The sequence below is a fragment of the Sminthopsis crassicaudata genome, chromosome 6, assembly GCF_048593235.1.
Source record: "Sminthopsis crassicaudata isolate SCR6 chromosome 6, ASM4859323v1, whole genome shotgun sequence".
Taxonomy (NCBI): Eukaryota; Metazoa; Chordata; class Mammalia; order Dasyuromorphia; family Dasyuridae; genus Sminthopsis; species Sminthopsis crassicaudata.
Genome location: NC_133622.1, coordinates 168326467 through 168398555, shown reverse-complemented (window position 1 = coordinate 168398555; position 72089 = coordinate 168326467).

The window sequence follows — 72089 nt, the reverse complement described above, 5'->3', positions numbered from 1 at the left end:
AAAAAAAGGAATTTACCAATACAAGAATCAGGGGAGAAAAAAAGAGTCTACTGATTTATTAGTAGAAAGGAAACATTGACCATAGAATGAACCATAGAGCCTACATGGTGAGATCTACTCATTTTATAGATAAGAACTCAGACTTACCCAAAATCTCAGAGTTTGTAATTAAAAGAGAGGAGATTTGCAAGGAGATCCTTTGACTTCAAAGCCAATATTCTTTCCATTATACTGTGGTGGACTCATGATCTCACTATTATACCCAATTTTCCTATGCTATTCTTGCCTACAAAATCCCATTGAGTTATCTTCTCCTTAGGTTCCAAAAGAAGAAGAAATCCACTAATATTCTATTGGAACCAAGAAGACATAGTAAATAGCATCCATCTTATATAATAATAATAGTAGCCTCCCTACACTACTCAACAAAATAAGCTCCAGAGAAGCTCAAAATCTATTAGAGGTAGACTAACAGTAATGGCCCCAAACCCTTAAATTTGAATATCAACTAGCCAATTCCTCAAGAGTCTTCTGCCTACTTCCCACTAACATAGATTAGCACCACAACTAATATGCAGACTTTTTGATTTGTCCCCTCCATTATTTGATCTTGTTTAACCCAGATAATAAAACTATAACAGCTATTGGGTTTTATTGGATTTGGATGTCCCATTCCATGAGACTTCAGCAAGTTTTGACCGGTATTGCTGTATTCCAAAAGACCTAATCTGTTTCCATCCTCACTGACTGCCCTTCTTTATTTTAAATACATGTTCAGAGCTTCATTGAAATGAACTTTGGGACCTTCCCAACCTTTCTAAACTTAAATCAAGATACCTAGGAATTAGGAAAATCTGGTTTGATCTGGCCTCCAACACTTCCTAGTTATGTGACCTTAAATAATTTACTTAAGTGTCCTGAGCTTCATTTTAAAATGAAATGAGGAAAGCATTTATTTATTTTAATAGTATTTTATTTTTTTCCAAATATATGTAAAAATAGTTTTCAACATTCATTTCTGCAAAACTTCATATTCCATAATTTTCACCCTTTCTCCCTTACCTCCTTCCTCCCCAAGACAGCAAACAATCTGATACAGGTTAAATATGTGCAATTGTTTTGAACACATTTTCATATTTGCCATATTGTACAAGGAAAATCAGATCGAAAGGGAAAAAAAACACAAGGAAAACAAACAAACCCCCCAAAAGGTAAAAGTATTATGCTTTGATCCACATTCAGTCTCCATCATTCTCTTTAGCTGTGAATGGCATTTTCCATCACAAGTCCATTAGAATTGCCATGCACCACATTATTGAAAAGAGCCAAATCCATCACAGTTGATCATCATATGATCTTCTTGTTACTGTGTTCAATGTTGTCTTGATTCTGTTCACTTCACTCAATATCAGTTCATGTAAGTCTTTTCGTGCTTATATGAAATCAGCCTACTTATTATTTCTTATACAACATTATGTTCATAGATTATAACTTATTCAGCCATTCCCCAGCTGATAAGCATCCACTCAATTTCCAGTTCCAGGAAATATCTATTTCAAAGAATTTCTATTAAAACCAAATCATATGATGAATGGGAAACAACTTTAATGTTCCTCAAATATCAGCTATTGCTATTATTATTATTATTATTATTATTATTATTATTATTATTATTATTACTGAGGCAATTGGGGTTAAGTGATTTGCCCAGAGTCATACAGCTAGGAAGTGTTAAGTATCTGACATCAGATTTGAACTCAGTTCCTTCTGACTTTAGGGCTAGTGCTCTATCCACTTATTGCTACTATTTATATCAATAGAGAACCAACAAAACTAACAAACACATGGGAAAAAAACTGTATATTTTCCCTAGCATCCCATACCTATAGTCCCATCACATCTACAAGAAGGGAAATAAATTTGTCTTCTCGTATCTCTTCTTTGAGGTCAAGTTTAGTCATTATAATTTCACAGGCATTTTTAATTCTTTTGTTCTCCTTGTTCTTTGCATTCAGATTTTCATAGTTGTATATATTGTTTTCCTGATTTTATTTATTTCACTTTGAATAAGTTCATATAAGTTCTCATTTTCTCTATATTTGTAATGTGAATTTTTGTTATTTGTTTTAGGATTTGTTTGGGGGTGTGGTTAGCCCAATGATATTCCATTTTACTCATGTGCTACAATTTGTTTAGAAAGTATTCTGTAAAGGAGATAAGTTTTATTGATTCATGTAATATTTTGTTTCCATCTTCCTCTCCCCCACAATTGTTAGACATTCATTCAGTGGAATTTGAAGTCTTTTGTATAAATATAGCTTAATTTCTGTACCAAGAATGACTTTGCTTATTAGTCTGAGTTTTTAAAAAATGTTTAGCAAATTCTAAGCTTTTAAAATTAAGTGCTAATATCTTCCTGTGAATAAAGTTTTATTATTTAATGGAAAAGAGAAAATATTCTGTAACTTGAAATAACAAATCAATAAAAAAATTGGTATCCAAAGAATAGGTCTTATTGCAAGGAGAGGCTTAGCACATTAAAAGAATTATGGTAACCCCAAAGGCAATACAGTTTATTCTGATTAATTCTTGACCCAATCTATTATCCATGCATAGGATCTGACATATATATATATATATATGCATACATTATACACATGTTTATATGTATGTACAGATATATGGATCTATGTCATAGGCTGGAGAATCAATAACTGGATTATTTGGTTGTTTGTTTTTTTATTTTTTTGTTCTTTTCACTATGGTCTTATGTAATTCAAAGGATAAAGTACCTTTTGTTTAGATCAGGAAGTTGTTTTTTGTTGTTCAGTTATTTCAATCATGTCCAATTCTTCATGACCCCACTGAGGTTTTCTTGACAAAGAAACTAGAATAGTTTGCCATTTCCTTCTGCAGCTCATTTTACAGATAAACTGAGGCAAATAGATTTAAGCTCCTTACCCTAAACCATGCAACTAGTAAGTGTTCAAGGCTGGATTGGAATCCAGGCCCAGCACCCTATCCACTGTGCCATCTCGGGTGCCCCTTGCCTGCCGTAAAGTAAACACTTAATAATGCCTTGCTGCCCAGCTTTGCCCTGCTTTAAGAAATAGTGAGAAGTAGACAGGATATTTGAATCTAGGTTTCTTGACACTAAACCCAAGGAAGCAAATTCTTTGGTAAAAACAAGTAAGGAATTTAATTTTTTTTAAGCGTTTAAAGTGAAATCATCATTTATTTCACATTCAACCTGACTTTCTGAAAAGATGCATAAGAAAGAAGATGGGGGAAGGGAAGAATTGAGAGATTTTTCCCTATCCTTCCAGAGAAAGCAAGGTTGTTTTAAAAACAAAATAACAGCATTCCAGACTTGACGGTGTCAGATAAGCCTTGTATAAGCCAATAGATAAAATAATTCCAGAATAAAAATATGGATCCTGTTAATAAAGCCACGGTGAAATTCAGCCAACTACTAGAGCATACTGTGGTTTGCCACTGCAGAAGAGAAGATTAAGATAATTCTGTATTTAGTTTACTTCTTTCTTGTTCTTTAACCTCTTAGGAAGATTTGAAAGTTGTTACCTTTGTAGTTGTTCACTCGTTTTAGTTGTGCCTGAGTTTTCATGACCCCATTTAAAGTTTTCTTGGAAAAGATACTGAAGTCGTCTGCCATATCTATCTCCAGTGTAGTCCCATTTTATAGAGGAAAAACTGGAGTAAATAGGGTTTAAGTGACTTGCCCAGGGTCACACAGCAAGTAACTGAATTCAGGCCTTCTTCACTCTGGGTCTGGTGCTCTGTCGACTGAACCACCTCACTATCCCTACCTACAATGTTACTCTTATCTACAAAGAATCAAGAAGTGCACATTAGCTGGAAAAGTTATTTTACTTGTTTCTTATTCACAAGTTTTTTTCCCTTAAAATTGAGGGATTTATGGAACTTTATAGAATTCCAACTATATAAATTTTGAATTCAAATTTTCATTTTGTAATAGTAACTTGTTTGCCAACCTCATAAGCCAATTGCTTCCTTACCCTTCAGAATTGTCTCTGAAAAATGGATTACTAACTCATTCTCTGAGGACATTGGTGCTTGCCATTATCACCAATTTAGGAGATTGGTTTATCAGAACCTACAACATCAAGTGAGCTCAGATTGGTGCCATAGTTTGAGAAAACTAAAAATGAAGGCACCCTTGCTTCCCTGATCTTTTTTTTTGCCATAGCACATAATTCAACTTTTTGTTCCTTTCCTATTTTGCCTTTGAGGGAAAAAAAATATAAAGGGAAGAAAAAGGCATAGAACCTAGAAAACAATTTTAATAGTTTTGTTTGCTCATAAGGGTTTTTCAGTAAAACCTAGTTGACAGCAATTATTGCCTAGATAATGAAGTTGTTTTAATTTCCATATAGCTATAAAATGGAGAAATTCTATCTCCAGGAGCTATACACTATACATTTTTTTTAAAAATCAATACAAATTAAAAATTAAATTAAAGGTCTAAAGAGATTAGAATGTTGAAGAATAAATTTAACCTGTTTTCCATTTTTTTTCGGTCTTTGGAGTACTAGAAAGAATTTAGAGTCTAAGAACCTGGTTTTCATTTCTGGTTCTAATATTTATAGGCTTTGTTATCTTAGGTAAGTGGTTGACCTCACTGAGAATCAGTAAAAGATACTTCAGAAGACTAGACTGGACTAGGTGATTTCCTCAACTCTTTTCATATACAGAGATCTATGACCTTCTAAAAAGATATAGGGGATTTCCCGTTTTTCCTCACTCAAATCAATTATTTAGAAAAAAAATTAAAAGCACAAGATGACTTTCTTTCTTCCCTTTAGGAGTCCTATTTCCCCAAGATAAATTCCTACCATATTTTGGTGCTCAATAATAGTAACATCTAATATTGAATTTCTATATAATCTTATTTGAGCCTTGCCACAACCTCCTGAGGTAGACAGCACAGTTATCATTCTCCCCATTTTATAGATAAAGAAACCAGTTCAGGCTAATATATCTACCTTTAATCACACAGCTCATAAATGTTACATGTAGTATTTCAATTTTAAGTTCTCCAGACTCAAACCCCAATGCTCTATTTTCCTCTGTACCAGTCTGCTCTTTAGTCTAATAGCAAGTGGAATTTCAAGTTAGTCTTTCAGGCTTCTGAAAACTAAGCTGGGTATCTCCAATAATATCAATAATGCCATCATTTCAAGAGTGAGACCCAATGATGTCTATCTAGACATAACCCTGTGCTTAACAGAAATAGATGCCATCTTGTCCCCCTTTTCCTTTGGCATTACATGCCTTTTCTATGCTTCCATAAACAGACCTGATGACAAGTCAGATAAAGTAAATTTATGGCAGAAATTGGCAATGAGGCCATAAAAGCTCTCAGAACTTTGGAAAATCAACTTGGCAGATCATCCTTATTTCTTCCCTAAATATTTCCCCCTGCAAACTATGAGGCCTAACATGAGTTGAATTATATTTAAAAAGAATCTGAGCAAAGAAAACCCTTGTGGATTTGAAAGAAAAAAAGCATAACACTAATTAAAACTTACTCCAACCTGGGTTTTAAAACATTAAGAAATAGAGAATAGTAGAAGAGCAGGAAGGGAAATAAGCTGTCCATTTCAATGTATTTCAAAGCCAAACATTCCCAGTCTTATTTTTCTTTATTAGAGAGAGAGGTTTCTTTAGTCATTTTTCAGTTACATCTAATGATTTGTGACTTTTTTTGGCAAAGATACTGGAGGGGCTTGCCATTTCCTTCTTCAGCTCAATTTATAGATCAAGGGGACTGAGGGAAACAGAGTTAAGTGACTTGTCCAGGGTGACACAGCTAGTCAGTGTCTAAGGCTGGATTGAACTCATGAGTCTTTCTGACTCTAGGCTCTAGAAATGGCACTTCTATCCCCTGTGCCACTTGGCTTCCCTATTGAGAAAGGTAAGAAGAGACAAAGATGTTTTAAAATCAAAGAAGAAAAGGAAGGCAGAAAAAAGAAGGAATAGAGGAAAGTTTGATCACAATAATGAAGAATGTTCCAAGTTCTATTATACTGTCAAGAGAAAAAAAGGCAAGCATGGAAGCAAAGATTCTGTCAACAAGAAAACAAAAATTTTTTAATGTTTTAACTCAATGGCAATAGTAACTTTTTCTTTTTTTCTTTTTAAAGCTTTTAATTTTCAAAACATATACATGGATAATTTGACATTGACCCTTGCATAGCCTTGTATTTTAAATTTTCTCCTTCTTCCCCCCACCCCTTCCTCTAGATAGCAAGCAATTCAATAAATGTTAAACATATTAAATTATCTGTTAAATCCAATAGGTATAAATATATTTTTACAATTCTCTTACTGACCCCCCCAAAAAAATCAGATAAAAAAAGAAAGTAAATGAGTAAGAAAACAAAATACAAGCCAACAACAACAAAAGTGATAATGATATGTTGTGAACAACACTCAGTTCCCACAGTACTCTCCCTGGGTGCAGATGGCTCTCTTCATCACAAGATCATTGGAACTGGATTCAATCATCTCATGGTTGGAAAGAGCCATGTTCATCAGAAATGATCATTGTATATAGTCTTGTCGTTGAAATGTACAATGATCTCCTGGTTCTGCTTATTTAACTCAGCATCAGTTCCTGTAAGTCTCTCCAGGCCTCTCTAAAATCATCCTCTGGATCATTTCTTATAAAACAATAATATTCCATAACATTCATATACCATAACATATTCAGTCATTCTCCAACTGATGGGCATCCACTCAGTTTCCAGTTTCTTGCCACTACAAAAAGGGGTGCCACAAACATTTTTGCACATGTGGTTCCCTTTCCTTCCTTTAAGATCTCTTTGGGATATAAGCCCAATAGAAACACTTCTGGTCAAAGGGTATGTATAGTTTGATAACTTTTTAAACATAGTTCCAAATTGCTCTCCAGAATGGTTGGATCAGTTCACAATTCCACCAACAGCATTCCCGTTTTCCCACAACCCCTCCAATATTCGTCATTATATTTTCCTATCATTTTAGCCAATCTGAGAGGTGCTGTGGTATCTCAGAGTTGTCTTAATTTGTATTTATCTGATCAATAATGATTTAGAGTACTTTTTCATAGGACTGGAAATGGTTTCAATTTCTTCATCTGAAAATTGTCTGTTCATATCCTTTGGCCATTTATCAATTGGAAAATGGCTTGAATTCATATACATTTGAGTCAATTCTCTATGTATTTTTAAAAATGAGGCCTTTAGCAGAACCTTAAATGTAAAAATAATTTCGCAATTTATTGCTTCCCTTCTGATTTTGTCTGCATTAGTTTTCTTTGTATAAAAACTTTTTAACTTCATGTAATCAAAATTATCTCTTAGTGTTCAATTATGAGCTCCAGTTCTTCTTTGGACACAAATTCCTTCCTTTTCCACACATGTGTGAGGTAAACTATCCTATGATCTTCTAATTTGCTTATAATGACTCTTTATGTCTAAACATGAACCCATTTTAACCTTATCTTGCCTAATTTCTTCTATACTAGTTTCCAATTGTCACAGCAGTTTTTGTCAAACAGTGAGTTCGTATCCCAAAAGCTGGAGTCTTTGGGTATGTCAAGCACTAGATGGCTATAGTTATTAATTATTTTGTTCTGTGAACCTAATCTATTCCACTGATTGACAACTCTATTTCTTAAACAGTACCAAATGCTTTTGGTGGCCACTGCTTTATAATATAGCTTTAGGTCTGGCACAGCTAAGCCACCTTCATTAGCATTTTTTTTCATTAATTCATTTGAAATTCTTGAACTTTTGTTCTTCCAGATGAGTTTTGTTATTATTTTTTCTAGATCTTTAAAATAATTTCTTGGGACTTTGATTGGTATGGCACTAAATAAGTAGATTAGTTTAGGTAGTATTGTCATTTTTATTATATTAGCTCAGCCTACCCATAAGCACTTGATATATTTCCAACTGATTAAATCTGACTTTATTTGGGTGGAAAGTGTTTTGTAGTTGCGTTCATATAGTTCCTGGCTTTGGCAATAGTAACCTTGAAGAGAGAAAAAAATTTGTATATCTAGTCTCAATTTTAAAAAGGAAAAATAAAATTCTTATAACTTTCTAAATTGCTTTTAAATTATTATATATAATAAATACTTACAAATTTGCTAACTTTTAAAATAATAAAATAATTATTTTCATTTATTTTCCATAGTTTTTGAAAGCTTATGAAATATTTTAAATATAAGTCAGTGCTACGTGTTATTATCTACCCATTTTACACATGATGAAAAGATAGTAATTATTATATAGCTAGCAAATGTTTTGAGATTTGAATTCAGGTCTTCCTGATTCTGTGGTGAGTGTTGTAACTATATGGCATACTAGCCAACTCCATTGCCTATGGGATTTTAAGACCTAAGGCTTATCTTTTATCATTAGATGAATAGATGACAGAACTAGAATCCTCAAAACCCAGCCTTGGAGGACTTCAACCCATTTTGTACCTGAGGAGTGAAGAACAAGGTCAGTATGGGGCCTACATTTTCATTTTCCTTTCAGAATACTAATATCAGGTAGGATGATAATGGCAATACCCATCAACTCTGTAGCCTTTAAAGTTTGCAAACTGATTTCCTCATGGAAAACTGAACATTGTGTTTGAATTGTCTCTTCCACTATAAGTCTCATTGCTTATCTACAAAATAAAATTTAGGATATTTAAACTCTGCACATGATGCCAATTGAATATTATTGTGGGTGAGAAAAGATGAGGAGCTACTGAATCCTGATCTAGAATTCTACATTTTCATCTACAAAATTCATGAAATCCATTCCTATGGACATGCATACCATGTAAATTATAACTTTCATTCTATTTTGAACAAACTGAGGCCACAGTGAGGTAATGATTGCCATCATAGTGAATGCATTTTAATAAATCTACCAGAACTTAGGCAACTAAATGCATATTGGTCTCTTCAAAGTGGTTCTCTTGAGAGGCCAGAAATTTAAACCAGTAGGCCTTTGAATGTTTTTGAAATAACCTTTAGTATTGAGACAGCTAGATGGTGTAATATATAGAGTGCCAGAATTGAATGAGGGAGATATGAGTTTAAATCTGGTCTCAGGTTTACTGTAAGTCACTTAATCCTATTTGCCTCAGTTCCCTCATCTGTAAACTGAACTGGAGGAGGAGATGACCAACCACCCCAATATCTTTGCCAAGAAAACCCCAATAGAGTCACAAAGTATTGGACATGGCACTAACAACACTAATCATGATAATGGTTAAAATATATATGTTTTGTATATATTGTTCCTTACAACAACCTTCTGAGGTGAGTTCTAGTTTAACCTTTTTTATTAAAAAAATATTTTATAGAAATAAAATATTTTTACATTTGAAGAAATTCAAGCTGAAATTGGTAATTTGTCAGGTTCATATAGCTAGTAAATGTCAGAGGCCAGATTTGAACTCAAACTTCCTGACTCCAGGACTGATTCTCTATCTACTGTGATCATAGTAGTAGTAGTAGTAGTAGTAGTAGTAGTAGTAGTAGTAGTAGTAGTAGTAGTAGTAGTAGTAGTAGTAGTAGTTGTAGTAGTAGTAGTATTTATTGGAAATTTAATATATATTCTTTTTCACTTTATTCATTCAGTTACCACAATTACCCTTCCAAAATTTTCAACCATCCTCTTGGCTATAACACTTGGTTTATGTTTAATTTATAAAATCAGGACTACTCACTGAGAAGTAGATGGTGGTACAGTGGATAGAGTACTGAAGACCTAAATTCAAATGTAGCTTTAGGCACTTAGTAGCTGTGTGTTCTTGGATCTCTGATTATCTCAGCTTTCACAAATGTAAAATAAGCCTAATAATAGCACTTAATTCATTTGTGAGGATCAAATTAAATAAAAATGCATAGCATAGTATCTGGAACATAGTAGGCACTATATAAATGCGTTCTTTTTCCTTCCCTGGAACCTATTTCTCCTTCTCATCTCACATCACTCAGATGTCTCCTTCACCTCTCTCTTATAAGTAAAGTGATACTTCTCCTTACCTTAATAAACTCTTCCATATGCACAAATGATCTCATCCTATCCCATCCATTCTTCTCCAATAGATGTTTCTTCTGTCACTTCCCACTATAATTTGTCTTCAAACTCTCCACACCTCCTGGTTGCTGCTCAGTTGCCCACCAACACACCCATGTCTCCCCCATTCTGAAAAAAAAAATAAACTCATTTGTTACCATTCATACCCACTAGATATCATCCTATATCTCTCCTCCTTTTTGTGGCTATGTCAGACCACCTTTCCTCTTACTCTCTTTTAGGGTCATAATGGGAAATGGAAGAAATGAAGAAGTATATACAAAATATGATTTTGATATCAAAATAGAGAGCTTCTGTAAATCCTTTTTTTCAAAAGGAATATAGCAGGTACTAGAAATAATCCCCATCACTCTAGAACTTGGATTTGTTTATATAATATGTTCTTCATCTTTAAATTTTGTGTTTTTTAATTCCAGGGATAACAATCCATTATGAGTATCATGAAAGAATGTTAATTTTTTAAGTTAAATTTGATTTTCAAGCAAAAATCAACCTTTTTTCCCTCCTACTTTCCTCCTTCATCTCCCCTCATTGAGAAAGGAAGATTACTTCTTTATTGGGATGGGGTAACATTTTCATCATTAGGCTTCTGGAATTTTGGTTGGTTCTTATGCTAGTTTGCATGATAATATTCTATCAAATTTTTATACTATAACTTGTTCATCCAATTCTGCAACTTATAGGCATCCTATTAGATTCTTATTCTTTGTCATCTCAAAAAGAACTGTAAATATTTTTGTATATCCTTAGAATGTTTTTCTTAAAACTATTCCCTCCCTTAATCTATCCTTCCCCTAATTCCTCCTCTTGCTTCCACCCACCCCTCCTGTTTCCTTATGAGTGAAATGTATTATTCTTTCTTCTGACCATTTCAAGTGTCAGTCACTCCCTCCATCTCCTCCTTATTTGCATAGATATTTACTTATGTGCTCTCATTATACAAACTTGTTTTTTTCTGTCCTTCATTTCTTCCTCCTAAACCCCAGGGTTCCTCTTCTTCTCTCTTTTTCTAGACACTAACACAGTGTCTGGAATATAGTGAACACTATATAAATTCATTTTTTCCTTCCCTGAAACATACTTCTTCTCATCTCACATCACTCACATGCCATGAGCTGCTGCCTCCTTCACCCCTCTCTCACATGTAAAATTATCCCTCTTCTTGCCAAGACAAACTCTTCTATATTTTCTAGATCTATTATTTCAGAGAATGTTATTGATCCAATAATAACTCAGGTCCTGAGAATATCTCTGTTTGTGAGTGTTCACAAAATCACAAAATGATAGCTGAGCTATTTTCTCCAGTGCTCCAAATATATACTAAGTCATATAGCAAAGAAAATAAAAACAGTGATCTTTCAGTACCTATTCTTAGAGGTTACAGCTTCCACCACATGCACAAGTCTCAGTTCCAAATCAGGATGGTGTGATAATCTAAAGGAGCCTCCAAATCAGCTTTCCTTCAATTAGTGAGTGAATCATAACTAATGAGATCAGATGACTCGTATCTTCACTGGAGGAGGTAGTCTCAAAGAGTTAGGGCATGCCTTTGCTCTGGTGCAATGATCTTGAAAGTCCTGGGAGCCCAAGGTATTAGCAATAGAAAAAGACCCACATGAAGTCATCAAGACCATCCCTTGGCAAAACTTCAGTACAATTGTATGATGTGTGCTTTCCGCTATATGGTCCAGCCCTGATCATAGACTTCAATGATTTAAAATATAAAAGGTACACCTGGGATTTGCACAATGTGAGTTTCAAAGTGTATCTGATTATTATGAAGTCCTGGAAAATATGAGAGCCATACTTTCCTTATCCCCTTTCACACAAGTCAAAATATTCTTTTTTAAGGTAAAAGGGTTGTCTTCTACATTTCCCAAGGCAAAATTTAAATTTTACGTTTATATAATCTTATTGTATTTTGTTTTGACCTTTTAATTTTTTCCTATGGACTTGTGATTTCCTTTGTGTGGGGAAACACCTAATGTGTACTCTTTCATCGATGCTGATGGACAATAAAGCCTTAGAAAGTCACCTAAGACATTTAGAGTTTATAACCTTATCCTACAACCAGTACGTGTCAGAGACAGTCAAAGTCTCTCTGAGTATGAGGCCAGCTCTCTAGCCACCATGATACACTGCATAAATAATACTAATTGCTTATTGATAATCCTACTGAATTTTAAATGGTCTCTGTTCACTTATCCTATAATGAACAACTCTCATACAATCCGATGATTATTGGAAAAGATTGAAAGAATAATACAAGCAATGATGGTGGTGTTATAAATGCTAACTCATTTCTATAATACACTAGAGTATATAAGTCAAATCAATCTTTTATTAGATATTTACAATGTTTTAGGCACTGGCTGGAGAGTCAGAGCCAGAAAGAGGAGAAAGGCTGGACAGCCTGGGTTCTTTCTCTAGTTGGAGGTTCTGGGAGAAACAGATATCTGAGAGATGGAACTGAAAGGAAAAAGGGATGTTTCATGGTAGTGGTGAAGTCTGGAGAGTCAGAAACTTAATTTAGAATACTTCATTGAAAACAACCCTTGGACACCAGTAGACCAAGCATTATTATCCCTACTTTATGAATACAGAAACAGTTTTTGAGAAGTTAAGTGATTTAGTTACGTGTTTATGATTTTATAACTAGAAACCATAAGCAGAAGAATAGGAACCTGGGATTCATGAAGCTAAAAATAGGACTTTCAGTATTTTGTAGATTGATTGGAAAGGGGAAAATAAAGGAGTCTTTGCTAGGAATGGCTGCAATGATTTTCTAGCTTTACTTAGATGCAAACTTATTCAGTTCTAGCCAAACTAGTTTACTTGTTTTTCTCCAAAGATGTTATTTCATATATCTTTCTGCTTTTGCACATGTTCAGAATGTTATCCTATCTCACAGCTGCCTTTTAGAACTTCTAATTTCTTTCAAGGTTCAGTTCAAATATTACTCCCATTTCCCCTTTCTTATTTCCCCTAGTTGAATGACAACTCAACAATGAGTTAAGTCATTTCAATCATTTCTGACTCTTTGTGACCCCACTTGGAATAGCAAAGATGTTGGAATAGTTGCCATTTCCCTCTACAGCTAATTTGATAGATAAGGAAACTGAGACAAACAGACTTAAGTGACTTGTCCAGAATCACCAGCTAGTAACCATCTAAGGTCATATTTGAACTCAGGTCCTCCTGACTCCAGGCTTAACACCCAATCAATCCACTATGTCACCTTGTTTCCCCTAGTTATTGGTGCTCAGGTTGTTTTGTATTTACTTTGTCTATCAATTAGAGAAGAACAGAAAAATTGGTATGTGAATGGGATGCAATGTAATCATAAGAAATATCAAATATTTGGGGCTCAAAGAAGTATGTGAAAGACTTGTATGAACTGATACTAAAACCCAATAGAATTCTGGTTTTTATTAACTTATCTGCAAATATGCTATTTTTTCAATAGGAGACCATAAGCTCTCTGTCTATTAGCCAGCAAGAATATTTTATCTTTGTATTTGTATTACCAGTATCTAGAACAGTGCCTGACAAACAGTAAGTGTTTGATATATGTTCCTTCCAATGGGATTGAATTGAACTACACAGTAAGCCCAGTGAACTTTGGGATGTAATTAACCTCTATTGTTAAAATTAAGGATTTATTACAAAATATAAATAAAATTATAAAAGGGCAGAGGCATTTTTCAAATTCAGATAGGTCCTCTGACTCTGTGCCCACTATTCATGCAGTAAGATGAGCATTTGAATTAACAGTATAAAATTCTGAGGGGGAAAAAAAGATGAAATCTGAAGTTCTCAAATTCTAGGGTCCAGAAGTTACTAATTCAGTGACTTTGGGAAAGTATGAAACTCCTTTGTGCCTTAGCTTCCTTAACAGTAAAATTAGGATAATAACATTTGCACAACCTACCTCATGAATGGTTTGAGGAAAGTGCTTTGAAAGTCAATTAGCTAGCATTAATTAAGCATACAAAAAAGCAAAATATAGCTTCTGTGTTCTAGAAAATCACATTGATGAGGAAGATATCAAGTATATGACTAAATACAAACCAGATACATACAAGGTAGTTGGAAGTTGACCTTGGAGGAGAAGAAATATGGCATGGGGTGGAAGAGATATCGAAAGGCTGTGCGTCAAAAATTGTCTGTAACTTGAGACTTATGTGATTGGATGGCTGAGTACATGGAAGGAATACTGAGAAGACTGGAAAGACAGAAAGAAACCAGGTTATAAAGATCTTTAAATGCCAGGCAGAAGACATTGTATTTGATCTTAGATGAAAGAGGGATTCTCCTTGAGCAGGGAAGTGACATAATCAGACCTTTGTGCTTTAGTAAAAATAAGAAAGTATCTGAGTGGAAGAGGAAGGACCTTGAGACAGAAAGATCAAGAAAAAAATCTCAAGAAAAGAGATGGTGAGTGCCTGAATTGGAAAAGTATCTGTCTGAATAGAAAGAGAAGGGGAGAGTAAGGAAGAGAGAGAGAGAGAGAGAGAGAGAGAGAGAGAGAGAGAGAGAGAGAGAGAGAGAGAGAGAGAGAGAGAGAGAGAGAGAGAGAGACTGTCACAGAAAGAAAAAACCAGAGAGACAGAGACAGAGAAAGAGACAGACAGACAGAAAGACAGAGAGACAGAGACAGAGAAAAAGACAGAGAAAGACACACAGAGAAAACTGTTTCTAAAGGTAAAAAGGACAAGACTCAGCAATGACAGTTGAGTGAGAATGAGAAATGATAATGATAAGATTGAGAGCCTATGTGACAAAAGAAGATGACAGAACAGAAATAGAGAAATCTAAAAGAGAGAAAGGTATATAAGGAAAAGTGATGAGTTCTCTATTGGTGACATTCAATTGGTGATGTCTATAAAACATACACTTAAAAATGTACAAGAAACAAATGATGATAAAGGAGAAAGGATAAGTCTAAATATAAAGAGATCTGGGAAACATGTGTACAGAGGTGATCCTTAAACCCTCTGAAGCTGACCAGGTCACCAAGTGATATTCTATAAAGGGAATGTATCTCTGGAACATAATTTTAAATGTTCTAAATGATAGCAAAATTGATATCAAAGACCAATACACATTTTTCTTGAAACCAGATGTTAAGTCAAATTGTCCAAACAACTTGGAAGTGAGAACAAATCCCTAAAGGACATTCATGTTTACTGTTCAAAATAATGGATGAAGGAGCAAAGGAGAAGAAGTTGATGGAAAGATAGGAAAAGAACTAGAAGAAAATAGTACCACGCAAATTATTTATTTTCAAAATAGAAAACAAAGGATATTCAAAAGAAGAAGATGATTAATATTGTCAGAGACTGCAGATAAATCAGGAAGGAGGACTGAGAAAAAAATCATTATTCTTGACAATTAAGTGAGGGTTGATAACTATGAAGATAGCAGCCTCAGTGAATCTTAAATAAAATAATTGACATGTCTTAACCAGGAATGACAGTGTTAATTTGAACACTGTTCTCAGAGCTTGAGCTAGAGAACAATAGTCCTAATGGTTTGGCACAGAGATAACTAAGAAATGGTGTTGTAGGTCCTGAGGTTGAGCAAGATGACCTTTGATACACTGATACTTTGATACCTGAACCCAGGGTCACGAGTAGGACCTTTAGTTCTGGTCAGGGGTGGAGCCTGGAGATCAAGTAATAGTGTGTGGGAATGACTGTTAAATTTGTTGATACAAATTCAGAAACAGGTTTGTTCTGTTTGTGGAACAAATCTGAGTGAGATAAAGGTAGAAGAAGAAGAAGGAGAAGAAGAAGAAGAAGAAGAAGAAGAAGAAGAAGAAGAAGAAGAAGAAGAAGAAGAAGAAGAAGAAGAAGAAGAAGAAGAAGAAGAAGAAGAAGAAGAAGAAGAAGAAGAAGAAGAAGAAGAAGAAGAAGAAGAAGAAGAAGAAGGAGAAGAAGAAGGAGAAGAAGAAGGAGAAGAAGAAGAAGGAGAAGAAGAAGAAGAAGAAGAAGAAGAAGAAGAAGAAGAAGAAGAAGAAGAAGAAGAAGAAGAAGAAAGAAGAAAAAAGAAAAGAAAAACAAGATTCATTGCTCTTTTGCAATGAAAATATCTTGTCTTTGAGAATGAAACCATGCTATCAGACTCATTACTAGCAATTTTGACACTTAGTGAAATTCAGTTTAGGGAAAAAAGAGACCTCAAGACATAAGGAGGGAAAGATGGAGAAGATAGGATATCATCCATGGTGGCAGGAGATGGGAGAGAAAAACACATACCTTCCAAGCAGTTTATTATTTTAACTAATTTTTTCTTACTCAGAAACAACTCAGTTTCTTCAGTAATTGGAAGGCTACCTTTTAGGTACCCTGAACCATTATATCTATCAGTCCACCCTAGTTATAATACCAAACAGCTCTTCATTATCTGTAAGGTAAAGACTAGATCCATGCAAAAAAACAAAAACAAAAAAACTAGTTGAATGAGAATGTTCTACTTGAACAAACATTCTCTAAAATTCACCATCACATATTCTTATTTGCAATAGAATTTCTCCCTTATTCAACATAGAATAATATTCCAGACTATTTTAAATTCCAGTGCAGCAATGTAGAAAAAATGTTCAGTATTTTTCATTTGCATAGCCAGACATAAAAAGCCTGTCTCATGAATCCCTGATGATCGAGAGTCCCAAACAAATTGCAAAACTGCATACTAGTCAGCAGTATGTGGACCAAGTTTCTTCCATTTCCTTTGTTTATAAGATGACTCTAATTCTCTTATTACAATTTAGTGTAGTTTCTAAAACACAATTTATCTAGAAAATCATTCTGGAACACAATTTTAAAATGTTCTAAGTGACAGCAAAATTGCTATCAACCACCAATACACATTTTTCTTGAAACCAGATGTCAAGTTAAGTTGTTCAAACAACTTGAGAGCCCTGGATAACTGTGAATTTATTAATTTATTCTGTTGCCAGATTTCCAAGGTAATTCTGAAATGTCACAAAATTTTATCTCTAAATTAAAAGTATATGCGGTACTTTCTTCCAAAGACGACATTGCCATGGAGACTTGGTTAGATGGGGGTGAGAATGGGAAGGAATGAAGGAGGAGAAATTGTCTGCTTGCTGGCAGGCACATAGGCATTATCCAAGTTCCTTGAGTTTCTGGGGACTTAATCTTAAAAGATACTTTCTTTCCAAGGAAGTGACCAAGACACAAGGAAGCCATACAGAAAATAGAAGAGGAAGACTGTGAGCCATGCTGGTTCTCCTTATTTCCCTTTTCAAACTCATAGGAACTATAGAAAACAGAGAAAGAAAATGGCAAATGAGACTGTGTGACATGGTAAAGAATAAATTTAGGCAGATGAAGAAGGGAGCAGAAAAGAACTAAGGCCAAGTTCAGATCATGATTTAGGAGATACCAAGCATCCAATCCACAGTCCCTTTGCTTCCTTCTTGTTTATTTGAATGAGAAAACATTGCTTCCCTTTATTTTTCTGACCACTTCACTTCACATTTCTGCTCTGACTAGAAAGATGGTTATATTCATTGTCAAGATAGTCAATTCCTCACTTTGTCATGAACTGCAAGTGGAATCCTGTACTTTTGATGTCTGTAAGTCTATGCTACTTCACACTGAAATTGCACAATTACATACAACATTATATAAGTAGAGTACAAGCTTATCTGTATTATTTAGAATGGAGAGTGGGAAATGCACCTCAAAAAGGTGAGATTTTCCTTATATAAGATTGAGATTAGGCAGGTAAATGATACAATGGATAGAGTGCCATGCCTGAAGTCAAGAAGAATTATCTTCCTGAGTTCAAATCTGGCTTCAGGAGCTTATTAGCTATGTGACCCTGAGCAAGTCACTGAACCTTGCTTGCCTCAGTTTCCTCATATCTGTAAAACGAACTGGAGAAAAAATGGCAAATCATTCCAGTATCTTTGCCAAGAAAACCCCAAATAAGGCTTGAAAGAATCCCACATAATTAAAACAAGTGGGCAACTAAAACAAAGTTTGAGCTGAAGATGAATAAATTAGAGAAAGAATTTCTGAAATTTCATACATTACTGTGACTACTTATACTACAGATTATTTTTAAACCTAAAGAGTTAAGGAAATGAGTCAGTAGCAAAGTGGTAGAAGTTGGTATGTTAGTTCACCCCACCTAGCTACAAGTGGGAACTTGACATTTAAGATATTTCCTTTGTGTTTTTTTTTTCCTTTGAGGGAAAAATATATTTTTGATCTTATTTCTTGTTCTTACTATTTGTAATTCTTTTTTATGAGGTTTCCTTCAGTAAGACAGCAGTATCATTGAGAACATTCATTGTGGAATTGTTTTTGCCTCAATGTTTTCGAAAATGATAATTACAAAATTTTTTTCAATGCTTTCAATTTTTAAGCTGAATTGTATTGAGATTTCTTGATTTTTTTCTTGCTTGTTTCTTGCTTCCTAATGTACATTTTCAGATATTTACATATTCTCTTCTTTGTCCATTGAATATTTTCCCAATCTTATTATTTTAATTTTTTTCTTTTATATATATTTTTTTCTTTTCCTGTTCCATAGATATTTCCTCTCTCATTGATTGATATTTTGAGGACTATTATTCATGTAAAAATGCAGTTATGATAACACCATGTGCCCATATATGGACATTGATATAGATGCTATTTTTGCCTATTCATATATTAATAGTTGGCATATGATTGCAATTATCCTAACTGCCTTTATATGATGCTTTAAACATCATATTGAGATACCACTACTTTTCATTCCTGTCTTCTTGTTTTAAATATTATGTGTTAACTGAATCAGTTATTGCTATATTACATTATTACTATATCATCTTACATATTTAATACTTACTTTAGGAGAACTTAATTGCTTAATCAAATTAGATGATTTTTAAAGCATTTAGCACAATACTTGTCATATATAGTGGGTGCTTAATAAATACTGGTTTCCTTCTCTTCTTTCCCCTAACTCCAAACATTTTATTACAAAAAAGGGAGGCTCACAGGTTTCATATATATTTTCATGTTACAGATTTAAAGATGCACAGACATTAGCATTGAACCCTGTTTATTAAAGATGAGGATTTTTTCTAAACCATATGGAAAATTGTGAGGTAGTGTAAATCCAGCCCTAAACTCTCTCCTGAGCTCCAATCCTACATTATCAATTACCTAGTGGACATTTCCAATTGCATATACAGTAAACATCTCAAATTGCCATATTAGAGGGTGCAGAACCAAGATGGCAAAAAAGAAACATCTTTTTTCTAAGCTCTCACTGATGTTCCTAAGATCAACACCAAATCAAGCTTCTGAACTGGTTTTGCAGTGACAGAACCTACAAATATTTGGAGTGGAACAAATGTTCAGCAAAAGATATTTTGGGGGCAGCTAGGTGGCGCAGTGGATAGAGCACCAACCCTGAAGTCAGGAGGACCTGAGTTCAAATCTGGTCTCAGACACAAAACGTTCTAGCTATGTGACCCTGGGAAAGTCAGTTAACCCCAATTGCAACAGGAAAAAAAAAAAAGATTTTTTGAAGAATTTCAGAAAAGGTCTGTTTCAATAGAGCATGGAGGGAGGCAGCTGAGTTCAGGCAAAGTGCAGAGATCCAGGGTGACGTGGAGTTCACATGCTGGGGGAATATACCAGCAGGAATCTACAGCAGTTTGGCTACTCTGTGATGGTTGTAAGCTGATATATAAACAGATTAGCTGTGAGATATCCAACACAAATACAAAAGGCAAATAGTGAACCCCTGAACCCCAGAATATACAGGAACCTGTTCATGCCCACCAAATACTGGAATTTAGTCAGCACAACACAGCACAGCCACTTTCCTATGTAGAGAAAATTTGAACAATCTGCCCTTTGTTCTAACAGCAGACATCAATTTTTAAAATAAAAAAAAAATGAGCAAAAGAATAAAAAGAATTCTGACCATAGATAGAGAAAAACAAACCTCAAATCCTGAAGACACTAAAAGCAGATCATCTCCAGATGAAGCCCCAAAGGATGATATGAGTTGTTTCCATCTTACAAGGCTTTCTTGGAAGAATTCAAAAAGGATCTTAAAAGAGAGTTAGAAGAAAAATGGGGAAAGGAAATGAGAACATTGAAGGAGAATTTGGAACAAGAACACAGAAATTATCTGAAGAAAACTCCTTATAAAATAGATTTAGTGAAATGTAAAAAGCATATAATTCCTTAAAAAATAGATTTGACAAAATGGAAAAAGAAAACAACTCCTTGAAAAACAGAATTTGTGAAATGGGAAAATATCCATTGAACTAAGCTCATTAAAAAAAATAAATAATTACCCAAATACAAAAGGAGTTTAAAAAGATAACTGAAGAAAGTAACTGACTAAAAATTACAATTGTATAAACAGAAATAATTAACTCAATGAGATATCAAAAATCATCAAACAAAACCAAAAATAAAAATTTTAAATAGAAGAAAATATAAAATACCTCATTAGGAAAAAAAACTGACCTGAAAAATAGATCTAGGATAAACAATATAAGGATTATGGGACTTCCTGAAAATCATGAAGAAAAAAAGAACCTAAAAATCATCTATCAGAAAATCATCAAGGAAAACTGCCCAGAGGTCCTAAAACCAGTAAACCAATGTAAAATAGACATTGAAAGAATTCATTGTTCATCTCCTGAAAGAGACCCCAAAATGAAAACTCCACGGAATATCCTAGCTAAATTTTAGAATTATCAGATCAAGAAGAGAATTTTGCGAGCAGCTAGAAAGAAACAATTTGAATATCAAGGAGTCACAATTAGGATTACCAAGGACCTAGCAACTTCCACCTTAAAGGATCAAAGGATCTATAACCTGATATTCTGAAAGGCAAAGAAACTTAGACTGCAAAATTGAGCATTATCTTTCAGGGAAGAAGATGAACATTCAACAATATGAGTGAATTCCATTTATTTCTTATAAAAAGACCAGAGATGAACACAAAATTTGATCTCCAAACACAGAACTCAAGAAAACCATAAAAAGGTAAAAGGGAAAGAACTCTTGAGAACTATATCTCTGTTATGGATATACATAGAGAGTGCATGTATAATTTGATTTTACTGTTATAATATTAAAAAAAAAAACTAGAAGTGGAAAGGGGATTGTACCAGAAAAAAGGGGAAAGTAGAGGTAAAATGAGGGAAATTACATCTCAGGAAGAGACAAAGAAGACCTATAATAATTGAGGGGGGAAAGGGAGGGGAATGCAGATTGTGTGAATCTTGCTCTCATCACATTTGGCTCAAAGAGAGAATATCAGACATATTTGACTTCACAGAGAAACTTGTCCCTGTAGACAGGGAAAGGGGAAAGGAAAGAGAAAAGAATTACTTGGGAAAAACAAGATGGCAGGAAATACAGATTTAGTCATTTTAAATGTGAATGTGAATGGATTGAACTCTCCCATAAAATGGAGGCAGTAACATACTGCATTAAAAGCCAGAATCCTACAATATGTTGTTTACAAGAAACGCATTTAAAGCAGAATGATACAAGCAAAGTAAAGGTAAAAGGCTAGAGAAGAAACTATTATGCTTCAGGTGAAGTTAAAAAAAGAAAGCAGGGGTAGCAATCCTGATCTCAAATCAAGCAAAAGCAAAAAGGATCTAATTAAGAGCTAAGGAAGGAAACTATCTTGCTAAAGGTTGCCATAGATAATGAAGTAATATCAATACTAAACATATATACACCAAGGGGGTATAGCATCCAAAATTCTAGAGGAGAAGTTAAAAGAGCTTCAAGAAGAAATAGACAGCAAAACAATAATAGTGGGGGAACTCAACCTTGCTCTCTCTGAACTAGATAAATTAAACCACAAAATAAATAATAAAGAAGTTATGGAGGTAAATAGAATTTTAGAAAAGTTAGGCATAATAGAACTTTGGAGAAAACTTAATGGATACAGAAAGGATTATACTCTTTTTCTCAGTAGTTAATGGAACCTACACAAAAGTTCACCATATATTAAGGCATAAAAACCTCAAAATCAAATGCAAAAAGGCAGAAATAGTAAATGCATCTTTTTCACATGGTAATGCAATAAGAATCATATGTAATAAAGAGCCAGGGGAAAATATATAAAAAAATAATTGGAAATGAAATAATCTGATCCTAAAGAATGAGTGGGAAAAACAACTAATCACAGACACAATCAATAATTTCATCATGACAATAATGAGACAACATACCGAAATTTATGGCATGCAACCAAAGCAGTTCTTAGGGGGGACTTTTAGATCTCTAGATGCTTACTTGCATAAAATAGAAAAAGAGAAGATCAATGAATTGGGCATGCAACTAAAAATACTAGGAAAAAAAACAAATTTTAAAACCCCAAGTAAATACCAAATTTAAAATCCTGAAAATATAAGGAGAAATTAATAAAATTGAAAGTAGAAAATCTATTGAACTAATAAACAACATTAAGAGCAGGTTTTATGAATAAACCAACAGAATAGATAAATATTTAGTTAATTTAATCATAAAAAGGAAAGAAAAAAATCAAATTGTTAGTATCAAAAATGAAAAGGATGAATTTTCCACAAACGAAGAGGAAATTGGAGCAATAATTAGGAATTATTTTGCCTAATTGTATACCAATAAAAATGATAATTTAAGTGAAATAAATGAATATTTATAAAAATATAGATTGCCTAGAGTAACAGAAGAGGAAATAAATTACTTAAATAGTTCCATTTTAGGAAAAGAAATTAAACAAGCTATTAAATCCCTAAGGAAAAATTGCCAGGACCAGATGGATTTATATGTGAATTCTACCAAACATTTAAAGAACAATTAATTCCAATATTATGCACTCTTTGGAAAAGTAGAGAAAGAAGGAATTCTACCACATTCTTTTTATAACACTGACATGATGCTGATATCTAAACCAGGTAGGGTTAAAATAGAGAAAGAAAATTACAGACCAATTTTCCTAATACTGAAGCAAAAATCTTAAATAAAATATTAGCAAAGAGATTACAGCAAGTTATGCCCAGGATAACACACCATGACCAAGTTGGATTTATACCAGGAATGCAGGGCTGATTCAGTATTAGGAAAATTATTAGCATAATTGACTATATCAATAACAAATTAACAAAAACCATATAATTATCTCAATAGATGCAAGAAAAAGCATTTGATAAAAATCCAACACCCATTCCTATTAAAAACACTAGAGTATAGGAATAAATAGACTTTTCCTTAAAATATAATCAGTAGCATCTATTTAAAACCATCAGTAAGTATTATATGTAAATGAGGATAAATTGGAACTGTTAGGATTCTTACAAGGTGCTAAGTTATTGAAGTTGTTAGAGACAATAATTACCTAATTTAGCATGGTTCCGTATGATTGATTTGATCTTACCAGGAGATGTTATGGGCCAGAACTTGAAACAAGGTACTGGATGGAATTGATGAGATAATGATTCTCTAATTTACATGTACTTAATACTTACTATAATTCCACAAGATTCACACCTTTAAGAGAGCATATATAAGGAGGATCTGACAAGCCTGCTCTTGAACTTCCTGGAGATTTACAAGCCCACAGAAACCCAAGATCCCACTCTCAGAGGAGGAGTCAAGAGCCATTCCAACTTCCATCTTCCTGCTGGCTGGAAACATTCAGAGAGAGCTCTTGGAACCAAAAAGAGAGATAGGCTTCTAAGAAAACTATCCAGGCCCAGGAAAAGATTCAAGACTTTGAAGGAGAAAATAAAGGATCTGGGCTTTAATTTCTGGCTGAATTTGAGGTGATTATTAAAACTGAACTGAAAGGAAGGTTGCTCCCAGAAGTCCCCCAAGAAACCTGCTCCCAGAGATCATTATAATCTAGAGAAGATCATTACAGCCCACTATCATATTATTCAGCACTGTATTAGAAATCTAAGCTTTGGCAATGAGAGATGAAAAAAAGATTAAAGGAATTAAAGTAGGTAAGGAGGAAACCAAATTATCACTATTTGCAGACGGTATTTTTAGAGAATCAACTAAAAAACTACTAGAAACAATTCACATCTTTAGCAAAGTTGCAGGATACAAAATGAATCTACATAAATCATCAGCATTTTTATATATTACCAACAAAATTCAGCAGCAAGAGATACAAAGAGAAATCCTATTTAAAATAACTGTAGAAAATGTGAAATATTTGGGATTCTACCTGCCAAGCAAAGTCTGGAACTATGTTAACACATTTACAAAATACTTTCCATGCAAATAAAGTCAAATGTAATCTGGTGAGAAAATATCAAGTGCTAATGGGTAGGCCAAGCTAATATAATGAAAATGGCAATATTATCCAAATTAATCTACTTATTTAGTGCCATGCCAATCAAACTCCCAAGAAATTACTTCACAGAGGTAGAAAAAATAATAACAAAATTCATTTGGAAGGATAAAAGGGAATCAATGAAAACATTCAAATGAAGGTGCCCTAGCTGTACTATGCTAAATCTATATTATAAAACAACAGTCATCAAAACCATGTGGTATTGGTTAAAACATAGTGTAGTTGATCAGTGGAATTGGTTAGGTTTACAAGACAAAATAGTCAATAGCAATAGTAATCTAACATTTGACAAACCCAGAGACTCCAGATTTTGGTATAAGAACTCATTATTTGACAAAAACTGCTAGGAAAATTGGAAATTAGTATGGCAGAAACTAGGCACTGAGCCATACCTAACACCCTACACCAAGATAAGATCAAAATGATTCATGATTTAGACATAAAGAGTGATATTACAAGCAAATTAGAAAAACAAAGGATAGTTTAACTCTTGGATCTATGGAGAAGAAAGGAATTTGTAGCCCAAAAAAGAACTAGGGTACATCATTGAATACAAAATGAATAATATTTTTATTATATTGTTTAAAAGGTTTTGTTAAAAAAAAAAAAAAAAACCAATGCAGACAAGATTAGAAGGAAAACAATAAACCAAGGGAAAAAAATTTATATTCAAGAGTTCTGATAAAGACATAATTTCTAAAATACATAGAGATTTGACTGAAATTTATAAGAATTCAAGCCATTTTCCAATTGATAAATGGTTAAAGCACAGGAACAGATATTTTCAGTTAAAGAAATTGAAATCATTTCTAGTTATATGAAAAAGTGCTCTAAATCACTATTGATTATATGTAAATGTAAATTAAGACAACTTGATATACCACTACACAACTCTCAGATTGGCTAAGATAACAGGAAAAGAAAATGATGACTTGGAGGGGATGTGGGAAAACTAGGACACTGATACATTGTTGGTGGAACTGTGAACGAATCCAATCATTTTGGAGGGCAATTTGGAACTATGCTCAAAAAGTTATGAAACTGTGCATACCCTTTGACCCAGCAGTGTTACTACTGGGCTTATGTCCCAAAGAGATCTTAAAGAAGGGAAAGGGACCCACATTGCAAAAATGTTTGTGGCAGCCCTTTTTTTAGTAGCTAGAAACTGGAAACTGAATGGATGTCCATCAGTTGGAGAATGGGCTGAACAAATTGTGATATATTAATGCTATGTAACATTATTTTTCTGTAACAAATGATCAGAAGGATTATTTCAGAGAGGCCTGGAGAGACTTACATGAATTGATGCTAAGTGAAATGAGCAGAACTAGGAGATTATTACACACAGCAACAACTATAACTATATGATGATCACTTCTGATGGAAGAGGCTCTCTTAAACAATGAGATGATGCAAACCAGTTCCAATTGTTCAGTAGTGAAGAAAGCCATCTACACCCAGAGAGAGGACTATGGGAACTGAATGTGAACCACAATATAGCATTTTCATTCCCTCTGTTATTGTTTGCTTGCATTTTTGTTTTCCTTTTCATGTTTTTTTTCTTCCTAGATCTGATTTTTCTTGTGCAGCAAGATTAATGCATAAATGTGTATACATATATTAGATTTAACATATATTTTAACATATTTAACATATATTGGACTACCTGCCATATTAGGGAGTGTACAGGGAGGAAGAAGGGGAAAATTTGAAACAGATGCATGGTCAATGTTGAAAAAATTTCCCATGTGTATGTTTTGTAAACAAAAAGCTACAATTAAAAAAAAAGACTCAAGGGAAAAAATTAAAGGTAAAGCAAAAACTTTTTAAATGTTATTCAATAAGTCTAAACTGTTTACATTCCTGCATGGGAACTCTTTCTCTCCTAGGTATGTTGGAAGGGTTTTTTTACAGATATAGGTTGAGGGTATACATGTGGTGATACAAAAAAAAAAAAAATAGGGGATGGGTAAAAAAAAGATTGTACTGAGAGAAAAAGAAAAGAGAGAGGCAGAATAGGATAAATTATATCACATGAAGATGTATAAAAGCCCTATTACAATAAAGGAAAGAAGGAAGAGGAATGAATATCATTTTAACCTTAATGTCATCAGATTTTGGTTCAAAGAACAATTAACATATACATTCGAGTACAGAAATTTCTTTTACATTATAGGGAAGTAGGAGAGGAAGGGAAAGGGGTACAGACAGAGGAAAGTGCTGAAGTAAGAGGAAAAGAGGAGAGGCTGGTAGCAGGAAGGGCAGATTGAGGGATATGTTGGTCAGAAGAAAAACACTAGTAAGGTTGGAAGAAGAAGAAGCAGAAGCAGAAAAAGAAAAAGCAGAAACAGAAGCAGAAGCAGAAGAAGCAGAAGGAGAAGAAGCAGAAAGAAGAAGAAGAAGAAGAAGAAGAAGAAGAAGAAGAAGAAGAAGAAGAAGAAGAAGAAGAAGAAGAAGAAGAAGAAGAAGAAGAAGAAGAAGAAGAAGAAGAAGAAGAAGAAGAAGAAGAAAAAAAGAAGAAAAGGAGGAGGAGGAGGAGGAGAAAAATTTGGATATCTTGATCTCAAGCAAAGCAAAAGCAAAAATAGATCTAATTAAAAGAGATAAGGAAGGAAACTACATTAATATTAAATTAAACATTTTTAAACATATATATACACCAAGTGATATAATATCCAAATTCTTAGAAGGGAAGTTAAGTGATTTATGGGAAGAAATACACAACAAAACTATCCTAGTAGGGGACCTCTTTCACTCAGAACTAGATAAATCTAATCACAAAATAATCAAAAATAATGTTGAGGAAATGAGTAGAATTTTAGAAAAATTAGATATTATAGAATACTGGAGAAAATTGAATGGCATTATTCTCAGCAGTACGTGGCAACAACACAAAAATCAGCCATGTAATGGCTTACAAAAACTTCACTATAAAATACAGAAAAGGAGAAATATTAATTGCATCATTTTTCCATACAGAAATAACCTGACAATTAGAACTAAATAATCTGCCCTAAAGAATGAGTGGGTTAAAAACAAGGAATAGAAGCAATGAGCAACCTCAATATGAGGCAACATGCCAAATTTTAGGGATGCAGCCAAAGCAGTTGTTATGGGGAAATTTTGTATCTCTAAATGTTTACATGAAGAGAAAGAGCAGATAATTGAAATCAATATGCAGTTTTAAAAGCTAGAAAAAGTACAAATTAGAAATCTCCAGTTACATTCCAAATTAGACATTCTGAAAACCAAAGGAGAAATTAAGATAAATGCAATTAAGAAAACTATAAAACTGATAAATAAAACTAAGAGCTGCTTTTATAAGAAAAAGCATAAAATGGTTAATCTTTGGTTAAGCTGATTTTTAAAAAAGAAAAAGAAAACCAAATAACTAGGGTCAAACAATGAAAAGGGTATATTCACCACCAATGAAGAAAAAATTAAAACAATAATTAGGAGCTATTTTTACAAATTGTATGCCAATAATGTTGACAATCAGTGAAATAGATGAATATTGACAAAACATGTAAATTGCCTAAGTTAACAGAAGAGGAATAAAACACTTAAATAACCCCATTTTAGAAAAAGAAATTGAACAAGCTCCTTAAGAAAGACTCTCAAGAGCCAGTTAAATATAACAGTGAATTTTACCAAACATTTATAAGAACAATTAAATCTAAAAATACATAAGCTATTTATAAAAATAGATTAAGAAGGAATCTTACCAAATTTCTTTTATGATATAAAATATTGTACTGACACCTAAATCAGGAAGAGTCAATAACAAGAAAGAAAACTAAATAATATTTTCCCTAATGAATATTGATAGAAAACTTTTAAGTAAAACATTAGCAAAAAGATTAGAGCAATTTGTTGTGAGAATAATATATTATGACCAGGTGGCATTTATACTAGAAATACAGGGATGGTTCAATGTTAGGAAAGCCTTCAGCATAAATCATATTAACAGCAAAACTAACAGAAATCATATGATTATCTTAATAGATGTAGAAAAGGGTTTTGACAAATTACAGTACCCATTCCAAATAAAAACACTAAAAAGCATAGGAGTAAATGGAATTTTCCTTAAAATGATAAGTGGTATAGATCTAAAACCATCAGCAGGCATTAATGGGGATACATTCTCAGTGATATCAGCAGTGAAACAAAAGTGCCAGTCCTCACCACTACTATTCTACATTGTACTAGAAAGGTTATCTTTAGCAATAAAAGGGGGGAAAGAAACTGAGGAATTAGACTAGTCAATGAGGAAAAAAAAAAAACTCTCACTCTCTGAAGATATGATGGGATCCTTAAAGATTCCTAGAGAATCAACTAAAAACCTAATTGAAATCATTAAAAACTTCAGCAAAGTTGTTGGATACAAAATAAATCTACATATATCATCAGGAATTCTGCATGTTACCAACAAAACCCAGCAGCAAGAGATAGAAAGAGAAATTCCATTTAAAATAACAGTAGACAATAAAAATATTTGAGAGTCTACCTGCCAAGATGAAGCTCGGAAGTATATAAACACAATTACAAAATACTTTTCAAATAAAAACAGATCTAAACAATTGTGAAAATATCAATTGGTAGACAAGCTAATATAATAAAAATGACAATTCTATCCAAATTAATTTACGTTTTTCAATGCCACACCAAAAAATATTTCATTCAGCTAGAACAAAAGGTCAAAACTATCAGATATATTTACTTTTCTATGTCATGTACTTAATCAGTTCCACTAATTGATATCCTTATTTCTTAATCAGTACTACATTGATTTAATAACTTTTTTGTGGTATAGTCTGAGGATGCATTTGTTATATTTCTATCTATGATTTTTTAAAGATTTTTGACCTTTTATCCTCCACAAGAATTTTATTACATTTTCTAATTACATAAAGTAATCCTTAGGGAAGTTGGATTGGTATGGTATTGAATAAATAATTTAAGTAGTATAATCATTTTTAATACATTGGTTCATCCCACCCATGAATGATTGTATTTCCAATTATTTTGGCCTATTATTTTCACAAGATTCCTGAAATCATTAACCTTTTAGTGCAGTAAATCAAGCTTCCTCTTCTCCTCCTTCCTTCTTTTATAGATGAAGTAGATGAGGTTCAGGAAAAGAACTTACCCAGAGTCACCCAAATAAGTAGCAGTTCAATATTTTAACTCAAATTCTCTATCTTCAAATACATTATTCATATCCTTATATTACCTTCTCATAAGACTAGACCACAAAAAGAATAATAACATCAACAAATTAGAGAGAGAAGAAATGATATTAAGATAAATCCTAAAAACATAGAGTCTCTGGGAAAAGTGGACATGGTAGAGAAAATTATCAGTACATCCAGAAGAACAATAGATGGACATATAGTTTCTCCTAGTCTTGAATTTCAAAAATTCCTACTGCTTTCTCCTTTCCCTGATGACAAACTGTGGAAGGCATGTAGCTAGCATGTCATTTGCATGGTATATAAGAAAGAGCAGTGCAATTGGAGTCAGAAAACTTGAGTTCAACTTCTGTCTTCTATTTATTACAGTAGAGATATGATCTTGGTAATTCATATAATTTTGTTGGCTTTCCATTTTCTGAATTGTAAATTGAGAGTGTTAAAGTAGGTAACCCATTAGAGTAACTAATTCTCCAAATCTGCATTTAAATTTGACTCCATATGCAACAATTCTGCCACTTAATTTTTGCTGCCATTCTTAAGTAAATAATCTTTTTAAAGGACTTAATCTATGAAATGAGATCATTGGGACTGGATGAGTTGATCTCTAGAGGGCCTTTAAAACTCTAAATATTATAAGATAATAAAGAAGGAATTCCTATTTAGTTACAAGTTAGATTAGAATAACTCTGATATACCTAAGATTCTGAGCAAAAGTGATATTAACTCTAGAAGAAAAAAAAAAAAAAAGGAATTAAAACATTCAAGAGAGGTTAAAGAGTCTGTGGACCAGAGCTACATAGTATCTGTCCTGAGAGATTTAGACTGTGATTCTCTAACAATTGATCTGGTTATTTGACTTAGCAGGATTTGAACTTTGTTTTACATGTTATTTTCCCTAAGCATGCTAGATATACAGGATATCTTGCCACACATGTAATGTTCTTCAGGATTTGGCTCCAGAATACCCAGATTAATTGATGGACCACAAAACAAGAATGGAGAAGTAGCAGGTCAGGTCCCTCCCTAGGTAGATTAAGACATCATGTGGCTCATAGAGGCTCAGCAGCTGAGTTCATATATTTATCATGCTCTGGCTGACTGATGGCTGACCTTTCATCCTGGCTGGTGGGAAACATGCTCCCTTTCCATCCTGCTCTACTCCTTTTAAGTGGCTTCTGAACTTTTGGCTGACAGGCTTCCCTCAAGGAAGTAAGGTCTCCCCAAAAGATTGACAGTCTTAGTAACGCTATGGAAATGGACCCAGCACAGTGTTTTGAGAGAAAGTGCTCATATCCAGAGTCACCAATCCCACAGAAAAAATGCAGAAAAGTGCCTGTGGATTGAAAGCAATAACCTCAACTCTCTATTTTCTCTCTCCCATCCTCACACAAAGCAATGTCTCCATTGTATCTACACGAATATATGTGTTTTTTTTTGAGGAAACCTGTCAAATAATAATATCTGAATATATGTTTCCATGGCAGTACTGCCATCTGAGAAGTGGGCAAATGAACATGAAAGTTCATTCTAAAAGCTTATTGTACTTGGGAGGTCTTGCCTCCATCTCATATTCTTCTTGCATTCAAAATGCAATGTATCAGTGGGCTAAAATGAGCACTGAACTTGGCACCCAAGGATCTGGATTCAAACTTCTACTTTGCATCTAACTCTCTGGATGAATTTTGAAGACTCACGCCTCTCTGTACCACAGTTTCCTCAGTTTACAGATGAGGAGGTTGGACCAGATTTCCAAAGAGCCTTTAAGCCCAAAAACCTATATTATACATCATTAGATAAATTTGTGAAGGTGCATATTAAATATATTCCTTTCTCTGGTATTCAAAAAGAGGAAAAAAGTGTTCCATTTTTTCCTTCAAGCATTCTAAATTTATTCATTTTCATATCTTCACATTTTAGGTGGTACAGTAGATAAAATTCTGGGACCTGGATTGCCCAATACCTGAATACCTGAACATTTGAACACCTGAATTCAAATCCAGTCTCAGACACTTACTAACTGTGGGACCCTACAAAACCTCTGTCTGCCTTAGTTTTCTTATCTGTAATAAATGGGGATGATAATAGTATCTACTTGCCAGGGTTGTTTAGAAGGAAAAATGATAAAAGTATATGTAAAACACTTTTCAAAACTAAAAATACAATATAAATGTTAGTTAGAATTGTTAAGCTTGAAGATGATGATAATAATTTTCACACATGTATGTTCACATAAAGTGTGCTAAAATATTTAAATCTTAAAACTCCCCTAAACCTTTTTGGGAGACCCTGTATATAGCCGTGGATCTAAGAAATATTGTATTTTTAACTAGTGATGGGCATACATGACATTTCAGGATATCTACACCTATGACATGATATGAAAAATATCTCTTATTATTAGTGACAAACTAAAAGGTACTAGGAATGCTACTATGACTTGCTACTACCTTAATAAGTAAAGGAAATGTTAATTTTCAGTTAGAGATTAATGAAAATAAAGATGCAATTTGTTCTTTTCCCATCCAAATTTATGGACACTAAAATCCATTGATATACTCTTTAAAGGTCTATGGACTCTAGATCATTAACCCCTGATCTAAAGTCTCTTCTAGCTCTATATCCTACTTTTCCTAAAATGCCTGAAAGTTTACTTTCAAATAAAATTTTAAACTGAAACCTTTGAAATAATAGTGATTAAAACTGGGAATGTAAAATATAATTACATGTGATTAATATGCAAAGGTGAGAACCAAATGTGATTAGCATTGCTTCATTTGTGGGCTCTGATAGAGTCTTTGGTTTGATGTTACTAATACCTTCACCTATTAATCACTAACTTTTATCTATTATGTGTCAGACATTGTACTAAATTCTGAGGATTTATGAGGGAAAAATAATCTCTACTGTCAAACAATTTACAATATAATAGTCTAAGGTAATTAACAAAATGCCTAAGCTAACTGGCTGGATACATCAATATCAAATCCAAACAGAATTAGTGTCAGTTTCTCACTTTACATGTTTGTTTGTTTTTTCCTTTAGTTTTTCTCCAATGTATATCTTTATAAGTCTCCTCAGAACTAAAGCCATATTCCCATTCCCTTTCCCATTGGTTAAAGAAACCTCCTTTTATCATCTTCTGTTTAAAGGAAAAATATGTCCCTTTTCTTTAATAAAAAATAAATAAACTTTCCTTTCTTCCAATTTCAATTTCATCTCCTAGGCCATCATTAATCACACCAGTCAGAGACAGTGGCCACCAATTTTCACTATATCAAGGAAAACTACCTCTAAGCAAGGAAATGACAGAAATCAATGGAGTGACAATTCATTTAGAATGATGGTCAGATAGCCATAATAAAAAACCATGTTTCCACATTTTACTTCTCATCTCTAAGATAGGGAAATAATAAGTGAATAGTTTTGACAGTTATTACTGTTTCCTCAGTTCCATGAATAAGGAAGAGAAGGAAGCCAGCGAGAGAGTTCATTCACTCTTTATGTTATCTGGTATATACTCATTTGTATAAACCTCTATGATTTCTAATTTCTGTCACCTTATATAAATGAGTTTATTTGCTATTTACTATGTATTTTTGCATAACTGGTATTTGATGAGGAGTCAAGTTTTGTTTAAATAGATAGATAAATATTTTGGAGTACTCTTTCCATGTTAAAGAATCGTAATCAGGAGCATAACTTGAACCTAAAAATAATTTGTTCTTGAAAAACAATATTTAGGGGAAAAGAGAGATAATTCTATCCCAGTACCCTCTCTCTTAGAAGAACAGAGCAGCCAGCCTTGTGGCCTCAAGTCTGCCCTGGAAAAAGATGATGGAAGATTCTTATGACTCTTTCTGAGACACATCTAGAAAGAATAATGTGGTCACAAATAACCTATATGATAAACACAAACACCCATAGGTATATACCCCACATATACACACACACAAGATCATTTCTTATATGATCCTCATAACATTATAAGATAGTTATTATTATTATTATCATCCCTATTTTAGAAATAAAGGTTAGGAACTTAACCAGGGCCTCAGAGCTATTAAATGTCTGAGTCTTCCTGATTTCAAGTCCAGTACTCTAACCAAACTTCTAATATTCTCATCTAGGAATATAATGCATATCAGGGGAATACATAAGTAAAGAAGAAGAGTAATCAGTTCTGTATAGAGAACAGAAACAATAAACATAGAATTTAAATGTTACATTGGTGTTTTGGGTAAGTTAGAATCATTATATGGCTTCCTCATGGAAAATTCTGTCCAAGAATCAGAATAAAAAACCATAGATGAGCTTCAATATGAATCTATGAATAGATATTCATTTCACCATTTAATCAGTACCTCCTAATAAATTCCATTATAATTTTTTAGTTAAATTTTTTAATCTGAAAGAAAACAAAAGTGAACCTGAAAATTTGGCAATATAGGAAAATGACCCTGGTGTACAATATATATTGTGTGTATATATATATATATATAATATATTAATATATAATATTAATATATTACATTAATATAATATATTATAATATATAATATAATAATATTATATACATATAATTCTGGCTATGTTTGTGGAGGAGGTAAAGATGATACAATGTGAATCCAGAGCAAAGAATTTTTTTCAGGGAGAGGGTCCTCTGAACCTGGGATGACACACACACACAAAATTTTGTCCCAGAGGGATAAAATAACACATTCAGGATCATGTGGTGAGTATTTGTCTTTTAAGCTCCTTAATCTAGTCCTCTTTCCCTTCTTCCCTTTAAGCTCCACAAAATGGCTAAGTTTTCTTGAAGTTCCAAATAGCTATGACAACACAACATGCCAAATTCTATTGTCACTATCCTTGAAGGTATTCACAGGGTACATTTCTTTGTAGTGATGTGATATCCAAGAAACTCAGATTTTAGCAATATGACATCATCAATTGATCTTAAATTAACGAAATGTTCTTTAAAGCTATTTTGCTTCCAGAGATGTGGATTAGACTGCTCAGTATCTCAGAGATATTAGTCAGGGGTAGGAGTTGAGGGGCCATGACCCTTTGAATAATCAAAAGACTAAAAGTCCATGAATGGCTTTGCTTAGTTTAGTTTGCCATGTGTATCTAGGTCTCACAAACCACAATGCTCTGAATAACAAAATGGTAAATACCAGTTTCCTTAGACTGATTTTATATTAGGTACTATATTCCACCTCCAAGGTTTATTTAGGAAAGGTAGCATGAATAGCTGGTCTTAGAGAGCCAGAATGATCTGGATGTGAGTTCTTTCTTGTATTCCAATTAATCTTGTGATCCTAGGAAAGTAAATATAACCTTTCAGTTCCCCCAGGCAATCCTCTGAGAATAAGCAAGCAGGTGACAAAGTTCATTTGGGGAGGGAATATCCAGACTCATAGCTCCCTATATTAAAATCATAAGTCAGAAAGAAAGAAAGAAAGAAAGAAAGAAAGAAAGAAAGAAAGAAAGAAAGAAAGAAAGAAAGAAAGAAAGAAAGAAAGAAAGAAAGAAAGAAAGACAGAAAGAGAGAAAGAAAGAAAGAAAAAGAGAAAGACAGAAAGACAGAAAGAGAGAAAGAGAGAGAAAAAGAGAGAGAGAAAGAAAGAAAGAAAGAGAAAGAAAGAAAGAAAGAAAGAAAGAAAGAAAGAAAGAAAGAAAGAAAGAAAGAAAGAAAGAAAGAAAGAAAGAAAGAAGGAAAGAAGGAAAGAAAGAAGGAAAGAAAGAAAGAAAGAAGGAAAGAAAGAAGGAAAGAAGGAAAGAAGGAAAGAAAGAAAAGAAACATCACAAGATTCTTGAACTTGAACTTGGAGAGGTTAGGTGCAAAGGCATTTATCTGAATTTGAGAAGGGTTACAATAGGTGTGGGATTGTAGATGGCATCTTAAAAATGCAAGCCAAGTGGCCAGGAATACATTTTAATATTTTTAATAGCCCTAGGCTTTGTAATAAATTTTTACAGGGTGAGAGTTGTGTTTTATTTTTCTTCGACTTTTTTTTTTTTTTAACTGAGGTCAGTAAGTGTAGTTTTATGGTAAATATTTAATGGGTGTGGGCTTTGGGTGGAGAGATTTGCAAATTAAATTGAATTTTTAAAATAGAGTCTTTGTGGGAACCTGCTTGTAATGATTAGCAGTGTAAAGGACTGGGGAGATGGAGCACCTAACAATAATTCTTACCTGCCTACAATAAGATTTCTTTTTTTTTTTTCCCCTTCTATCATTAGCACATGCCATCAAAAATACACAATAAGTGTTTTCTGTCCAGGTCCTACAGAATGGAATGCATCTGAAAATTCCTGCTAATTACAGAGTCAATAGCTAGGGTGCTTTAATTTTATGGAAAATATTTGGAAATTTAAAAAGTTAATGCTTTCAGTATGTTAGGATAATGATATATAACTTTGGAACTTATACCTTAGCAATAGTTACTATTTCAATGGAGGGAGAAAGGTTGTTCTAGGCTAGGGTTCTCTATTTGGTTTGTTTGTTTGTTTGTTTTCAAAATTATATTAACCAAAATGTTAAAAAAAAAAAAAAAAAAAAAGATAATTCCTAGGGTAGAAGAGAGGGAAGCAATTGCATGACCTTGTCTTGATGTCTCCATATTCCATAAATAAAAGTTTTAAATTTGAAAGGGACCTTAGAATCATCAAGTCTAATCTCATTTTATACAAAGACAGTCTTAGCACCAGAAATAACAAAATACTTGTCTGAAATCATGCACTTAATAAATTGAAGGGCAGATGCTATTTGACTCCTTACAGTCTTAAAGGGGACTTTCTGTATTCATGATCTCCCAAATGTGAAGAGCTTTCTGCTTGTGTGTACTTTGTCTGAAAGGACTATTTCTCAAATTGCGCATAGAATGACAGTGTTGAAACCAAGTAGTCATATTACAGTATAAAAACATATTTTTAAAAAGTTTTTTTTCTGTTACACTATTACTTCATCTCCAAGGGGAAAAAATTAAAGAATATCAATACTTTTCTAAATAAATTAATTTTTATTAATTTCCTGTATATACATAAATACATTTCCTGTACATACATATATTTTCTTATAGATTTTCCTGAAATTTATATGGATTTATAAATCTAGCACTTACTCTATGGCCTTTGGCCCAACTCTTATTGAACAATCAGGTTAAATTCTAGAGGGAAGTATTTCTCTCCATAGGTTAGTCATTGCTTCTAATACTTGGGCCCCAATTTGGTGTGCATCTTTCCCATATCAATCAACTCATTTGATATCAAGCAGCTTTTCGAAAAAAAGTTACCAAAATGATATAGCAAAAATAAAAATAATAGTTACTCCAAAAAAGTCCCCAACTAGGGATGCACTCCCATTTAGCACACAGGGGTTTTGAGAAGAGAAAGTCCAAACTTTAAGTAGTTGGTTCAGAACATTACCTCTAATCCAGGAGTACGTTTTCTTCCCTGAACATATAAGATCCTTGGGGAGAGTGGGCTTAAACTTGAAGGACAAGATAGAGAGGCAAACGTTGTTGTTATTGTTGTTATACCTTCATTCTCAAAAAGGACCAAAGACATCAGCAAAGTTATGTCTTGACTTGCTGATGAATTGGATTTAAGTGAGCAGAACTGTGCAAAATCTTCACCCTCACTCTCTCTTCTAGAGTCATGAAGGTCCAGTACCAAGACATAAGTCAGGATGACTAGCAATGGCTCTGGATGAAGTAGAAGACTTTTTTTTTAAACTAAGTTATTTCCCAGGTCTCAGTTTCTCACAGTTAAAGGCTAAGAATTGAGGCAAAAAAAAGGCCCACTTTGCTTTCACATATTTGTAATGAACATTCAAGGCAGAGTAAAATTTCAGGACTTATTCGCTCTTTGTAGGGTTGTAGGGTTTCTACTGCCATAAGAACAATGAGCAGGATGCTCTCAGGAAAACCTGGAAAGACTTACATGAGCAGATACAAAGTGACCTGCTCTGTACACAAACTGACAACAATATCGTAATATAATCAGTTTGATTCAAGACAACTCTGAAGGACTTATGATGAAAAATGCTATCTATCCTCAGAGAAAGAACTGATAGTGTCTGAATACAGATTGAACCATACTTTTTTTTTAAACTTTATTTTTCCTGAGGTTTTTTTTTGAGGGGAGAGTTGTCTAGTTTCTTTCACAACATGGGTAATATGGAAATGTTTTGCACGACGACACCTCTATTGAATTACTTGCATTTTCAATTGGGGGAGCAGGTGAAGAAGAAGGGAGAAAGGGAGGGAATTTGAAACTCAAAGTTTTAAAAATAATTATTAAGAATTCTTTTAACATATAACTAGGAAAGATAAAATATCAAACAATTTTTTAAAAGGCAAAATAAATAAACAAATAAATATCTACCACTGGTATAGGACCTCACCACCTTACCCTTGGGATTATTACAAGAGCTTAGTTCTTGGTCTCCACTCACTAAAGTGATCTTACTAAAACATACTTCCAATCATGTCACTCAAAAAACTCTGGTAGCTCCCTATTGCCTCCAGGATTAAATATAAAATGCTCTTTTTGGGATACAGAGTCCTTTATAGCCTAGTCTTCTACTGTTTTAATCTTCTTATATATTACTTCCCAACACATACTGTCATGTAATGTCACTGGCTTCCTGAATTTTCACAAATAAAACTCTCCATCTACTCAGAACATTTTCTCTGGCTTTCCATCACACCTGGAATGTTCTCCTTTCTCCTCTCCACTTATTGACCTCCCTGATTTCCTTTAAATCCTAACTCAATTCCCCCTCTACAAGAAGCCTTTCTTACTCCCTCTTAATGCCAATGCCTTTTCTCTGTCAATTATTTCCTATATATTCTGCATATACCTTCTTTGTATATATGTTTGCATTTTATCTCCCCCAAATAGACTGTAAATTCCTTGAGGGCAGGGATTACTATTGCCTCTTTTTTGTATTGCCAGGGTTTAGCATAGTACTAGTAGTAGGCAGTATATAAATATTATCATTATTAGCAATTTTTCTTAGATTATAAATTGCCTCCTGACTTTTTTGTATCCCCAACACTTTTCACACTGCATGGCACATAGAAGGTGATAATAAATAATGATTCATTTAAGTGGTAAGTAGGAGCATATACCATTCACTCACATCAAACTTGTATCTTTTCATTGTCAAAAGTGACTGATATTTTGACTCCTCAGAGATTCTCAGCCACCTGGCATCATGCAAAGATCACTAAATAATCATGTAAAAGCATCATCTAAGAGAAACTGACTCACCTAAAGAATTTTGATGTCAGTTATCCAGTTGATATCCAGTTGACATCAATTAACCATTACAAGAATTAACCAAACAAGAAAATGGGAATGAAAATAGGCATTTATTAAATACTTACTAAGTGCCAAGCACTTAGCACTTCATCCTTATTTTACAGTTGAGAAAACTGAGGCAGACAGTGGATAAGCTACTTTACCAGGGTACCACAGATAATAGGTAACTGAGGGTAGATTTGAATTTAGTTCTTCCTAACTCTTGGACCTCCATCTGCTCTATCTATTTAATCACTTAGCTGTCTCTAAAGAAAAAATAGGTGATTTCATGTATAGGTATATGTGTGTGCACACATATGTGTATATGTATGTATGATATGTATGTATATAATATATGCACATTTTATTTCTTTTTCCATGGTAAGAGAGGTATAAGTTTGATATTTCTTTGCTATAGTGAACTTCTAGTATAGAGAATCTCCCTTCAATGCAGAGAAGTACTTTATAAATTATAGTTTCCAATGGTCACAAAGCTAGTTTGTGTCAGGAGCAGATCTTCCTAATCCACATTATCTCTAATGCAAAAAAGAAAAAGAAAAAAAAACTAGAAAGCCTTAATGGATTTATTAGCTAATTGATGTGGATAAATTCAGTGGCACTTGAGTAGCAAAGTAGAAAGAGGATCAGAATGACTTCTTTGGCTTGATTCAATTCTAGACTCAGATACTTAGTAGTAATGTGACCTTCATTTCTTTTTGCCTCAGTTTCTTCATCTGTAAAATTAGCTGGAAGAAATGGCAAACCATTCCAGGATCTTTGCTAAAAAAAATCCCATAAGGATGATGAAGACTTAGAAACAACTGAACAGCAAAAATTTACTTCCAACTATGCCAATATCTGTCTATGTCTGCCTATTTTGTACAGCTTCCATTCATTTTCTTTCTTCTTTTTCCATTTTTTGCCCTAGAACTGTGATTTCCCTGGTTAAGGGAATTCATTATGAGGAAATTCTCTCCACTGATTCACTCTTATATCTATAATATTCTAGAACTGTGCAAGGTACTGAGAGGTTAAATGATTTGCCCACAAATCCAGCATGTGTAAGAAGCATCTCTTGAATTCAGATCAAAGGAACATAGAAGTACATGCACAATCTTGAAGAAAATCTTAGAAATTATCTATTCCAAGCTTCCCACAAAGAAATTGAGGCACAGACAGTATTTACACATAAGTAGTAAATGGCAGAACCAGGATTGCCTGATTCCAGATCCAGTAACATTTCCATTCTGACATGGAGGTCTTCCTGTCTGGAAGGCCATGCTACCTCTCAGACTGAAATTTAATATGTGGAAAATGTTTTTGCTAATATGCACTAGCTAAATCTGAATATTCTTTCGTCTCATCAATGGCTGTTTCTAAATCCAAACAATGTATGCTCCTCCTGTCACTCCCCCCCTTTTTTTTTCCTTCTTGTTCCCTCTTCTCCATCCCTTCTGCACTTTCCAATTAAAAGTCACTTTGGCTTAGATCTGCAGCTTACAGAAACCCATGCTCAAGTATTGCTTTGGAAAAAGGGTCATTTCACATGCATAGAAGCCATATTGTCACCATGGTAAATAGCATGGTATTCTTCACATTTAATTGGTTGAGTAATAAATGTCTCCCTCCTAGGGAATTAGGTTCATACCCGCCAAATCAAAGGGCCTTCTCTGCCACCCCCAACTCCATTCTTTTAAACTCAGATTCTGGCAACCTGTTTTCTCCAGATGTTAATATCAACCATACATAACTTGGGACTCTGATGACAACCAGTTCGGGTTTGGGGGTTTTTTTAAGAAAAATACTTCTCTGACAGTACAGACCCCTTCCTGAGGGCTTCATTTGCATTGTGATTTGTGGATAGTTGATTTCAGACACGTTTAACTCTTTCCATAAAGGTAACAGTTTGCATAGAGCAGACTACTATTTTCCTAGAAACATGATCTGTCCATTGCTTTTTTTTCCTGTAAGTTCTGCATTTTTCTTATAGATTTCAAAGCAACAAGAGAGACAGACAGAAACAGAGACAAAGAGATGAGAGAGACAGAGAGAGATGAGCAAAAAGAGACAGAGGCAGAAAGAAAGAGACAGAGGCAGAGAGAAACAGAGAAGGAAAGAAGAGAGGGAGGAAGAGAGGGAGAGAAGTTGTGCTAATTTTCCACTAGCGATAGATTTTGGGAACCTTTGATATTTTGTCAGCCCTTATAAATACATTGATTTTTATTAACTTTCTGTTTTTTCCCCTAAAAAGTGCTGTATTCTAACATCACTTAATCGATTGGAGACTTGGAGTTTAGAGAAGTTACAAGCCCAATGTGGAGACTTTGCCTCTGACACTGCCACTATGATTCTTCATAAAATATTCATTAGCTCCTTGAGCAAAAAGGGAAAGGTGGGTAACTAGAAATGTGCAAAATTAACATTCACATTAAGGAGGGACACTGTAAAGTTTGTTGAGGAAATTATTTTTGCTGCTTCAAAAATTAGGTGAAGCATTTCTTGGCCAGCTTTTGAAGATGGCGTAGTATGCTAGGAAAAGCACCAAATCTGGTGATAGAGTATCTGAATTCAAAATCTATATGACATTGAGGAAGTAACATTTCTGGATTTTGGTTTCTTTATCCACAAAAAAGTAAAGAATTAATAATTATATTATCATTCATCTAGCACTTTAAATGTAAAGCTCTTTTAAAATACATCATTTTATTCTACTACATAGCTAGGAGGTAGATGCTACTATTATCCCCATTATAGAGATAAAGATACTGAGGCAAAAAGAAGGAAAATATCTTATGCAGAGTCCCACAGCTAATAAGTTTCTGAGGCTGGATCTGAACTCAGAGTCCCAATTCAAATTTCAATGATTAAGCTAAGCATTATGTAGAAAGTTTAAAGACAAATTAGTTCACTGCCCTACAAAAACCTGGCACCTAAGGCAAACTATTAAGCACAAATGCCTACACAAACACATATTAGATTTGAGTGAGCATGGGCAATAATGTTTCACAGAATACTCTTTTTTTGGACTTTTCCATGTCCTTGACACCAACGTGGAATATAAATATCACAGCATTTGCTTAAAGATTATTTTGTAAGCAATTATTTTATGTTTTTAAGCCATTTTAAGCATTTTTCAGAAGCAATCTTTAGAATCATTCTAATAAAAAATATTGCTTGTGATATTTGACCCTTCTTTGTTTCAAGATGCTATAATCTTGAAATTTGATCACTCTGGCTCCAAAACTACAGCCTTCCTACGGATGCACAAAGTTTCCTAGGGGAGTACTGATATCCTCTTACTGGTAAAAAGTCTATTATTATTCTATTTGTAAGTAGTAAAATAGTAAGGTTACAGGCCAGAGACTATTTCCTATACATTCGTCTTGGACCCCTATACATAGTGCATTGCCTTGCTCAATTCAGTGAGCATTTCTTTGGTACCGATTATTGGCCAGGCATTGTGCTAAGTCTGGACACTCAGGATAGTACCCTCCAGGAATTTATATTTTCCTGGAGAGAAACCCACATAAATAAATTCAGTTTATATACCAAGAAAGTATTTTTAAAAATCAGTAATATAGTGTCAATACTTCTTAGAATCCTGAGCTTCCTTTTGGGATCAGATGCTACCTTCTATAACAACTTCTTCTGGTCCCCACAATTGTTAAGCATTTGTGTTATTTTAGACATGATCCTTATGTTTTATCACTTTGATTTTTAAAAAGTCTTTTCACTGCTAAGTAACACTGATGATAAAGATATAGGAAAAGTTAAGACATATAAGCTAGAAATGGTTACATCTTTTTGGATTTCAAGAGTCTAAAAATATTTTGGTGTCAAGTGGTACACATGGTCCTCCTCCTGTTAACTTCTCCGCATCATCTGTTACTGCTGATCAATTGCTTTTCCTAGATCTTTTAGGCTTTTATGACACTATTCTCCTCCTACCTTTCTGACAGCTCTTTTTCCTTCCTTTGTTCAGTCTTTACCCCCATGGCACATCCACTAACTTTGAGAAATCCCCAAGACTCTGTCCTTGTATCCTTTCCTTTTGGCTCTGTTTTATTTTGCTTGGTGATTTCATTAGCTCCTAAGAGATTGGTTCTCTCCTCTAAGGAGATGATTCCCAGATCTATATATTCATCCCTAATCTTTCTTCTGGCAGCTAGATGGCACAGTAGATTGAACACTGGGCTTGCAATCAAAAAGATTTGTCTTCTTGAGTCCAACTCTGGCTTCAGATACTTACTTGCTATGTGATACTGGGCTAATCACTTAACCATATTTGCCTCAGTTTCTTCCTCTGTAAAATGAGCTGTAGAAGAAAGGGAAAAGCACTCCAGTATCTGTCAAGAAAATCCCAAATTGGATCACAAAGAGTCAGTCTTAAATAACCCAACCACAATAACAAAAATATTTTTCTTCTAAGCAAGACTATAGTTCTGTGTTTCCAATTTTCCTTTGGACATCTCAAACTCGATTACCCATAAGCATTCCAAAATTAATAGATGGAAAATACATTTCATTATTTTTTCCCAAAACCCTTCCCTCTTTTCATACTCCATAATTTCAGTCATCCAGACTCTCAAGCTTAGTATCAATCTCAACTCCTCACTCCACATATGCTATTCATTGTCAAATCTTTTCCTTTCTAACTCACAGATGTCCATTTTCCTCCACTCAAACAACCATGACTCTGGTTCAGGTCCTCTTCACTTCTCACCTGGACTTTGCAATAGTTCACTAATTGATCTCCATGTTTTGTTTCTTTCCACTCTAATTCATTTTACACTGAGCTGCCAAAGTGATTTTCCTCAAATGTAGATCTAATTATGATACTCGGACCTCTACTCAACAAATTTCTTTGGTTCTTCATTGCTTGAAGGATCAAATATAATGTTCCCTGTTTGAAGTTTCTAACTCTTCCCAAATTCACCCTTCCCTACTTTTATAAAATTTATATTTTGCTCCTCTCCATGCACCATGCACTCTATTATCCAGTTACATTGCCTGATTTGCTATTCTTCACTCATGATACCACATCTACAATCTTTATACTTTTGAACTGTCTGTCCCTATGTATATTCTCCTCCATATCTATTTCACTTGGCTTTAAGACTCAGCTCAAATTTATCTTCTCTGCCCTACCTACAAGCTTCCTTTCCAAGATTAACTTCCATTTACATTGTACATATTGCAGGTACCTAGTTATTTTCATGTCCTGTCCCTTATTAGAATGTGAGGCTCTTGAGGACAGGAACCATTTTAACCCTTATCCTCCAGGTTTGACATAGTATTACCTGCATCTTAAGCATTCTCATGGCTGCCCAGGAAAATTGGCTTTCTTCAAGTCTTGGCTAAAGTCCTACCTTCAGCAAGAATCCTTTCCAAGTCTCCTTAAATCTTAGTGCCTCCCCTCTTTCACCAATTTCTCCTGTATATGTTTTATTTGTATAAGAAGGGAAGGGAAGGGAAAGGAAGGGAACAGAAGGGAAGGGAAAGGAAAGGAAGGGAACAGAAGGGGGGAGGGAAGGGAGGGGAGGGGAAGGAAAGAGAAGGGAAGGGATAGAAGAAGGGAGAAAGATACCCAGATAAAAAGACATTCTGACAAAGAGATGATGGAAAAACTGGGAAAATATTGAATTGCTAAAACTATGAACAGTTTTTAAATATAAATGGATGAATCATTTTCTAATCTGATGAAAAAAAGAGAGAAACCCAATTGTCAATATTAAGAAATTTTAATGAGTGCATAAAAAAATAAAAACCTTTATTCAAAAACATTTTCCAAATTAAATATCAATATATTATTCAACTAAAATGAAATAAATGAATTTTTAAAATACATAAACTGCTCATGTTAATAGAGTAATAAATGGACTAATTTCAGGGGGCAAATTTAACAAATAACAAAAGAATTCCAATATTGAACAGAGCTGCTAGGAAGAGCTGTGTACTCAGTATACTGATAAGTAAATTCTATCAAACATTTAAAGAGCAATTGTTCTTTGATCTTATATAGGTTACAAAAATGGGAAAGACGTCATTTGAACTCCTCTGGGACAAATAATGCCTTGATACCAAAAGAAAGAAATGTCAAAGAAAGAAATCTGTGTATAGATAAATGGCATTAATGAATATCAAACGCTAAAGCATCTAATAAAATGTAATAAAAAGGCTTTAAAAAGATTATGTTATGTGGGAAGACTAGATTTAAGCCAGGATTTGTTTGATATCAGGAAAACTTTAAAGTAATAGGCCACATCAATCACAAAATTAATTTTAAAATCACATGTTGTTTATGTCGGTTTATGTTAGTAGATGCAGAAAAAGCTTTTGACAAAATACTATCCTCTACTTATGTTTTAAAAATTAAAAAGATAATAATAAATGGTGTTTCTTAATAAAGTCAATAAGTTTTCATCAATAAATTAAAAGCTAACATTATCCATAATAAATACTAGAGAGCTTTCCACTTGGATGGAGAATAGAATAGAATGCTGATTATTAATACTATTTTATATAGTTCTAAAAATGCTAGCAATACCCATAAGACAATAAGATATAATTGCAAGAATAAGTATTAGCAAAAAGGAAATGCAATTATTGCTTTTTGAAGATAACATGATGGTTTACTTAAAAAACATCAGAGTCAAACAAAATATAATTAAATAATTGAGAGCAAAGTAGCAGGGTATAAATAAATAAAGCCACAGAAATCATTAGCATTCTGTATTATCTTCAAATTCCAACTGAAAGAGGAAAAAATAAATTTCATTCAAAATAACTACAGTATATATAAAATGTCTGAGAGGCCAGTTACTAAGATACATTCACAGGAATTATATGAATACAACTATAAACATTAAAAATGTAAAGATAATAATTGTGAGTAGTTGCATATGACAAAACTGCTAGTTCTTTGTTTGCACATTAATGACTTCTCGGAGTGATGTCTTCAGTTGCATGCAAATTGGATTTAAGGTAGGAAGAATTGCACAGAGTCAACAGTCTCACTCTTTCTTCCAGAATCATTAAAGTCCAGTGGCAAGACAAAAGTCTAGTTGACTAGTATTGACCCTAGATGCATTAGATGATCTTCTTGTCTTTGATGTCTGATCAAACCCTAAAATCTCCAAAATTTCTGCTGGAACAAATGGAACAAACAATTCTCATCTACTCATTCTGCAAGGAGAAGTTTTATGTTGAGGTAAACATCCACCTAACTCACCAAAAGCAATTTATATATCATATGATAATATAATTAAATTGATAATTTTACCTAAATGTCATATCAATTAAAAAGAGATTACTAGACAAAAATTCAGCTGGATGAAAACAAAAAGCCAAAGGTCTAAAGCAAATTAATGAAAAAATGGGAAAATCTATGCATCTATTTAGGTATCTAGGTATCATCCTCAATACCTATCACTTACCTCCTAAATTTCACTCCCAATTGCTCAAGTTGTATTGGTTCTGCCTTTCCTATATGCCTCATATATACTTCCTCTCTCCTTTGACACTGTCACCACTCTATATAAGCTTTTATCCATCTCACACCTGGACAATTACAATAGCCTATTGATAAATCAACTCTATTCCATTCTATCCTCCATTCAAATGAGCTTCCTAAAATTACCAGTCTGACTCTAACACCATCCTATTCAACAAATTCCACTGACTCTCTGTCACTTCCAGGTTCAAATACAAAATTGGCTTTTAAAGTCCTATCTTTCTTCCTCTCAAGTCTTCTTATTCTTTATTTCTCATTACATAGCTTTGTAATTCTGGAGAAACTGAGGCAAGGTAGAGATTAGAGAGAATTTAATAATTTATTTAAAAGGGAAAGATTTACTGGGACCAAATAGATCCATGATTTCTGAGCAAATCATGCAGTTAGACCAAGGCAGGCAACCCCAAACTATTAGAGGCCTGATACCAAAATGCTGAAATAGTAATTAAGGAACGGGGGTAACAGGGGTGGAGAAGCAGATCAGAGAGACTGCCAGTCCTAGGACAGGTGTCTTATTTCTGGTTGTTTCTAAAAAATAATCCCCAAAACTGAGTCTGCCAGGGCAATTCCAGCAGAATAAGGGATTTCAAAGTTAAAACATAACTAGCAAATCATAGTCCAGTAAATTTTAAGTAAGGAATAAAAACAAAAAGGACTGTTTAAATAATTTCTAACTCAATCTGAACTAATGAGATAGGGGGTGGGGCAGAAATGCCTAAGAAAAATATATCAGTTTTCCCAATTTCCTAACCAGTTTCTTCTTCCCTTTTTTTCTCACAGAAAGGAATTATCAAATGACCATTTCACATATAAATCCCAAGAGTGAATCAAAATTTCTATACATAACAGACTAGTACAGTAAGTTTCCTAAAAATCCTTCAAACTTACAGCAATAGTTACACAGTTTTAATAAATCCCATTTTTAACAAATCTTAAACACAGTAATAACAGTTAAAATTTTAACAATAATTCAACTACTTTCCCATTCCCCTATTATCAGTCCAAATTATATTAGGAGCAGTGGTCTCTCAAAAACTGCTTTCTGCTGAGGATGGTCCCAGATACTCAGTCCAGGGAGGGGATGATGGGTATGGCCGGGTGTGGCCATGCTGCCTGCTACCAAAGCTTCAGGTGGGCTGATCCATGTCTCAGAAGCCAGTCAATCCTGTAAATTGAACAAAATCTAGAACAAAAAAACACAAATCTATCAAGCAAAGGTTAGAACAGACTGATACAAAATGTGAAGAGAGCAGTATGAATTGACCAGCAATAGATAAAATGGCAGTTTGGCTTTAATCCTTTCATTAGTTAGAAATCTTAAAAAAAACAAAAACAAAAACAAAACAAAAAAACAAAAAAAAAAAACAAAAAACTTGGATATCCAGACACAATATCCAGTAACAGATAGATGATCAGACTAAATACTTATTTGTCCAAGTTTTTAGGATATAATGATTACATATAATAAGGCTGGAAACAGCAAGATATAACCAGATTAGAAATAACAAGGTATGACATAATTGAATTGCATTAACAGTTTTTTATTGACCATTGCACTGATCATAGAAATTAGTTACAGGAGGAAAAAATGCAGGGACATACTATCTATAACATAACATAAGCAGTTAAAACTTAACTTTCAGCTAAACAGGATAAAATAGCTTTAATTCATTTTTGCTCCAGTTAACTGTCAGTCTACTAACTGTCAGGGGGTGGAGCTTTAAAACTCCCAAATAGCATTAACTGTAAGTCCCAAGGAATTTTACTTCCAATAACAAATTCTATTAGCTGAATCCTAAACAGATATTTACCATAACCTTATATTTATAACAGTAAGAATTTGTCTCAGTAAGTTCACTTCTTTCATAATCTAAGTAGATGTTTCCATAAGTGAATATTATACATCCAAATCAGTTTGCTTTTAAAAATACCCAAAACATAAATATTTCAAATTGCGTATTTTCCATAACAGAAATATTTTCAAAAGGACAAAAAAAATATTATTTTCAGAGGCTCTTTAATTGACCTCAGGATGACCCAATACAATCAATTGAAACTTAGAATATCCTATACAATATATCCTAATACCACATAAAAGAATCCAAGGGATTCTTAAAACTATTAAACTTTTAGAAATACCAAAAATTCATATTGATAACAATAATAAGTTTGTTTCAGTAAGTTCATAAGTTATCTTTCATATTTAGCCGAAACATTTTCAAAAGGACAAAGAAAAACTATTATTTTCAGAAGTCCTTTAAATGATGGGTATAATCTCAGGATACAATCAATTAAATTTATACAGAATACCGAATTTCACATAAAAGAATCTGAAAGATTCTTAAAAATATCCTTTAAACTTTTGGAAATAGCCCTACCAAATTATAGATCAGTCAATTAAATCAAAAGGAGACCTATCTCTTGAAATATTTTGCCAAAGCCAAGCCTCTGAAGAAAGAGGCTGGAACACACTTGGTGGGGGGAATTCCATGTGGCCACCCTTCCCTTGGTGGAGGGAGGGGGAGAGGGGAGGGAAGGCAAGCTAAACTTCACCCTAGGCTAACTAAGCCCTCCTGGAGTAGCTGGAGTAGCAGAGAGCAGTGGGGGTGAGTTTAATCTTCACCTTTGAAGACAAAAGATTCCTACTACACCCAACCTTTAAAGTAGCAGCAAGCAGTGGGGGAATGCAGTAGGGGAGGGGGAGGGAGGATGATAAGGGCTGCCCTTCCCAATGGACTTTTTCTAAGCTCCAACTTTGGCCAGAGTTAGAGCCTTTAGAAAAGTTAAACTTTCTTTACTTAATTAGAGGCACGTGACCCCTTTCAGGTAAAAACTTAACAGAAGTTCACTCCAACAAGTACTTAAGATCTTACATTCAAAGATAACTAAATCTAGCCTGCATAGGCAACAGTAAAATTATTTCCCATAATTTTAAAACTGCCCAAAAGAATACTCAGAACCAATCGGCATGGAAAGGCAATAGTAAAATTATTTCCCACAATTTCAGAATCATCCTAAAATTCCTAATCAGGTGTTTTCTCCAGCCTGGGTTTCAATCAGATAGGGTTTATTGCCTTTACTCTAGCAGACTCTGAAAACCCATTTCAAGGAAAAACTGCCTTTTTGTTCCTTTTACTCACAAAATAGTACAACAGGTTAAAAAGTTTAAAATCACAAGCAAATTTTGTACTAAGTACAATTACAACATTAAAATACCATTTCCCAAATTTCTTAATTTAGCAGAGCTCTGAACTAACAGGACAGACAAATAAGACACATAGAACACACAGACATAGACTGTGCTGTCAAAAATATTTAGCGCATAGACCAGGGGCTATATGGAAATCTTAGAATAGCCCTGAGGGAAGTTGTCAGTTCAAGAGACTTCCCTCCCAGAATCCAAATGGAGCTTTTTTTTTAGCCAAATGGTGTCTTAAAGACATCTAGATTTAGACTCTGGAATGCTCAGAGTTGTGCCAATTGGCACACAGAACCAGATGTGTCTTAGGAGACACTCAGGTAGTACCCCCTGTGTCCAGTGGACACTACTCTCAGAATTTATGCCCCTCAGCATTTCATTATTCTGAGAATCTAGATGCTAGCACAGAATAGAACAGAATAGGTCTTAAGACATTCAGATTTACTCTCCTGTGGATAAAATGGAGTGTCCACCATCAGGCTCCAGGCCTAGTTGTAGCTGGAAACTGCTCTTTCCCAGAAGCTCTAGAAAAAATCCAGAGGGCCAGCCTCTCCAAGCAAAGAATCCAGATTCCCACCCATCCTGAGATCCAAGGTGTACACCCGAATGTCTCTATTCTCTAATCCTGCTCATTTTCTAACATCTCACTGGGGCCTCCAAAATGTAATGCTGGAGAAACTGAGGCAAGATAGAGATTAGAGATTATTTAATAATTTATTTAAAAGGGAGAGATTTACTGGGACCAAATGGATCCATGGTTTTGTTGCAGGGCAGAATGAGACTATTGTCTCCAAGAATCCAGCAAACAATGTGCGTTCTCACGTATATGCATGTGGCTCAGACTCAGAGGGTAGACTGAGGCAGGGGCGGAGTCAGGGTGCTAAGAGAAGGAACCGTTCTCTGACAGGGTGGGGTGAGCCTCCGGAGAGGGGGATGACATAATAAGGAGGGGCACCCTGGAAATGGGGAGAGGCATCTTGATAAGACTGTATCTGATATTCCCATAGCTTGGGATGAGGAGAGGCATTCTGATATTCTAAAACATAAAGTATTTTATCCTTATCAAATATTCTGATAAAGAGGGAGGGGAGGTTTTTCAGGACTGAGCAGACAATGATAAACTGAAGTAGAACACTTAGGGAAACCAAGGCAGGAAAATTAGGGAAACTGAATCAGGACAATAAAAGAGAATGATGGACTAAGAGTTTATAATCCAGAGATACTGACTTTTTAGTTTTGGGGTTTTTTCCCATATAAGGCATCTTATCCCCCAACTCTGCATTTTCATTGATTATCCTATAATGGGATTTTTAGTATTATTTTATTAATTTTTCATTTTAGAGGACTCAGGACCATTCTTTCTGCAAGTTTGGATTAAGTGAAAATCTATCTTTTATTAATATTAATGTCATCTGACCAAAACTTGTGCCACAGAATGAAAAAGTTTAAGACCTTAAATTGATGTTTTTCCAATTATGTCTAACTCTTGAAACCCCATGGACCATAGTATAGCAGTACTATCCATGAGGTTTTCTTAGCAAAGATACTGAAATGCTTTGCCATTTCTTTTTCCTGTGAGGCCTTAACTATTATTTAGATCCAAAGCCAAAAAAAGAATCTGAATTGTCACTTTCTCCTTGACAACATGTAAATCTCCTTCTCCCACTCCCATTAGCCTATTTATGAACTCTCAAATATCCAAATTAACTATAAAACATATATGAAAAAGGATACTATCTGTTACTAAAGAAAGAAGATGTATAGAATACATGTATAGAATAATTTTGCAAATATATATGTACACACATATATACATATGTTTACATTTATTACATATACCAATTTGTGTCTATTGATAGCCGGTAGGGCAAGAGCAGAGGATGGGAAGGAAAAAAAAAAAAAAAAAAAAAAAAGAGCAAAAGAAAAAGAAATTGACATGATAACTGATGGTATAATTAAAAGAAATAGATGTACATCTTCATATATAATCATCTTATAAAAATGTTTTTATTTTATTTCATAAATTAAAACTAAAATAAAATTTAAATTAAATATAGTTTAATCAGTTAACAGGACTTAGCTTATCTATGAAGCTTGTCTAAATAGGCTTATTTCTTCATGAGTTTACGATTCTGTTTAAAAATGTACAACTTTTTTTTTTACATTGAAAGAAGAATGGGATTATGAATCTATCCATGAGGTTTTATTTATTTAATTTTTATGGCCTATGGAGGAATGGACAAAATTATAACATGTAAAAGAATACTTTTTGTATTCTATACATCTGTCCTTATTAGAAGCATGATGAATATTCAGATTTATTGTTTTCTTTGAGTTTTAAATCTATACTTGAGAATAATAATAAAACTTAGGTTTTTACCTCTAATTTCTGCATTGTACCAAATATATTTTATCAGCAGTAACTACCATATGAATTCAGAAAAGAAGAATTTCCTCTAGAACAGTTCCCAGTGTCTGGAACATGCTTGACTTGGAACACTCTTTTGTCTCATCTCTGCCCCCTACATTCTTTCAAGTCCCTGTATTGCCAGTGTACTATCTTCAGTCTCAGAATATCCCCAATTTCTCCTGAACATATTTGGTTTGAACATTGTGGATTACATGTTGTTTCCCCCATTAGACTGTTAGTTTCTTGAGGGCAGGAAATTCATTTTGTTTTTGTTTTTTGTTTTTGTGGGGGGGTTGCCCTACTTTATTTTGCCTTTTTAATCTCATTGCTTATTTAATCTCATTGCTTAACTGACATTATGTCAGTTGTTGTTTGTCCTTCAAGGATAGATGACATCAGGAAAGTATGTCATGACTTGCAAATGATTTGGATTTAAGGGAGGCAGGGCTTTGCAAAATCAGCAGCCTTAATCTCTCTTTCAGAGCCTTCTAGGTCCAGTAGCAAGATATAGATCAAGATGACTGGAGATGGCCCAGATGCAGTGGGAAATTTGGGCTTTTTTAAGTTAAGGTCTTACACAGGTCTCAGTGTTTACAAATATTAGATGACTAACTTAGTGATAGAAAGAAGAGGGCCTAAAAATGCAAAATCTAAAATGATTGTATTAAGTACTAATCATCAGAATTATTTTGTGCTGGCTAAAAAATAGAAACTTGATCAGTGGAAAAGAATAGACACATAAAACCCATAGGCAATTAGTCATAGTAACATAGTATTCAATAAACACAAATACTCCAATTACTAGGATAAGAACTTACCTTTTGATTATTTTTGGTTTGTTCTATAATTTTCTCTTTGATCTTGTGGTTTTAAATTTTAGCAATATAATTTTATATGTTTTGTTTATAAAATCTCTTTGAGGTATTGATCAGTGGGTTGGATTTTTTTCTCCTATTTCTACTTTTTATTTTTTTTTTTTAATGTCCTGTGCATCCAGGACAATTTTCTTTGATTATTTCTTGTATTGCTGTGTCAATAATGTTCTTTTTTGGTCACAGTTTTCAGGTAGTCCAGCTATTCTTGTGATTTATTTTCCTGATCTGTTCTCCATATTTGTTGTTTTTCTTATAGGATATTTCACATTCTGTTCTATTTTTTTTTCATTCTTTATATATTGTTTTGTTATTTCTTGGTTTCATAGCTTCACAGGCTTATCCTTGCCTAATTCTAATTTTCAAAGAATTAATTTCTCCTTTAAGACTGTATATCTCCTTTTTCTAGTTGATTAACTTTTTTTTCATAATCTTGTTTTTTCTATTTGGAAGGGTTTTTTCCCAGTTTTTCCCCAATCTCTCTCATTAATTTTTACCATCTTTTTTTGGGTCCTTATATATATATATATTCTTTCTGAACTGTTAGCCGTTTATTCTTTGGAGTAGGACAGGGTTTTGTTTACTTCACTGTCCTTTGAAGATGAATCCCAGTGTTCTCTATTCCCATAGGAAGTTTCTATGGTTGGGTTCTTTCTTCTTTTCTTGTTTTTTGTTTTTGTTTTTGTTTTAAATTTCAATGAGAACTATTAATATAAAAACCTCTGAACCTAGAATGAGGGGTATAGTATTTCCGGCTTCACTTCAGTTCTCCCTTCTGATCTAGAATCCCACACCAAAAGTTCTCCCCTCCTACAAATATCTCCTGGTAGGCATACCTGCCTAACTGCTTCTGCATTCACCAGATATACTGTTTCCTTCTCAACAAGCCTTCTCATAGCCTCAGCAACACAGCTGGGCCTAACGTTCCTAACCAGCCAAGGTTGCCTCAGTTTTTCCAGACTCAGATCCCAACTTTCCAGGCTATTCAGGAAATAAAACTTCCTGTGGTTCCAGCTGAGGATCCCTCAGAACCAGCTAGCCCCAGGGTTCTCACTTGCAGTTTCTGTGAAGCTAACCTGGAAATATTTACACTTCCCACTGATTAAACCCAAGTCCTAGAGTCTTTTGGCTTTTCTCAGGTTGTCCCTAGAGAACCCCTGTACTGCCCCAAGTTTTACTTATTTTCACCAGTCTCTATTAGCCTTGAGGCACAATTTTGTTTTCTTTGGGGGGAAATTTAGAGAGCTTGGAGATCTTCCCAGAATCCTCCCCAATAACTTACTTTTTAATTTAAAAAATTGAAAATCTGGAAAGTAAACTAGTAGAAATTAGATTTAGACCAACAGCTCAATATGTTCATATTCAATATGTTCTAAAAGGATACATAACCTAAATATGAAAGATCATATCATGAAGAAGTGAGGGAAGAAGCTATCTTTCACCACTATGTATAGATAAATAGTTCTTGCTCAAACAAAGGATAAACAGAATTATAAGATTTAAATAGAACTTTTTGAATAGGTAATATTAAAAAGGTTTTGAAAAGCAATAAGAAATCCATATACCTAAAAGGAAAATGGTTCAAAAAGGGGGAAACAGGGCAGGGAGGGAGAAAGAATCCCTTACAGAAAATTTCTCCAATAAGGTTATTTTTATTTTTATTCTGAACCAAAAAAAAAAAAAAACATTTTCAAATACAAAACAGAAAAGAAAAAAAGATGGTGTATAAAATCCCCATTGCATTTCACTAATATTTAAAAACAGTCTATAATAATTCCATATTACATTTAAAACTCTTCCACTTGTCTGCATTCTTCTGAAATTCCTTTTGTTCCTTCCTGTGTAATTTTTAAATGTTTCAATAGACCATTTTTTTTTTAACTAACTTCTCATATTATCATTCAGTCCTTTCCCCCAGTCAATAATCAAGAGAAACTGGGAGGGGAGGGAGGAAAGGAACCTCACAGTATATAATCTCAGTCAAGCAAAATGAATACCATAGTGGCCATGGAGCATGTCTTACCAGAAGTTCAGGGTCACACAGCTAATGAGTATCTATTTGGACCAGATCTTCCAGACTTCAGGCTCAGCGCTCTAACATCTCTACCACCTAGATCCCAAAGAGAATTTTTTCTTCTTTTTTTTTTTTTTAATTATAAACAATACTATATTACCATATATCCTTTTCCAAATGCTCACACTAAAGTAACTTTCTAAGTTTTGTTTGACTTGTATTTATACCTCAAAGGCCTACTCAATACTGATCTTTCCATCTTAAAAATGGTAGAAAGTGCTCCATTTTTTTATTTTTTTAGGATTTTAGGATTACCCTCATTTTTGCAGAATAAGTTATTCTTGGTTTATATCGATATATTTTACCTTTTGGATAAAAGATATGCTATCTTTTTTATAGAACCTTCAGATCTTCTGTCATCCTTACTGTGATTTCCTGGTGTTTGAGCTGCTTTTTTCTTGAAACCTGCAGTCTTTTTTGTTGGATGTGAAGCTGATGTATTTTGATTGTGACAATTCAAGGACTTTTCCATTTGGTGGAATTTTATTCAGGAAGTCATAAAGTCTTCCTATTTTCTTTTTGACCTTTGTTGTGAATAAATCTAGGCAGTTTTTATTTGGTGTTTTCTTGAATTACCATGTCCAAGCCTTTTTATATTAATGATCTTTTTCAGGGAATTCAATGATTCTTCTGTTTTCTTTTCTAGATTTTTTTTTGTAGGTCAGTTTTTTCATATCTGTTACTTCACATTGTCTTCACTTTCTAAAATAATTTTTCTTTCATTAATTTTATAGCCCAATAGAATGTAAACTCTTTTAGGAGTTTTGGTTCAGTTTGGTTTTAAATTCTCTGACACTGTATCTTGCACATAATATGTGCTTAGTAAATATTGTTAGAGTTGTTTGGAGCAAGACCAATTCCAAAAAAAAAAAAATGCTGTTAGAAATGAAACTCATTGTTTTTCATTATAATTGTTTTGTTTTTCCATAATCATATACTCTTTTTCCCACTTAATAGCATTTTATTTTTTCCCATTACATGTAAAAATAGTTTTCAATATAATCTACTGTTGGTATACTTAAACAAATAGGAATGGCCAAATGTGTTGTAATCATTGACTTGAGTCCACAGAAGTGCCAATAATACTTCAAGTGTCTGTAATTTCAATTGCTTTCCATTTCCTTTAACAGTAATAGCTTGCATCTTTATGGCTCTTTAAGGTTTGCAAAGTGTTTTATAAATATTATCTCATTTGATCCTCACAACCATCCTGGGAAGTAGGTGCTATAATTATTAAGTGAACAGGAATTTATTAAGTGCCTACAATGTTCCAAGGCACTGTGCTAGGCAACAGAGATATAAAGACGAAACTGAAACAGAACCAGTCTTCAAGGAGTTGATATTCTGTTAAGAGTTGTGTGTACATGGAAAGTGGTAGAGTAAAAGAGATAGAAGGTACATAGAAAATTAAATACAAAACATCTATTAAGTCATTTTCAAGAGTGGTGGTTATTGTTACTATTGTGTTGTTATTGTAGTTGTTGGTTTTATTTGCTCTTGAAGAGGATCATGACATTAGGAAAATGATGTCATGACATGAAAGCAGATTGGATTTAAGTGAAGGAGAGCTGTGCAAAGTCACCAGCCTCACTTTCCCCTCCAGAACCATCTGTGTCCAGTGGCCAGATATAGAACAAGACAACTAGAGATGGCCTTGGAGACAGACTTTGGTTTTATTTTTTTTTTCTTTAAAGGAAAACACTAGAAACCGGCAACAGGATGGAGCTCAAGATAAGCTTGTTATAATAATCACTTGCTCTCAAGCTTAAAAGAAACTAGAGATTCTTTGAGGCAAGGGAGATGAAGGAATGTATTCCAGATCTAGAGGTCTACCAATGGAAAAAAATGAAAATGGAAAATAGAATGTCATTAGTTTAGGAATTTCTTCCACCAAGCCACCCATATATACCTTAGTAAGTGAACAATTTTGTAGGGCCACACAGATAGAAAATGTTAAAGGAGAAATAAGAATGTAGATCTTGGTAAATTCAGGTCTAACACTATGTCCTAAACCCCCTCTCTCATGTTGAAATGAGACCAGTATAAAATGACTTTTCAGATTTTGGCATTTTCCATATTTATATCTTACTTGTTTCCCATGGACAACAGACACAATCATTTTGCCTTTATAGTTTTTATTTCTGTTCTATCTTTTTTCTTGGGAATTTAAGCCTCTTTGTTGCCATATGTTCTTCTAATTTTCCATGAACATAATATCTGCATTTCATGCTACCCACTATCAATCTTGCTTTCAACATCATTACCACCTTTGCTGATGTTTTTGGCATTATCATGAACTCTTTCCTTGCAATTCAGCCCAGTAGGAGCTGGAAGAAAAGATGTTTTGAGGTAACCTCCTTTTAAACTAAAAGAATGAATTCTTCTCCCTCCCTAAAGACAATATAAGTCATTCAAGAAACAGCTTAACTTGGATCCTATCCTGAGCCTTCCTTGTTTTCACTAGTTTCTTTTATTCAGTGATTTCACCAACACCCTGGCATATAGATAGACACTTAATAAATGCTTATTCCACTTGTCCCCTTCCCTTTCATCTTCATACCATTTGTTGTTCAGTATATTTAGAATCTCTCCTTTCTTAGCTCTACCTCTAAGAATCTTTGTTCTCCTTCAAGAATTGTTTCAAGTTATTTTGTAGGACTTCTTTTCACAAATTTAACAAGTGCAAAGTAGAGATTTAAACCTAGGTCTTAACCATAGAGCTAGTGTTTTTTCCACAATATAAAAATGCTCCCATGAGTAAAAATTCCTTACATGACAACTTTATTATATATTTAAAAGAAATAGCAAGTTGTAAATAATAGATATTCATGTATAATTATATTTTATCATACAATCTTATAAAAATAACTTTTTTATTCAATTAATTAAAAACAAATAATTTTTAAAAATGTCTGCCAAACATGATTACTAGAGCAGCAGTAGTATCAATAATAACACTATTGCTGCAGGTGCTGCCGCTATTACTGCTACTACTACTACTACTACTACTACTAATAATAATAATAATAACAATCATGTTGGTTTAAGTTCTAATCATCTGTCACCTAGTTTTTAATATAACCTCCAATTTTTTTCTTTATCTTAATGCTAATGTATTTTTTTTAACCTCTGTCCAAATAATCTCCTGAATGCACTCTTCTGTATATGTCACTTCTCTGTTCAAAACTTTTTGTGTCCCTTCATGGTTTAGCAAATAAGATACAAATACCTGATCCTACCATTCCAAGTAGCAATAAATTAGATCCAACTTCTCTTTCCAGCCTTACCTCAAAGTTACCCTCTTCACATTCTTTATATTCTAGTCAAATAAGATTATCCCCTTTAACATGTTTTCATCCTTCCTTCTTTCTCCTAAGTAGTCAAACCTGGAATAGGCCTATTGCTTCCTCATCTCCATCTTCTGAAATTCTTCCCTGATACATTTCCTTCATACAGCCATGTTATGAAAATTTCTCATTCACCTCCTATTTCCCCCTTTCAGGGACTGAGGTATCTGTCACCTCATCTTTCTCATCTCACTTTACTTGGAACCCTCTTTACCCTCTATCAGATATCTCTTTGTATTATACCTATTTGAATATATCTTTCCTATATAGTAATTTTGCTAGCTATTATTATTAGACTAAAAATTCCTTGAGAGCAGCGTATGGGTCATATCAGTCATCTTATTCCTAGTGTCTAGCATAATAAAAGCTTAATAACTAACTGCCTGTTGAAATTACAGTTCTAGGTTTCAATTAGTGGGAACAATGAATCCCCTCAAGTTCATGTTGCATTTTTCCATTGGACTGGAACTAATGACCACATTTTTTTTTTCATAATGATAACTTTGAACAGTGTAGATTTAGATACATGTGATCACTGCATAGGAATTTGTTGTTCACACAAATGAGACCCCTTCTGTAATTTCAACATTATAGGACCAAAATAATTTCATTGTATAGGACATGTATCATACATCATAGCATTTAGGAGGGACCTGACACATCAATCTAAGAAAGTCATAGAGAGCATGGAACAGTACAAATAGGGCCAATTTGGCCCTATTCCAAATGAACTCAGGTCATTTATATACTACGTGAGAGACCTTGGGACTCCATCTTCTTAGATTTCAATTCCTCATTCTAAAATGAGAGTTGAATTAAGTGGTCCATCAAGGATTCTTCTGGCTGTGAACTTTTAATACAATCTAACACCCTCAATTTACAGGAGAAGAAATTAAAAACTGCAGAAGCTAGGGACTTGCCTCACACAGGTAGCAACATAGGCCCCTTCTCTCTTCTGACACATGCATTGAATACTTGCACTATTGCTGTGGTCATCTGGTTGGCCTTCCTGACTCAAGTATTTCCCAAGTCTATGCTCTTCCACTCATCTGTCAGTGACCTTCCTAAATCCCAACCATGCTTCCTGGAGACCAAAAGACTAAGATCAAATTTAACCTCAGACACTTTTTGGACAAATTATTTAGCCTCTTTTTATTTGTCTTAGCTTCCTCAACTGTAAAATTGGAGTACTAATAGAATAACAGCAATTAGTTCTTAGTATTGTTATGAGGAGTAAATGAGAAGTTTACCTTTTTACAAAAAACAACAAAAAAAAAAACAAAACACAGTAAGGTGCCCTGCAAAGACTTCATTCCTTCCCTTATTGTCCCCTATTACCTTCAGGATCAAAAGTAAAATTCTTAGTATGCCAAATAAAGCTCTTCATAACCTATTTCCCCCTCCCACCTTTTCAGACTTCTTACACCTTCCAGACATATACTCTTCAGGTCCCTTACAATACATTGACAGAGACCTCCTTGCCTTTCCTTAAACAAGATCCATGATTTCCAGGCTATAGCCATTTTTTCTGGTTATCTCCCATGCCTAGAGTCTATCTTCCAGCTTCTCTGACTTCCTTTAAATTCCCAGATAAAACTCCTTCTACAAGAATACCTTCCCAAATTATCATAATGCTAGTATCTTCTCTCTGTTGATTATTTCCAATTCATCCTGTATATATCCTGTTTGTACAGGCTCTTTACAAGTGATTTCCTCCATTGAACCAACAGCTCCTTGAGAGCAGACACTATCTCGTACCTTACTTTATGGTCCCAGCTCTTGGGATAGTGTCTAACATGTTGTCCTTAATATGTGTTTCTAGATTGACTGATTAACTGAACCCAGTTGCTCTGACAGATTCTACGTTTTTTTTCATGAAGTGGAAGGATATAAGAAATCTATGTATCTACAAAGAACACTGGCTTTGTCTGTTCTTCCTCCTATCAGTTTAAAGGCCTTTTCATACTATTTGGAATTTTGAAAACCTTAAAATGGAGACAGGCTCCTAGCCTTGTTTATGGAGTAATGGGAAAATTACACCCATCGTTTTAGTGCATGTTTCTTTATGTAATCTCTTTCAGCTATCACGTGTTTTATCCTATGAAAACCACAGCATCTGTAACCACTTACCATCCAGAGCACTTTGCCGAGTGAGTTCAGTCCTGAGTACATTGAGTTATTTTGAAAGACAAATAAAACAACCCATCTATGGAACCTCTAAATATAAAACCCATGCCCATTGAAGTGCTTCAACAACTTAATAAGGTGCTACTTTCACATGAAACAATGCAAAGAAAGAAGGGGATATCTTTTAAATATGAAATATAAAAATCAGAAGATTTGCTTAAAAGCCTCAATCCAAAGCTTTATGAGAGCCTCCAAACCCTTTTCTACCTTACTTTTAAAAAGACATGCCTTCTTCTGAGTGCCAACAGTTCCTAAACATTATATTTAATTCAAAAGATTAACTAACAGTCCTATTCCTACATCCAAAGTCTATCATTTAAAATCTATTTAAATTTCACTTTCAAATCCCTGTAAAGGATAATGGAAGCATGCTCTAGGGACCAGGATTAAACTGTTTACCTCTAAATTCCTACTAAGTTGTAGATGGAAGAAAAGAAAGAGGAGAAAATTTAAATTGGCCTTTTTTTTTTCCTTTTGGTCACATGGTTCCCTAATACCTACCACATAAAGTTCAAGATTCTTTGTTTGGCTTTCAGACCTTCCACAATTGGGCTCCAAGCCAACTCTCCAGCCTGATCTCTCAAAAATATCCTTCACATGTTTAATACTCTAGAGAAACTAGTCTAAAAATGTCTATTGAACTTTCCTGCATTTACCCATACAATTTCCTATGCCTGAATGCCTTTTCCTTCCTATGAGATATAGCATTGGCAAATTTGTATTGTATTTTAAAATGTGAAAAGTGCTTTTCATTTGTTATCTCATTTGAACTTTGTAACAACCTTATAAAGCAGGAATGATAGTTACTATTCACTGTTGTTATTAAGTCATTTCGATGATGTTTGACTCTGATTACATTTTAGCATTTTTTTTATTAAAAATACTTGAATAGTTCACTATTTCCTTTTCAATTCATTTTACAGATAGAGAAATTGAGGAAAATAGGGTTAAGTGATTCACTCAGAGTCACACAACTAAGTGTCATGGCCAGATTTGAACACATGAAAATGTCTTCCTGATTCCAAGTCCAATGCTCTATCCACTGTGCTGCCTAGCTAATCCTGCTATTCCTACTCAATTATAAATTAAGAAATTAAATGTTATCAAGATTTCAGTACTTAATCATTGTTACATGGTTAAGTGGGGCAGTAAAAGTGACATCTATCAGAGCCCCCTGATACAAAGGCAGGGAAAAAGTCCTGAAGATTTGATTGATTCTGGCAGTGGTTCTCAAAGTGAACTTTCAGGAAGTTCATATTATTTTAATAATACTAATACATTTTAATTGTATATGGTAAATATCAAAATGCATGCCCACATAAAGAAAACCTCTAATATAATAAGTATCATCAGATATAATTCACATAAAATTATTTGGGATCTTTAGTAATTTTTAAAAGTATAATGGGGTTCTAAAATCAAAGTTTAAGAATCTCTGGTCTAGGAGTATAAACAGTGAGCTATTGACATAGTATTCTGTTCAATCTAGGGCATAAAAAGGCTTGTCCATATTATTTACTTTGTTGAAGTAATTATATGCATTATTTTCTTGAGCCTACTTAATTTGCTCTATATCCATAATCTTATTTTCTCAAAATCTCTCATACTCATCATTTTTACTAAATTTATATTATTATATAGATCATCAATAAATAAATAAACACTCACTAAAAATCAATTATGTGTCCAACATTTGTCTAGAATGGTAATATGGCATATTCAATAGGTAACCAACCTCAGAACCATTGAGTCTTGGAGTCAAATCTCCTCTCTACTGTCAAAGTTTGGTTTTGTTGTGACTTTGTTGTGCTCAAAGTCACAACTTTGAGCAAATTTCTTAATCAGTAAACTTCAAGCAATTCTCTAAAATAATTCATAGAGAAGGTGCTCAATCTGCATTGATAGAGTGCATTTCCCTACAAATTCCCTAAATTAATAATACAAAAACAGAAGCCCAATCTCTTTCATGCACTATAATATTTATTTTTTCATCCATTCTCCAATCAATGAGCACTCACTTGATTTCCTTTTCTTTGCTACCAAAAAAAGTGCTATTATAAATATTTTGATGTATATTGGATCTTTGATTTCCAGTAGGGGGATTACTGTGGGGAAAATGCTGAGTAGTTTAGTCTCTCGCTTTGTGGAATTTCACATGACCAGAAGGGTTGAGTCCTTTCCCACAATCAAGTGTGCTTGATTTCCCACAGCCCCTTCAACGTGAATTGTTCCCATTTTCTGTCCTCTCTGCCAATTTGCATGGCATAGAAAATAGCCTTGGAGTCATTTAATTTACATCTCTTTTTCATATTAACAACTTAAAATATGTATATATGTGGTAATTTATCATTTTATATCTTCATTTGATAACTTTTGCTTATTTTCCCATTTAGCTAAGACCCTCTTTTTTTGCATGTTATATTTAATTTTAATTAGCGATATAAGTATCTAAATATGTACTTAGAAAGCGAACATCACAACTTACTCCAAATCTTAATTAAGTTGCAGAAATTGCGGTAGTTACCTTTTAAGATCTAAAGAAAGTAGATTTTTAAATGTAAAAAAAAAAATCCAAAATATTACTCTGTAGTAAAATTATAGCTAAATCACAGCTGACTTTTTTCCTTTCTCATATATATATGTGTGTGTGTATGTGTGTCCATACATGAAAAGTATGTTTATGTATATATACATATATATATGCATATGTAATATATATATATAAGTAATATATATATGTAATATATATATAAAGTATATAATATATATATATATATATATACACCACTAGAAAATAGGGGAAGAAAGAGAATTTTATTTCTGTAAACAAACAACAAAATTAAATAGCTATTTGGTTCACCAAGTTTGCAAAGGTCTATAGATGCAATGACCCTTCATCTGTATATGTATTAATTCCCAAATACTTTACATCTTAGATTTTAATTAGAGATATTTTACGCAAATATTTTCCCATTCAACTATTCCTCTTCAAATTGGAACTTCATTGATTTTATTTGTTCAAAAGTGTTTTAAATTAATTTTACATAAAATTATTCCTTTATTTTATGATATCTATTCATGTTTAAGATTTCTTTCCTTCGCCCTGATTATTTTTATAAATCTCATTTCATTCTATATTTTCCTTAAAGTAAACTTTTTTTTCAATAATATACTCATTTGAGTATATTGTGGAAATGCCAAGTGTTGTAATCTGACCTTCAAATGCCCCCTAAGTACATTTTTTTTTTTTTTTTGGCTTATCATCTCACCTATACCTAAACTCTTTGGATACTCAAGTTACTTCCAGTTTACCATACAGTTGACCAAGTATGTGTAGTCACCCCTCATTAAAATGTAAATTCCTTGAAATCTAAAATTATCTCAATTTTCCACTTGCATATCTGGAGCTTTGCACTATAGAACCATGGTAATAAAGCCTTTTTCATTCATTCATTAATCCATATGGTATAAAATGTCAGTTTAATAAAAATGAGACATAGATAATTGTCCATTATTAGACAAGAAAATTCTTATTTTTAGGTAGTCCTTCCCTCCAATAAATTTCTGGTTTTGCTTTTATCAAAGAGTATACTACTCTGTTTAAAGTTTCTAATTTTGTTCATCTCATCTTATTTACTTTACTTTTTTTTTTTTAAACCAGGATCAGTTTTGAAGAACAACTTCTTTATAATATAGTTAGTGGACTAATAATGTCTCTTCATTTCAGGGGTATAGTTGCTTATTTTAAGAAGAATTGACACCAATAAATCAGTTATTTAAAAATGAATTTTTCATATGTCTCAACTCATAAAAGGTGACAAGGTTGTTAGCTGATGTTAGATCTTATCACAACGATTCCTACCCAATGGACAGGTTCTCTTTTTCTAGTTACATTAATTTCATTCATCCACAAAAAAGACTTTTAATTTCATTAAAATATTTAATTTTTAATTTTAAAATACTCGTGTCCTTTGTTGATACCTTGGTAATAGAGTATCAGGTCTGGAGTCAAGAAGACTTGTCTTATCCAACCTCCAGACACTTACTAGCTGCATGACTCTAAGCAATTTACTTAACCCTATTTGCCTCGATTTCCTTAGCTGAAAATGAGTTGAAGAAGGAAAGGACAAAATATTTCATTGCCTTTGTAAAGAAATCCTAAATGGGGTCAAAAGGAATCAGACATGACTGAAACATGACTGAACAATAACAAAAAATGGTTTTTGGTTAAGAACGTATCCCCTTTATGTATATATGTGATCTTTTCTAATTATGTTATTCTTTCTTGGATAATATATATCTTAAGATTTATTAATTACTGGATTAATGAGGTCAATTATTTCTGATTCTTATTTATCTACTCTGTTCCATTAATCTGGTATATTATTTTTTTCTACCAAGCATTGCTCACTTGCTAAATTTTCTCCCTTTGAGAGATCATAAGAAAGTTCTCTTTGGGATATGACATCAACATTCAACAAATTACTCCCTTATTCAGCTGTGCTGACACTTTGCAAAAGGTAGGGTCCAAAATAACAATTAACTGGGTAGTCCCATATCAGGATACTCATTAATTAGCAAGACTGAAGATCCATCTAATTCATCTGAAGTACCACCAGCAAATAAAGTCAATAGCAGAAGCACTGAGTATGGGGGGCAGTGCATTGGCTGAGCAGTGGGCAGTGCTTGGTGGAAAAAATAATGAGTTCTGTTTTAGACTTGTTAAGTTTAAGATGCTTATGGGATGGAAGAATAATCAAGATGATGAGGTATCATGAAAAAGTACAGCCTAAGTACTCTCCCACCGTACTTCCTCCATAAACCTTTAGAAACCTTACTTAAATCTGATCAGGAAATCCAAGAAAAAGTCACTGTCATTTTTCCAAGCCAATTAAATTTAGAAAACCAGAAGGATCTGAAGTCCCTAAAAAATAAGATCTAACCTAGAGTACATCACAAGTGGAACATTCCAGTCCCCAAGAATTAAAAAAAAAAAAAAAAAAAAAAAAAAAAAAAAAAAAAAAAGCCAAAACTGGATACCAGACAGAAACTCCAGAGAAGAAAGAGATTTCCAGCCTTCCCTAAACTAGCACAGGATGCAGTAATTTATATGACATGGCACCTCAGTTATTCATTATTCAGTTCTGAGTCACAGATCCAGGATGAACTGAGGAGAGGATCTATACCTGTAAGTTACGTACTAAGCAAGGAATAAGCTTAGAAATAAAAATCACTTTGAGATACTGAGAACCCTGAAAGCAGCAAGACAGATGCTCAGAGCACATCACCCCAAAATATGTGCAATACACAGTCCTAAAATAAAACCCAAAGTCAAATAATGAGGAAAAAAAACAAGAAAAAGAATACTAACATAAAATTATTTTTATAAGGAAAAAACAAACCCAGAAAATGAAAAGACTCAAAAATATCTTCAGGATAAACCTGAAAAACAAAAATGCAAGTTGGATACAAGTCCAACTAGAATTACTAAGAGAGAAAGAAGCAAACAAATTTAAAAGTTCAATGTGATTTTAAATTTTGTAACAAGGGGCCATACCACATGCAAGATCTACATCCCAAAGGAAAAAAAATTAAAGGAAAAGGACTTTATAGGTACAAAAATATTTATAGCAGCCTTTTTATCATGGCAAAGAATTAGAAATTGAGGGAATAGAATATCCAGCAATTGGGGAATGGCTGAACAATTGTGAACAATATGATTGTCCCATGAGAAATAATGGTCAAAATCTCAGAAAAACTGGGAAATTTTTATATGAAATGATGAAAAGTGAAATGAGAAGAACTGGAGAAACATTGTACACAGTAAGCACAATATTGTACAATGATTGACTGTGAACAGCTTATTCTCAGCAATACAATCATCCAAGATAATTCTGAAGTACTTAAGATGAAAAATGCTATCCACCACCAGAAAAAGAACTGATGAAATCTAAATATTGTTTGCAGCACAATTCCATAAAATGGAGAGTGGGAGGGAAAAAACAGAAAAAAGCAGAATGGATTAGAAACCAAAATCCAACAATATGTTATTTTTAACAATGGTATCAAACTCAAATAGAAATGGGGGTCATAAAGATAAGGAAATGGGTTGCATGGAAATTTCTATGACCTATATCTTGACTTAGTTTTAAAATGTAATATTAACTCCATTTATAATATTTTATTTATTTTGCTAACTTTTCCAATTTTATTTTAATTTGATTAAAGTCACACTCAGGACTGTTGTGGGCCACATTTGGCCCATGGTTCACAATTCTGATATATTTGCATTATGTGAAATGTGTTTGAAATTTAGTAAAATACTTTCAGAATTAAACTAAATTCAGAATAAACTAAATGGAATTAGTCTGAGAGATTAACAAGGTATATTTTGCTGAAAGCCACTATAAATAATGAACTAATATCAATCGTAAATACATATGCTAAAATGCTATAGCATGCACATTCTTTTTTAAATTTCTTTTCAATAGCTTTTTATTTTTCCAAATAAATGCAAAGATAGTTTTCAACATTCACCTTTCCAAAATCTTGTATTCTAAATTTTTCTCCCTCCCTTTCTCCTCCCTATCCCATGAATAGCAAGCCATCCAATATAGATTTAAAATGTACAATTCTCTCAAACATATTTCCATATTCATCATGCTGCACAAGAAAAATCAGATCTAAAAGTAAAAGAAAAAAAAATACAAGAAAAAATAGCAAACAACAACAGTAAAAATAGCTATGCTTTGATCCATATTCAATTTCCATAGTTTCCTTTCTAGATGCAGATGGCTTTTTCCATCACAAGTCTTTTGGAGTCACCTTGAATCACCTCATTATTAAAAGAGCTAAGTCCATTACACTGATCATGGCATAATCTTGTTATTGCTGTGTACTATGTTCTCTTAGTTCTATTCACTTCATTTAGCTCAGTTCAAGCAAGTCTTTCCAGTCTTTTATGAAGTCAACCTGCTTATCATTTCATATAGAACAATAATATTCCATTATATTCATATACCATCATTTTTTCAGCCATTCCCCAACTGATGGGCATCCATCCACTCAATTCCTAGTTCCTTGCCACTACAAAAAAGCTGCTACAAACATTTTTGCCTTTTTTATGATCTCTTTGGGATATACAACCAGTGGAGATAAAAATGTTTACACAGTTTGATATCCCTTTGAATATAGTTCCAAATTGTTTTCCAGAATGGTTGGATCAATTCACAACTCCACCAATGCCTTAGTGTTACAGTTTTGCCATATCTACTCCAACATTTATTATAATCTTTTCCTATCATCTTAGCCAATCTGAGAGGTTTGAGATAGTACCTCATAGTTGTCTTAATTTTCATTACTCTAATCAATAGTGATTTAGAGCACTTTTTTTTATTTGACTAAAAATTACTTTTGTCCAAAAATTATCTGTTCATATTCATTGATCATTTATCAATTGAGGAATGACATATTTTTACAAATTTGACTCAGTTCTCTATATATTTTATAAATTAAGACTTTATCAGAAACATTGGATGTAAAAAAAATTTTCCCACTTTCTGCCTCACTTCTAATCTTGCCTGCATTGGCTTTATGTAAAAAAAAAAATTTTAATATGATCAAAATTGCACATTTTGCATTTTAATATATTCTCTAGTTCTTTGGCCATAAAATCCTTCCTTCTCCACAGATCTGAGAGGTAAACTATCACTTGTTCTTCTAATTTGGTTTTAGTATCACTCTATGTCTAAATCATGATTCCATTTTGACCTTGTCTTGATATAGGATGTTAGATGTTGGTCAATGTCTAGTTTCTGACATACTATTTTCTAGTTTACCTAGTAATTTTTTTTTCAAAAACTGAGTTTTTATCCCAGAAACTGGGGTCTTTGAGTTTGTATAGCACTCAAATTCTTAAAGGAAAAGTTAAAAGTGTTACAGGAAGAAATAGAGAGTAAAACAACAGTAAAGGTGGACCTCGATTTACCACTCTCAGACCTAGGTAAATCTCACCAAAAATAAACTTCAAAAATATGAAGGCCCTGAAAAGAATTTTAGAAAATTTGAATATAATAGGCTTCTGGAGAATATTGAATGGAAAAAGAAAGAAAAATGCATATTTTTTCAACTATGACCAGCACCCTCAAAAATAATGAATATTTGTTACAGCATTAAAACTACAAACAAATGCAGGAAAACAGACTGTATCTTACTGATCACAATACAGTTGAAATTATATTCAATTAAGTGCCTTTAAAGCAAAGGTTTAAAATTAATGAAAATTAAATAATTTAATCCTAAAAATGGTTGGGTCAAAAACATATCACAAAAAACAATAATTTCATAAAGCTAATGACAAGGCAATATTTTTGGGATGAAGCCAAAACAGTACTTTAGAGGAAATTCTATATTTCTAATTATTTCCATTAATAAAAGTAAGGAAACACAGATCAGTAAATAAAGTTATTTTCTTGAAAAAAAAAAGAAAGGAGGGGGGAGGGGAGGAAGGAAGGAAGAAACAAAGGGAAAAAACCAACAAATTAAACTCCTCTCAACTAAAATCCAAATAGAAAGTTTGAAAACTAAAGAAGCAATTAATAAAATTTAGTGTAAAGGCAGACATTGAATGAACAAATAAAATGAGGAGCTACTTTTTTTTTTAAATAAAAATAAAATAGATAATGACTATCTTTGTTTTTTTTTTTTAAAGAAAGAAAAATTTTAAAAGAAAAAAATTAAATTGCCAGCATAAAAAATCAAAAACATGAATCCACAACCACTGGAGTAGAAATAAAGGAAACTATTAAGAGCAATTTCAAGAAAAATAAAACTGATTATATTTTCATTATAATTTTGAGGATTCGTTTTATTGACCTATATCTAACATATAATTCCAGAAGGAAGGGGGAGGGAAGGAATTAGTGATAACTGAGGATCTAGACTAGTCTTCCATGTTGTTGATCACATTACATAGAAGTCATATTATAAATCTTAAAGAGTTACAGAAATATCAGTTGTTTTTTAGCATAGGGAATTATTTCTCTATTTAGACCTTGTTCAATTACCATCAACATTGTCATAATTTGTATAGTAAAGAATCCAGGCAAAATACAGACAATTCAAATTCAAACAACTAATTCAGATTAATTTATAAATAATTCAACTGAAAGTTGAATTTGTAGGCTATAATTTATTAAGATGTCCTCTCTCAGAATCTGCTTAATTGGGTGCTAATGCACAAATTATGAACAATAAAGGGAAGAAAAGGAAATCAATCAATCAGTCAGTTTGATTTATCAAATTCATGTTACATGTCAGGTATTGTGTAGGTCCAAGAGATACAGCAGTCCCTGAAAGTGAAACAGTACAAACACATAAAAATACATACCAAAATGGCCCCTAAAAATTATGCCAAGTACTTATGTGGATGAAAGCATGAGAAAAACAAGAGAGATTACATAAATAATTCATTGTCTGAGCTAAGCTAAATTTTAAATGAAGCTCTGAATTCTGAGATAAAGATGGATTATATTCTAGATTTTGAAGATTGCCAATGAAAAAACATAGAGAAAAATGATAGAGTATCATGTGTGAGGATTATCACTAAGGCCAGTTTGTCTCAATCATATAGTATATGAATAAAAATTATATATAATAAATTTGAGCCATATTGTGGAGAACTTTAAAAACCAAACAGAGCAATTTATACTTAATTATAAAGATAATAGAGAGACATTGATATCTCTGGGTCTGAACAAGGACGGGATCAGACCCTTGCATCAGGAAAATTATTTTGATAGGTAGGTAAAGGATGAATTAGAGAAGGGAGATAATTGAGGAAGAAAGATCAATTATGAGACAATTTCAGTAATTCATGATAAGACTCAGTAACAAGGTGTTTACCATGTCAGGAAAACGAAGAGAATATATACAATGGATATTATGAAAGTAAAATCATTAAGACTGGACAATAAATCATATTTGAAGGCTAACAGAGAGTACTGTGTTAAGGATGTGTCCAAAGTTGTGAACTTATGTGATTGTTGGTTGTCCTTTATTTTTCAAAAAGGATCATTGACACTAGAGGTGATATCTTTGACTTGCATGTGAATAGTCAGGCAGAATTGGAAAAAGTCATTAGTTTTACTCTCTCTTCCTGAAGAATAGTGATAGGACAAAAATCAAGACAACTGACAATGGTCCAGATGCAGTAGCTAATTGTGATGTCTGATCAATATCTGATCAAGCTCTAAATGCTCTACAGCTTCAGCCATATTCCTGGCCTTTGGAACAAAATGTTCTCATCTGCCCATTCCTCCAGGAAGAATCTTCATATGCTCGGGATAGAAATCCCCCTAACAACATGTTTGAGGACCATCAGTTACTTTCAACCTGGTTTAGCCCATCTGCCAAGACACTTGACTGGGATGTGTCCACTGCATATGCAATAGATTCTTGGAGGCTCAGTTGAGAGTTGGGTGAAGGTGAACACCAAATATGGATAAATACACTTGAAAGGGGCTTTGGTAAACCCTCATAGCAGAAATGCTAGTCCTCCCTGAACATCTTCTACACCCCAAATTATGTGATAAAGATGGAGCTGGTGTTTTTGACAGCAATATACAAATTCAGAAGATAGATGAATTTGGGGAGGAGAAAAGATGAATTTTGAACATATCAAAATTGAAATATCTAGAGGATATCCTATTCAAAATCCATGTTAGGCAATGCATGACATGGTGCTGAAGCTAAGAATATGGTCTAGGGCTGGATATATAGATCTGAGAGTCATACGCATAAAGAAAATACTCAAACCTATGAGTTAATAAGGTCACTAAAATAAAAGAATTTTGATTCCATGATTCTTTGAGTTATAAATTTTAAGGTCTTTTTATAACTCCATTGATGTATATTGAAACTCTCCAATATTTACCGTATAGAATATATCCTGTCTATATCCATGTCTATGTGCTAATAAAAAGTTTTCCCTGAGTCCTCCACAAGTTTATTTTTTTTCTTAAGATGTCAAACTCTTTTTTCTTTAGCTTTTGTTGTCATGTGGCTACCAGTGTAGCATATCATTGATTATCTCTTGTTCTTTCCAAAAGACTAGCATAGGCAGAGGCAGAAACACAGAGATGGAGACACAAATATATAGCGATATAGGTATATATGGATATACAATATATATATATATGTATGTATATATATATATATATTTGTATAAGTACAGATGTATATATGTGTAAATATTTATTATACTGCTTTGATGACATCCTTTATGAGGCAATTCCTGAATGATTATTTAATTGTCATACGGTGTTATTAAAACAAGTTGCATGTATTAATGCATCATGTTTACCTGGTGCCTCTCTGTTTCCTATTAGGTTATTTTTAATTTTTAGCAACTGTGATAATCTATATTTCCTAAATATATCACATAACAATAATATTGAGGTTAAAAATCATCAACAATAAACAATCATTCATGC